This window comes from Carassius gibelio, chromosome B25, assembly GCF_023724105.1.
Source record: "Carassius gibelio isolate Cgi1373 ecotype wild population from Czech Republic chromosome B25, carGib1.2-hapl.c, whole genome shotgun sequence".
Lineage (NCBI taxonomy): Eukaryota > Metazoa > Chordata > Actinopteri > Cypriniformes > Cyprinidae > Carassius > Carassius gibelio.
This window is the reverse complement of record NC_068420.1, coordinates 15,070,736-15,135,865: the sequence shown is the minus strand read 5'-3', so window position 1 is coordinate 15,135,865 and position 65,130 is coordinate 15,070,736. Positions and strand designations below refer to the sequence as shown.

The 65,130-nt window shown below is 38.3% G+C and overlaps 3 protein-coding genes and 1 pseudogene across 8 annotated transcripts; 2 read left to right on the top strand and 2 right to left on the bottom strand.

Annotated features, from left to right (window-relative positions):
• The first annotated feature begins 20,142 nt into the window (after positions 1 to 20,142).
• On the top strand, positions 20,143 to 28,151 carry LOC128014448 (long-chain-fatty-acid--CoA ligase ACSBG1-like; annotated as a pseudogene).
• A 391-nt stretch (positions 28,152 to 28,542) lies between these two features.
• Positions 28,543 to 35,184, bottom strand: LOC128014449 (isocitrate dehydrogenase [NAD] subunit alpha, mitochondrial-like). 2 transcript variants are annotated; one of them, XM_052598028.1, is made up of 12 exons: positions 35,064 to 35,143; positions 34,604 to 34,663; positions 33,232 to 33,288; positions 32,716 to 32,799; positions 32,429 to 32,543; positions 32,165 to 32,352; positions 30,044 to 30,177; positions 29,797 to 29,899; positions 29,379 to 29,443; positions 29,204 to 29,288; positions 28,958 to 29,110; positions 28,543 to 28,874 (listed from the first exon to the last, which is right to left on the bottom strand). In XM_052598028.1, exons 1-12 carry the CDS (start codon positions 35,088 to 35,090, stop codon positions 28,791 to 28,793), a joined length of 1,155 nt encoding a protein of 384 aa, XP_052453988.1. In that variant the 5' UTR covers positions 35,091 to 35,143; the 3' UTR covers positions 28,543 to 28,790. The 2 variants fall into 2 exon arrangements, with proteins under 2 accessions (XP_052453988.1, XP_052453989.1); XM_052598029.1 differs by lacking the exon at positions 34,604 to 34,663 and having other exon boundaries at positions 35,064 to 35,184.
• cib2 (calcium and integrin binding family member 2) lies at positions 34,380 to 64,805 on the top strand. 4 transcript variants are annotated; one of them, XM_052598035.1, is made up of 6 exons: positions 34,380 to 34,425; positions 44,989 to 45,023; positions 58,202 to 58,313; positions 61,825 to 61,972; positions 62,158 to 62,353; positions 63,976 to 64,805. In XM_052598035.1, exons 3-6 carry the CDS (start codon positions 58,245 to 58,247, stop codon positions 63,995 to 63,997), a joined length of 435 nt encoding a protein of 144 aa, XP_052453995.1. In that variant the 5' UTR covers positions 34,380 to 34,425; positions 44,989 to 45,023; positions 58,202 to 58,244; the 3' UTR covers positions 63,998 to 64,805. The 4 variants fall into 4 exon arrangements, with proteins under 4 accessions (XP_052453995.1, XP_052453993.1, XP_052453994.1 ...); XM_052598033.1 differs by lacking the exon at positions 34,380 to 34,425 and adding an exon at positions 35,600 to 35,759; XM_052598034.1 differs by lacking the exon at positions 34,380 to 34,425 and adding an exon at positions 35,650 to 35,763.
• Positions 35,765 to 40,235, bottom strand: lrrc61 (leucine rich repeat containing 61). Of its 2 annotated transcripts, none has more exons than XM_052598030.1 (9): positions 39,877 to 40,235; positions 38,929 to 39,024; positions 38,704 to 38,850; positions 37,952 to 38,012; positions 37,784 to 37,869; positions 37,632 to 37,697; positions 37,455 to 37,523; positions 36,719 to 36,844; positions 35,765 to 36,596 (listed from the first exon to the last, which is right to left on the bottom strand). In XM_052598030.1, the coding sequence occupies exons 1-9, from the start codon at positions 39,902 to 39,904 to the stop codon at positions 36,490 to 36,492; spliced, it is 786 nt and encodes a 261-aa protein (XP_052453990.1). In that variant the 5' UTR covers positions 39,905 to 40,235; the 3' UTR covers positions 35,765 to 36,489. The 2 variants fall into 2 exon arrangements, with proteins under 2 accessions (XP_052453990.1, XP_052453991.1); XM_052598031.1 differs by having other exon boundaries at positions 36,719 to 36,841.
• Positions 64,806 to 65,130: the final 325 nt, after the last annotated feature.

Sequence of the window (65,130 nt, the reverse complement as noted above, 5' to 3'; positions counted from 1 at the left end):
CATCCTTGAGAAAAATGTGGATCTTGAGTGTTTAATAGTAGACATCATCATATTATGTTTAGTAAGAAACAGAAAATAAGTTTTAAACATACAACAACTTTCACAAAATGTTATTTTTATTCAATCATTCTTACAGTATGATTTGATAGATTTACACAGAAAATATCTTGGTCATCATCAGTACTGAAGAGTCACAAAACAGCGAAGAACAACTATCTTGATGATCTGTGATGAATGTAAGTCCAGAAACTGAAGCACAGACTCAATCTCTGCTTGTGTCCATCAACAATGTCACTGTTTCTAGAGCTCAAAGAGTCCTTGTGCTGCACCGACTATAAATCAGATCCGATGTAGGAGAGACACAATGCTGGATGAATGACAGCGGCGACGAGACACAATGAGCAGCAGCTTCAGTTCATCAGCTGCTCAGATTTTACGCTTCTCCTCTTGAAGATAAACCGGTGATTGTAGGGTCAAAGTTTCAGTGATTTGAAGGCTGATAGATTCTCTGTCTTCCAGAAAACAGCCGTCAGTTCAACTGTGTTTCATAGACGGATGAGTAGATGCTGACTGAGTTCTCCAGCTCTTCTCTGTCAGAAATCTCTGTATTGTGATGTTTAGAAGAGCATTTGTATGATGTGATCCAGCAGCGATGTACAAGCGTGTAGAAACACATGTTCACAGATCGAGCTCATGTTCCACTGATTTGTGGCAGAAAGCTCAGCGTCTCTCCTGTCATCAGTTTGAAAATATTTTGCATAAAAACTGCTTAAAAGAAATAAAGAAAAGGCTATTGACAGGAGAGAAGTGCAAAGGGTAGAAGCGTGTAGAAACACTCGCTGTAAGGTCGCTCTTATGCTCCGCTCATTTGCAGCAGGCAGCTCGGCTTCCCTCACATGATCAGGTGTTGACATGATAGTAACACAGATTTGAGCATTCAAGTTCACTGTGAAGGAGTTCATAGTCTCTATAGTGCAGCTTCTTTAACAAAAAAGTTCTTCGAGTTATAGCTGAACAGCTGAGCTTGTGTAAACTCTTGGTTTATAATGTCTGGAGTGCGGCTTTGCTTTGTCCTGCCCCTTTAACAGCTACAGAAAGTTTGTAGCTCCGTCTGACTCTCTCATGTCAAGTCCATTTTTATTCATCTCCGGAGCCAAACTTATACCCAGTCTAAAGCTCCACCCCCTCCCAACACCGAGATTTCTGAAGCCCCACCCCAAAAGCCCCGCCCCTCCCAAACCGAGATTTTGGAAGCCCCGCCCCTCCCAAGACGAGATTTATGAAGCCCGCCCCCTCTCAAGCCGCATCAGCTGGTCGCAGCCTATGCCTCCGTGGCCTGACTGAACTAACGCTGCACTCAATTTGTTTTATTTTTTATTTTTTTATTTTAATACATTTATGAAGTTGTGACAATTCTGTTTTTGTCATTATGGTTTATGGAGTGTAGATTAATGTGGGGGAAAAAGTCAATTAAAGCAGGTTAATAAAAGGCAGCAACATAACAAAACATTAAAAAATGAAGGGGTATGAATACTTTCGGAAGACACTGTATTATATGAACATCAACATGTCTGAAGTGTCTGAGTGAAAGTGCACTGAAGTCTGTTTATAGTGAAGTCTTTCTCTCTATTCCTCAGTCTTTGGTTCATGTGCTCAAACACTGGTGTTTTGCTCAACTGTAGCAGGATCAGAGTCCAGAGTCCCGCCTTCATGTTCATCTGAATTATTCTACAGCTCACAGCAGCAATCAGACTCTCGTTCTTCAGATCAAAAGTCTGGGGCCCGTCCCCTTCCAAGCCCGAGATTTCTGAAGCCCAACCCCTGTGTTGTGTTGTGCTCAAATGCTCAGGTGTGTGCAACAGATCAGTGTTAAAGCTGCCTGAACTCAACTCGACTTTGTGCGCTGACTCACCTGCTAGATCTGAACACAACACAAGCTTCAACCTGCTGGAGCACATGACACAAAAGATTCATATGAGGAAGAGAAAGAAAGACTTCACTCTCAACAGACTTCTGACACAGATCTCGGATACCAGCGTTTCTTGGAGGCTCCGCTCAATCTCTTTCTGGCAATAACTGTGCACTAGCCCTTTGCTTTGACTATGAACGTGAAGTGAGCTTCAACACGGAACTGTTGTTGACACTCGACGAAGTTGACGGACACTGTTAGAGCTCACATTTCAGATAATATCAGTGAATGCCGATCTCAAACACAAAGATCCCTTCACTTCTGCTCCGACTGGACTTTCTCAGTGTATCACAAATTTATGAAAAAAAAGCACTCGAGGACTAATCATGATCATGAACATGTTCATCTGAATTAAGCTACAGCTCACTACAGAAGTCAGACTCTCCTTCTTCTGAACGAAAGATTGGGATTCCTCTTGACTGTCAAATATCGAGTTCAAACTTCATAAACTCTGGAATCGAACTCTAATGATGGACTCAACGGACAGACATGTTAACGGACTTGTTTATCAATAACTGTTCAAGCCTACTGATCTGCCGCTCTCCGAGCAATAATTTGTCTCTCCTTGTGCTCTGAATGAACTTTCTCTGAGGATCACAGGTTTTAATGAACGCTTGAGGAGTAACCAGTGGATTTCATGGACAAAGATGTGGTCTGTGTTATTCAACATCTGTAATTCAAAGGTTATCTGTTAAGTTATTTTGTACTAACTTCAATTATTTGAGAGTCATCTTGAATTATTTTTAACCAGTTACATCTGAAGTCCTTTTCCTCTCAAGTGCACATAGATATCCCAGCAGAATGATCACGGGTGCAGTTCATTATGACAACAATAAACATGATACACAAAGACTGACAGCCAGAAACAGTCAAAGAGTCTCTGTCTTCATTTTGAACGGTGTATTTATTGTCATAATTAGCTGAAAAAGCTACCAAATTACATTTTGTCAAATGTTCTGATTTAAGAGTGTGCTTGTACATTTTCACTTTCAGCTTTTTTTTTAAATAAACGTAATCTAATTTAATATTTGTTATATAATAAAAAAGGTTTATTTACTATTAAAAAATGAACGTTTTTGTTTCTCTGTATTATATCAGTATTGACAAGAAATTAATCTGCCTTTAATGGTGGAAGAACATCCTTGAGAAAAATGTGGATCTTGAGTGTTTAATAGTAGACATCATCATATTATGTTTAGGAAGAAACAGAAAATAAGTTTTAAACATACAATAACTTTCACAAAATGTTATTTTTATTCAATCATTCTTACAGTATGATTTGATAGATTTACACAGAAAATATCTTGGTCATCATCAGTACTGAAGAGTCACAAAACAGTGAAGAACAACTATCTTGATGATCTGTGATGAATGTAAGTCCAGAAACTGAAGCACAGACTCAATCTCTGCTTGTGTCCATCAACAATGTCACTGTTTCTAGAGCTCAAAGAGTCCTTGTGCTGCACCGACTATAAATCAGATCCGATGTAGGAGAGACACAATGCTGGATGAATGACAGCGGCGACGAGACACAATGAGCAGCAGCTTCAGTTCATCAGCTGCTCAGATTTTACGCTTCTCCTCTTGAAGATAAACCGGTGATTGTAGGGTCAAAGTTTCAGTGATTTGAAGGCTGATAGATTCTCTGTCTTCCAGAAAACAGCCGTTAGTTCAACTGTGTTTCATAGACGGATGAGTAGATGCTGATTGAGTTCTCCAGCTCTTCTCTGTCAGAAATCTCTGTATTGTGATGTTTAGAAGAGCATTTGTATGATGTGATCCAGCAGCGATGTACAAGCGTGTAGAAACACATGTTCACAGATCGAGCTCATGTTCCACTGATTTGTGGCAGAAAGCTCAGCGTCTCTCCTGTCATCAGTTTGAAAATATTTTGCATAAAAACTGCTTAAAAGAAATAAAGAAAAGGCTATTGACAGGAGAGAAGTGCAAAGGGTAGAAGCGTGTAGAAACACTCGCTGTAAGGTCGCTCTTATGCTCCGCTCATTTGCAGCAGGCAGCTCGGCTTCCCTCACATGATCAGGTGTTGACATGATAGTAACACAGATTTGAGCATTCAAGTTCACTGTGAAGGAGTTCATAGTCTCTATAGTGCAGCTTCTTTAACAAAAAAGTTCTCCGAGTTATAGCTGAACAGCTGAGCTTGTGTAAACTCTTGGTTTATAATGTCTGGAGTGCGGCTTTGCTTTGTCCTGCCCCTTTAACAGCTACAGAAAGTTTGTAGCTCCGTCTGACTCTCTCATGTCAAGTCCATTTTTATTCATCTCCGGAGCCAAACTTATACCCAGTCTAAAGCTCCACCCCCTCCCAAGACCGAGATTTCTGAAGCCCCACCCCAAAAGCCCCGCCCCTCCCAAACCGAGATTTTGGAAGCCCCGCCCCTCCCAAGACGAGATTTATGAAGCCCGCCCCCTCTCAAGCCGCATCAGCTGGTCGCAGCCTATGCCTCCGTGGCCTGACTGAACTAACGCTGCACTCAATTTGTTTTATTTTTTATTTTTTTATTTTAATACATTTATGAAGTTGTGACAATTCTGTTTTTGTCATTATGGTTTATGGAGTGTAGATTAATGTGGGGGAAAAAGTCAATTAAAGCAGGTTAATAAAAGGCAGCAACATAACAAAACATTAAAAAATGAAGGGGTATGAATACTTTCGGAAGACACTGTATTATATGAACATCAACATGTCTGAAGTGTCTGAGTGAAAGTGCACTGAAGTCTGTTTATAGTGAAGTCTTTCTCTCTATTCCTCAGTCTTTGGTTCATGTGCTCAAACACTGGTGTTTTGCTCAACTGTAGCAGGATCAGAGTCCAGAGTCCCGCCTTCATGTTCATCTGAATTATTCTACAGCTCACAGCAGCAATCAGACTCTCGTTCTTCAGATCAAAAGTCTGGGGCCCGTCCCCTTCCAAGCCCGAGATTTCTGAAGCCCAACCCCTGTGTTGTGTTGTGCTCAAATGCTCAGGTGTGTGCAACAGATCAGTGTTAAAGCTGCCTGAACTCAACTCGACTTTGTGCGCTGACTCACCTGCTAGATCTGAACACAACACAACCTTCAACCTGCTGGAGCACATGACACAAAAGATTCATATGAGGAAGAGAAAGAAAGACTTCACTCTCAACAGACTTCTGACACAGATCTCGGATACCAGCGTTTCTTGGAGGCTCCGCTCAATCTCTTTCTGGCAATAACTGTGCACTAGCCCTTTGCTTTGACTATGAACGTGAAGTGAGCTTCAACACGGAACTGTTGTTGACACTCGACGAAGTTGACGGACACTGTTAGAGCTCACATTTCAGATAATATCAGTGAATGCCGATCTCAAACACAAAGATCCCTTCACTTCTGCTCCGACTGGACTTTCTCAGTGTATCACAAATTTATGAAAAAAAAGCACTCGAGGACTAATCATGATCATGAACATGTTCATCTGAATTAAGCTACAGCTCACTACAGAAGTCAGACTCTCCTTCTTCTGATCGAAAGATTGGGATTCCTCTTGACTGTCAAATATCGAGTTCAGACTTCATAAACTCTGGAATCGAACTCTAATGATGGACTCAACGGACAGACATGTTAACGGACTTGTTTATCAATAACTGTTCAGGCCTACTGATCTGCCGCTCTCCGAGCAATAATTTGTCTCTCCTTGTGCTCTGAATGAACTTTCTCTGAGGATCACAGGTTTTAATGAACGCTTGAGGAGTAACCAGTGGATTTCATGGACAAAGATGTGGTCTGTGTTATTCAACATCTGTAATTCAAAGGTTATCTGTTAAGTTATTTTGTACTAACTTCAATTATTTGAGAGTCATCTTGAATTATTTTTAACCAGTTACATCTGAAGTCCTTTTCCTCTCAAGTGCACATAGATATCCCAGCAGAATGATCACGGGTGCAGTTCATTATGACAACAATAAACATGATACACAAAGACTGACAGCCAGAAACAGTCAAAGAGTCTCTGTCTTCATTTTGAACGGTGTATTTATTGTCATAATTAGCTGAAAAAGCTACCAAATTACATTTTGTCAAATGTTCTGATTCAAGAGTGTGCTTGTACATTTTCACTTTCAGCTTTTTTTTTAAATAAACGTAATCTATTTTAATATTTGTTATATAATAAAAAAGGTTTATTTACTATTAAAAAATGAACGTTTTTGTTTCTCTGTATTATATCAGTATTGACAAGAAATTAATCTGCCTTTAATGGTGGAAGAACATCCTTGAGAAAAATGTGGATCTTGAGTGTTTAATAGTAGACATCATCATATTATGTTTAGGAAGAAACAGAAAATAAGTTTTAAACATACAATAACTTTCACAAAATGTTATTTTTATTCAATCATTCTTATAGTATGATTTGATAGATTTACACAGAAAATATCTTGGTCATCATCAGTACTGAAGAGTCACAAAACAGCGAAGAACAACTATCTTGATGATCTGTGATGAATGTAAGTCCAGAGGCTGAAGCACAGACTCAATTTCTGCTTGTGTCCATCAACAATGTCACTGTTTCTAGAGCTCAAAGAGTCCTTGTGCTGCACCGACTATAAATCAGATCCGATGTAGGAGAGACACAATGCTGGATGAATGACAGCGGCGACGAGACACAATGAGCAGCAGCTTCAGTTCATCAGCTGCTCAGATTTTACGCTCCTCCTCTTGAAGATAAACCGGTGATTGTAGGGTCAAAGTTTCAGTGATTTGAAGGCTGATAGATTCTCTGTCTTCCAGAAAACAGCCGTTAGTTCAACTGTGTTTCATAGACGGATGAGTAGATGCTGATTGAGTTCTCCAGCTCTTCTCTGTCAGAAATCTCTGTATTGTGATGTTTAGAAGAGCATTTGTATGATGTGATCCAGCAGCGATGTACAAGCGTGTAGAAACACATGTTCACAGATCGAGCTCATGTTCCACTGATTTGTGGCAGAAAGCTCAGCGTCTCTCCTGTCATCAGTTTGAAAATATTTTGCATAAAAACTGCTTAAAAGAAATAAAGAAAAGGCTTTTGACAGGAGAGAAGTGCAAAGGGTAGAAGCGTGTAGAAACACTCGCTGTAAGGTCGCTCTTATGCTCCGCTCATTTGCAGCAGGCAGCTCGGCTTCCCTCACATGATCAGGTGTTGACATGATAGTAACACAGATTTGAGCATTCAAGTTCACTGTGAAGGAGTTCATAGTCTCTATAGTGCAGCTTCTTTAACAAAAAAGTTCTCAGAGTTATAGCTGAACAGCCGAACTTGTGTAAACTCTTGGTTTATAATGTCTGGAGTGCGGCTTTGCTTTGTCCTGCCCCTTTAACAGCTACAGAAAGTTTGTAGCTCCGTCTGACTCTCTCATGTCAAGTCCATTTTTATTCATCTCCGGAGCCAAACTTATACCCAGTCTAAAGCTCCACCCCCTCCCAAGACCGAGATTTCTGAAGCCCCACCCCAAAAGCCCCGCCCCTCCCAAACCGAGATTTTGGAAGCCCCGTCCCTCCCAAGACGAGATTTATGAAGCCCGCCCCCTCTCAAGCCGCATCAGCTGGTCGCAGCCTATGCCTCCGTGGCCTGACTGAACTAACGCTGCACTCAATTTGTTTTATTTTTTATTTTTTTATTTTAATACATTTATGAAGTTGTGACAATTCTATTTTTGTCATTATGGTTTATGGAGTGTAGATTAATGTGGGGGAAAAAGTCAATTAAAGCAGGTTAATAAAAGGCAGCAACATAACAAAACATTAAAAAATGAAGGGGTATGAATACTTTCGGAAGACACTGTATTATATGAACATCAACATGTCTGAAGTGTCTGAGTGAAAGTGCACTGAAGTCTCTTTATAGTGAAGTCTTTCTCTCTATTCCTCAGTCTTTGGTTCATGTGCTCAAACACTGGTGTTTTGCTCAACTGTAGCAGGATCAGAGTCCAGAGTCCCGCCTTCATGTTCATCTGAATTATTCTACAGCTCACAGCAGCAATCAGACTCTCGTTCTTCAGATCAAAAGTCTGGGGCCCGTCCCCTTCCAAGCCCGAGATTTCTGAAGCCCAACCCCTGTGTTGTGTTGTGCTCAAATGCTCAGGTGTGTGCAACAGATCAGTGTTAAAGCTGCCTGAACTCAACTCGACTTTGTGCGCTGACTCACCTGCTAGATCTGAACACAACACAAGCTTCAACCTGCTGGAGCACATGACACAAAAGATTCATATGAGGAAGAGAAAGAAAGACTTCACTCTCAACAGACTTCTGACACAGATCTCGGATACCAGCGTTTCTTGGAGGCTCCGCTCAATCTCTTTCTGGCAATAACTGTGCACTAGCCCTTTGCTTTGACTATGAACGTGAAGTGAGCTTCAACACGGAACTGTTGTTGACACTCGACGAAGTTGACGGACACTGTTAGAGCTCACATTTCAGATAATATCAGTGAATGCCGATCTCAAACACAAAGATCCCTTCACTTCTGCTCCGACTGGACTTTCTCAGTGTATCACAAATTTATGAAAAAAAAGCACTCGAGGACTAATCATGATCATGCACATGTTCATCTGAATTAAGCTACAGCTCACTACAGAAGTCAGACTCTCCTTCTTCTGATCGAAAGATTGGGATTCCTCTTGACTGTCAAATATCGAGTTCAGACTTCATAAACTCTGGAATCGAACTCTAATGATGGACTCAACGGACAGACATGTTAACGGACTTGTTTATCAATAACTGTTCAGGCCTACTGATCTGCCGCTCTCTGAGCAATAATTTGTCTCTCCTTGTGCTCTGAATGAACTTTCTCTGAGGATCACAGGTTTTAATGAACGCTTGAGGAGTAACCAGTGGATTTCATGGACAAAGATGTGGTCTGTGTTATTCAACATCTGTAATTCAAAGGTTATCTGTTAAGTTATTTTGTACTAACTTCAATTATTTGAGAGTCATCTTGAATTATTTTTAACCAGTTACATCTGAAGTCCTTTTCCTCTCAAGTGCACATAGATATCCCAGCAGAATGATCACGGGTGCAGTTCATTATGACAACAATAAACATGATACACAAAGACTGACAGCCAGAAACAGTCAAAGAGTCTCTGTCTTCATTTTGAACGGTGTATTTATTGTCATAATTAGCTGAAAAAGCTACCAAATTACATTTTGTCAAATGTTCTGATTCAAGAGTGTGCTTGTACATTTTCACTTTCAGCTTTTTTTTTAAATAAACGTAATCTATTTTAATATTTGTTATATAATAAAAAAGGTTTATTTACTATTAAAAAATGAACGTTTTTGTTTCTCTGTATTATATCAGTATTGACAAGAAATTCATCTGCCTTTAATGGTGGAAGAACATCCTTGAGAAAAATGTGGATCTTGAGTGTTTAATAGTAGACATCATCATATTATGTTTAGGAAGAAACAGAAAATAAGTTTTAAACATACAATAACTTTCACAAAATGTTATTTTTATTCAATCATTCTTATAGTATGATTTGATAGATTTACACAGAAAATATCTTGGTCATCATCAGTACTGAAGAGTCACAAAACAGCGAAGAACAACTATCTTGATGATCTGTGATGAATGTAAGTCCAGAAACTGAAGCACAGACTCAATCTCTGCTTGTGTCCATCAACAATGTCACTGTTTCTAGAGCTCATAGAGTCCTTGTGCTGCACCGACTATAAATCAGATCCGATGTAGGAGAGACACAATGCTGGATGAATGACAGCGGCGACGAGACACAATGAGCAGCAGCTTCAGTTCATCAGCTGCTCAGATTTTACGCTCCTCCTCTTGAAGATAAACCGGTGATTGTAGGGTCAAAGTTTCAGTGATTTGAAGGCTGATAGATTCTCTGTCTTCCAGAAAACAGCCGTTAGTTCAACTGTGTTTCATAGACGGATGAGTAGATGCTGATTGAGTTCTCCAGCTCTTCTCTGTCAGAAATCTCTGTATTGTGATGTTTAGAAGAGCATTTGTATGATGTGATCCAGCAGCGATGTACAAGCGTGTAGAAACACATGTTCACAGATCGAGCTCATGTTCCACTGATTTGTGGCAGAAAGCTCAGCGTCTCTCCTGTCATCAGTTTGAAAATATTTTGCATAAAAACTGCTTAAAAGAAATAAAGAAAAGGCTTTTGACAGGAGAGAAGTGCAAAGGGTAGAAGCGTGTAGAAACACTCGCTGTAAGGTCGCTCTTATGCTCCGCTCATTTGCAGCAGGCAGCTCGGCTTCCCTCACATGATCAGGTGTTGACATGATAGTAACACAGATTTGAGCATTCAAGTTCACTGTGAAGGAGTTCATAGTCTCTATAGTGCAGCTTCTTTAACAAAAAAGTTCTTCGAGTTATAGCTGAACAGCTGAGCTTGTGTAAACTCTTGGTTTATAATGTCTGGAGTGCGGCTTTGCTTTGTCCTGCCCCTTTAACAGCTACAGAAAGTTTGTAGCTCCGTCTGACTCTCTCATGTCAAGTCCATTTTTATTCATCTCCGGAGCCAAACTTATACCCAGTCTAAAGCTCCACCCCCTCCCAAGACCGAGATTTCTGAAGCCCCACCCCAAAAGCCCCGCCCCTCCCAAACCGAGATTTTGGAAGCCCCGCCCCTCCCAAGACGAGATTTATGAAGCCCGCCCCCTCTCAAGCCGCATCAGCTGGTCGCAGCCTATGCCTCCGTGGCCTGACTGAACTAACGCTGCACTCAATTTGTTTTATTTTTTATTTTTTTATTTTAATACATTTATGAAGTTGTGACAATTCTGTTTTTGTCATTATGGTTTATGGAGTGTAGATTAATGTGGGGGAAAAAGTCAATTAAAGCAGGTTAATAAAAGGCAGCAACATAACAAAACATTAAAAAATGAAGGGGTATGAATACTTTCGGAAGACACTGTATTATATGAACATCAACATGTCTGAAGTGTCTGAGTGAAAGTGCACTGAAGTCTGTTTATAGTGAAGTCTTTCTCTCTATTCCTCAGTCTTTGGTTCATGTGCTCAAACACTGGTGTTTTGCTCAACTGTAGCAGGATCAGAGTCCAGAGTCCCGCCTTCATGTTCATCTGAATTATTCTACAGCTCACAGCAGCAATCAGACTCTCGTTCTTCAGATCAAAAGTCTGGGGCCCGTCCCCTTCCAAGCCCGAGATTTCTGAAGCCCAACCCCTGTGTTGTGTTGTGCTCAAATGCTCAGGTGTGTGCAACAGATCAGTGTTAAAGCTGCCTGAACTCAACTCGACTTTGTGCGCTGACTCACCTGCTAGATCTGAACACAACACAAGCTTCAACCTGCTGGAGCACATGACACAAAAGATTCATATGAGGAAGAGAAAGAAAGACTTCACTCTCAACAGACTTCTGACACAGATCTCGGATACCAGCGTTTCTTGGAGGCTCCGCTCAATCTCTTTCTGGCAATAACTGAGCACTAGCCCTTTGCTTTGACTATGAACGTGAAGTGAGCTTCAACACGGAACTGTTGTTGACACTCGACGAAGTTGACGGACACTGTTAGAGCTCACATTTCAGATAATATCAGTGAATGCCGATCTCAAACACAAAGATCCCTTCACTTCTGCTCCGACTGGACTTTCTCAGTGTATCACAAATTTATGAAAAAAAAGCACTCGAGGACTAATCATGATCATGCACATGTTCATCTGAATTAAGCTACAGCTCACTACAGAAGTCAGACTCTCCTTCTTCTGATCGAAAGATTGGGATTCCTCTTGACTGTCAAATATCGAGTTCAGACTTCATAAACTCTGGAATCGAACTCTAATGATGGACTCAACGGACAGACATGTTAACGGACTTGTTTATCAATAACTGTTCAGGCCTACTGATCTGCCGCTCTCCGAGCAATAATTTGTCTCTCCTTGTGCTCTGAATGAACTTTCTCTGAGGATCACAGGTTTTAATGAACGCTTGAGGAGTAACCAGTGGATTTCATGGACAAAGATGTGGTCTGTGTTATTCAACATCTGTAATTCAAAGGTTATCTGTTAAGTTATTTTGTACTAACTTCAATTATTTGAGAGTCATCTTGAATTATTTTTAACCAGTTACATCTGAAGTCCTTTTCCTCTCAAGTGCACATAGATATCCCAGCAGAATGATCACGGGTGCAGTTCATTATGACAACAATAAACATGATACACAAAGACTGACAGCCAGAAACAGTCAAAGAGTCTCTGTCTTCATTTTGAACGGTGTATTTATTGTCATAATTAGCTGAAAAAGCTACCAAATTACATTTTGTCAAATGTTCTGATTCAAGAGTGTGCTTGTACATTTTCACTTTCAGCTTTTTTTTTAAATAAACGTAATCTATTTTAATATTTGTTATATAATAAAAAAGGTTTATTTACTATTAAAAAATGAACGTTTTTGTTTCTCTGTATTATATCAGTATTGACAAGAAATTCATCTGCCTTTAATGGTGGAAGAACATCCTTGAGAAAAATGTGGATCTTGAGTGTTTAATAGTAGACATCATCATATTATGTTTAGGAAGAAACAGAAAATAAGTTTTAAACATACAATAACTTTCACAAAATGTTATTTTTATTCAATCATTCTTATAGTATGATTTGATAGATTTACACAGAAAATATCTTGGTCATCATCAGTACTGAAGAGTCACAAAACAGCGAAGAACAACTATCTTGATGATCTGTGATGAATGTAAGTCCAGAGGCTGAAGCACAGACTCAATCTCTGCTTGTGTCCATCAACAATGTCACTGTTTCTAGAGCTCATAGAGTCCTTGTGCTGCACCGACTATAAATCAGATCCGATGTAGGAGAGACACAATGCTGGATGAATGACAGCGGCGACGAGACACAATGAGCAGCAGCTTCAGTTCATCAGCTGCTCAGATTTTACGCTCCTCCTCTTGAAGATAAACCGGTGATTGTAGGGTCAAAGTTTCAGTGATTTGAAGGCTGATAGATTCTCTGTCTTCCAGAAAACAGCCGTTAGTTCAACTGTGTTTCATAGACGGATGAGTAGATGCTGATTGAGTTCTCCAGCTCTTCTCTGTCAGAAATCTCTGTATTGTGATGTTTAGAAGAGCATTTGTATGATGTGATCCAGCAGCGATGTACAAGCGTGTAGAAACACATGTTCACAGATCGAGCTCATGTTCCACTGATTTGTGGCAGAAAGCTCCGCGTCTCTCCTGTCATCAGTTTGTAAATATCTGTCATAAAGACCGCTTAAAAGAAATAAAGATAATGCTATTGACAGGAGAGAAGTGCAAAGGGTAGAAGCGTGTAGAAACACTCGCTGTAAGGTCGCTCTTATGCTCCGCTCATTTGCAGCAGGCAGCTCGGCTTCCCTCACATGATCTGGTGTTGACATGATAGTAACACAGATTTGAGCATTCAAGTTCACTGTGAAGGAGTTCATAGTCTCTATAGTGCAGCTTCTTTAACAAAAAAGTTCTCCGAGTTATAGCTGAACAGCTGAGCTTGTGTAAACTCTTGGTTTATAATGTCTGGAGTGCGGCTTTGCTTTGTCCTTCCCCTTTAACAGCAAGTTTGTAGCTCCACCTGACTCTCTAATGTCAAGTCCAGTTTTATTCATCTCCGGAGCCGAACTTAAACCCAGTCTAAAGCTCCACCCCCCCCCCCAAGACGAGATTTATGAAGCCCGCCCCCTCTCAAGCCGCATCAGCTGGTCGCAGCCTATGCCTCCGTGGCCTGACTGAACTAACGCTGCGCTCAATTTGTTTTGTTTATTTTTGATTTTATTTTAATAAATTTATGAAGTTGTGACAATTTTGTTTTTGTCATCATGGTGTATGGAGTGTAGATTAATGTGGGGGAAAAAGTCAATTAAAGCAGGTTAATAAAAGGCAGCAACATAAAAAAACATTAAAAAATGAATGGGTATGAATACTTTCGCAAGACACTGTACTATATAAACATCAACATGTCTGAAGTGTCTGAGTGAAAGTGCACTGAAGTCTGTTTATAGTGAAGTCTTTCTCTCTATTCCTCAGTCTTTGGTTCATGTGCTCAAACACTGGTGTTTTGCTCAACTGTAGCAGGATCAGAGTCCAGAGTCCCGCCTTCATGTTCATCTGAATTATTCTACAGCTCACAGCAGCAATCAGACTCTCGTTCTTCAGGTCAAAAGTTTGGGGCCCGGCCCCTTCCAAGCCCGAGATTTCTGAAGCCCAACCCCTGTGTTGTGTTGTGCTCAAATGCTCAGGTGTGTGCAACAGATCAGTGTTAAAGCTGCCTGAACTCAACTCGACTTTGTGCGCTGACTCACCTGCTAGATCTGAACACAACACAAGCTTCAACCTGCTGGAGCACATGACACAAAAGATTCATATGAGGAAGAGAAAGAAAGACTTCACTCTCAACAGACTTCTGACACAGATCTCGGATACCAGCGTTTCTTGGAGGCTCCGCTCAATCTCTTTCTGGCAATAACTGTGCACTAGCCCTTTGCTTTGACTATGAACGTGAAGTGAGCTTCAACACGGAACTGTTGTTGACACTCGACGAAGTTGACGGACACTGTTAGAGCTCACATTTCAGATAATATCAGTGAATGCCGATCTCAAACACAAAGATCCCTTCACTTCTGCTCTGACTGGACTTTCTCAGTGTATCACAAATTTATGAAAAAAAAGCACTCGAGGACTAATCATGATCATGCACATGTTCATCTGAATTAAGCTACAGCTCACTACAGAAGTCAGACTCTCCTTCTTCTGAACGAAAGATTGGGATTCCTCTTGACTGTCAAATATCGAGTTCAAACTTCATAAACTCTGGAATCGAACTCTAATGATGGACTCAACGGACAGACATGTTAACGGACTTGTTTATCAATAACTGTTCAAGCCTACTGATCTGCCGCTCTCCGAGCAATAATTTGTCTCTCCTTGTGCTCTGAATGAACTTTCTCTGAGGATCACAGGTTTTAATGAACGCTTGAGGAGTAACCAGTGGATTTCATGGACAAAGATGTGGTCTGTGTTATTCAACATCTGTAATTCAAAGGTTATCTGTTAAGTTATTTTGTACTAACTTCAATTATTTGAGAGTCATCTTGAATTATTTTTAACCAGTTACATCTGAAGTCCTTTTCCTCTCAAGTGCACATAGATATCCCAGCAGAATGATCACGGGTGCAATTCATTATGACAACAATAAACATGATACACAAAGACTGACAGCCAGAAACAGTCAAAGAGTCTCTGTCTTCATTTTGAACGGTGTATTTATTGTCATAATTAGCTGAAAAAGCTACCAAATTACATTTTGTCAAATGTTCTGATTTAAGAGTGTGCTTGTACATTTTTACTGTCAGCTTTTTTTTTAAATAAACGTAATCTATTTTAATATTTGTTATATAATAAAAAAGGTTTATTTACTATTAAAAAATGAATGTTTTTGTTTCTCTGTATTATATCAGTATTGACAAGAAATTCATCTGCCTTTAATGGTGGAAGAACATCCTTGAGAAAAATGTGGATCTTGAGTGTTTAATAGTAGACATCGTCATATTATGTTTAGTAAGAAACAGAAAATAAGTTTTAAACATACAATAACTTTCACAAAATGTTATTTTTATTCAATCATTCTTACAGTATGATTTGATAGATTTACACAGAAAATATCTTGGTCATCATCAGTACTGAAGAGGCACAAAACAGCGAAGAACAACTATCTTGATGATCTGTGATGAATGTAAGTCCAGAGGCTGAAGCACAGACTCAATCTCTGCTTGTGTCCATCAACAATGTCACTGTTTCTAGAGCTCATAGAGTCCTTGTGCTGCACCGACTATAAATCAGATCTGATGTAGGAGAGACACAATGCTGGATGAATGACAGCGGCGACGAGACACAATGAGCAGCAGCTTCAGTTCATCAGCTGCTCAGATTTTACGCTCCTCCTCTTGAAGATAAACCGGTGATTGTAGGGTCAAAGTTTCAGTGATTTGAAGGCTGATAGATTCTCTGTCTTACAGAAAACAGTTTCATAGACTGATGAGTAGATGCTGATTGAGTTCTCCAGCTCTTCTCTGTCAGAAATCTCTGTATTGTGATGTTTAGAAGAGCATTTGTATGATGTGATCCAGCAGTGATGTATAAGCGTGTAGAAACACATGTTCACAGATCAAGCTCATGTTCCACTGATTTGTGGCAGAAAGCTCAGCGTCTCTCCTGTCATCAGTTTGTAAATATCTGTCATAAAGACCGCTTAAAAGAAATAAAGATAATGCTATTGACAGGAGAGAAGTGCAAAGGGTAGAAGCGTGTAGAAACACTCGCTGTAAGGTCGCTCTTATGCTCCGCTCATTTGCAGCAGGCAGCTCGGCTTCCCTCACATGATCAGGTGTTGACATGATAGTAACACAGATTTGAGCATTCAAGTTCACTGTGAAGGAGTTCATAGTCTCTATAGTGCAGCTTCTTTAACAAAAAAGTTCTCCGAGTTATAGCTGAACAGCTGAGCTTGTGTAAACTCTTGGTTTATAATGTCTGGAGTGCGGCTTTGCTTTGTCCTGCCCCTTTAACAGCTACAGAAAGTTTGTAGCTCCGTCTGACTCTCTCATGTCAAGTCCATTTTTATTCATCTCCGGAGCTAAACTTATAACTAGTTTAAAGCCCCACCCCCTGCCAAGACCGAGATTTCTGAAGCCCACCCCCTTCCAAGCTGAGATTTCTGAAGCCCCACCCCCTTTCAAGCCGAGATTTCTAAAGCCCCACCCCCTTGCAAGCCGAGATTTCTGAAGCCCCACCCCCTTACAAACTAAGATTTCTGAAGCCACACCCCCTCCCAAGAACTAGATTTCTGAAGCCCCACCCACTCCCAAGACCAAGATTTCTGAAACACCTCCCCTTCCAAGCCCGAGATTTCTGAAGCCCCACCCCTGTGTTGTGTTGTGCTCAGATGCAGCAGGTGAGTCAGCGCACAAAATCAGGTTTGTGCAACAGGTCAGTGCCAAAGCTGCCGAATTCTGACCCCACAGTTATTCAATGTATCATTGTCATTGAAGGTACATCCTTCCATGGTGAAAAATATCATGAAAAAAATTGGAGAAAAAAGAAGGAGGCGGGAACCGGCGCACAATCAAAAACATTTTAATAATCAAAATTAAACACAAAACAGCGCATCAGCCCCTCACGGCGACTGACGCGCACAAATAAAAAGCAAACATAAAATAATATCCCAGGCCTGGTCCTCTCTCGTCCTTCACGGTCATCGCTCCAGTTTTATATCCTTCCATCTCCTACGTGGGACTCGATACTGGCGGTGGGGCGCAGGTGTAGCTCATCTCCAATCACTCCACCGGCCTCACTCCTCGTTCCCACGTCCCTCGGCCCCGCCCCACTCGCCACATACCCCCATCGCCCCTCGCAGGCCGGGGGGTACCCTCGAGACTGCGCTCTACTCCCCCCCCCCCTTCCCTCCGGGGGGACCGCTCACGGGGACCTGCGGGAACCTGGGGGTAGGACAGACGAGGCGAGAGAAAAGGAGATGGAAGGAGGAGCGACAGGGACGAGAGAGGGGAGAGAGAAAAAAAATAAAATTCCGGTTCCCAGACGCACTGCTGCTCGGCCCTCCACCAGCTGGGTGATCTCCTCCGCGGTGCCTGGCGGTGGCACTGGACGGCCCTTGGCGGATGGCACGACACTCCTCCGCCGCCCGGTGGACGGCGACGGCTCCTACGATTTTGGGCAGCGGCAGGAGTCCCCCGTTCCCTGCCCCTCCGGATTCCATCACGGAGGCGGCAGGCTCCGGCCCCCTGGTGAACGGCACCGACTCCTCCGCTCCCTCACGGACGGCAGCCGCCCCTCCATATCGTGGGCGGCTGGCAGCGAGCTCGCCCGTCCCCGGCAACTCGCTCCAGCCCACCGCGTCGAGCGTCCATGGCGGCACATACTTCGCCTGCTCGAGGGCACAGCGGATTCACCACAGCGGCGAGGGATCTTCAGCAGCGCGTCCCTCCTTCTCCCGGGCTTCGGCACCACTGTAACGATAAAAACTCCATACTCATCGGGAAGAAGGAGGCAGGAACCGGCGCACAATCAAAACATAATTTTAATATTCAAAAATAAATACAAAACGGCGCACCAGCCCCTCACGGCCGACTGGTGCGCATAAATAAAAACCAAAACATAAAATAATATCCCAGGCCTGGTCCTCTCTGGTCCTTCACGGTCGTCGCTCCAGTTTTATATCCTTCCATCTCCTACGTGGGACTCGATACTGGCGGTGGGGCGCAGGTGTAGCTCATCTCCAATCACTACACCTGGCCTCACTCCTCGTTCCCACGCCTCTCGACCCCGCCCCACTCGCCACAACTGTTTTTATCACATCCTATACTGTATATCATACGTACTGGCAACCTTTTGCAGGTAGTGCTGCTTATGGTATAAAAAGTAAGATTGCTGTACACTTCACTGTGTTGATGTATTGCTTCCACAGTTGTTTGTATATTGTAGATACATCACCAAGCAATATAATATTATTTTATTGCATGAAGTTATAAAAATAATCTGTATATACACTTTGGGTCATGTGCCCCACCAGAAATCGCCAGTCTTGTTGATACACGTTGTACATTTAAAACATTGTTGCATGTTTTTTTTTTTTTCTAGTGCTTTTTAAAGCATGTCAGCCGACGGGTGTGTGTTAAATCATTGGGAGTTAGCTTCACAACAGCTTCAGAAGGTTCTCAAGTCTTCATGTACACACTGTTGTCTCAGTCCATACTTTTTTAAGCTATCTGGGTCATTTCGATGGCTGTTTGCTATCTTTCAAATAGATAAAGTGTGTCTTGTCTAATCACTCGTCATGTTTACAGCTGGTTGAAATAGTAACACATAACTTTGTACTAACAAATGGCAGATGATCACCTGTAATCTCCTTGGTTATGCCATGCTTAGCAAGTATTGCAATCAGTTTTACAAGGACTATGTGCAGCTTTGTCAGGAATCTGTTGTACTTCTAGGTATTTTGAAAAGTTATCAACATTAATGAGAAATGAATATAATCTGTACCTCTTGGAAAGATTATCTCGTCATTTGTCATTATCAACCAATCACTGATGTGTCTTTAATAGGCAAGTAACTCCTCAGATCCTTGTCAGCCTTGTGACTAATATCTATATAAATGTAAATGCACAAGCATAATGAGGGTTGAATTACTACATTACTCCTCTGGAATTGTAGATCATAATCATATAGCAAAAAAAGATTATTATAATTTTAATCATAAAACACGAACAGGACAGCGCCACGACTTTCTTCTCTTTATTGCAGCACACTCACAATGAAAGTGTGTAGCCTAACAACTTCCAAGTTTAAACTTTGCAACACTGGGATAGGCCTATTATTATTATATGACGTTCCCACGAGTTAATATGACGTTCCCACAAATTAATATCTCGTGGCCACAACATATTATCACATTCCCACTAATTATTATGTCGTGGCCACAACAAAACTAAGTAAACCGAACAAGTCACCTTACGGGCACCGTAAAATTTGTACGAATAAGCCATCTCGTAAAATACGTACGAATTGGTCGTGAGATAGCGTTGCTATTGCCGTTTCTTATGCTTATATTATTATAAATATTATTAATCCTGTATTTTGCACATCTTCCGAGCATGGTTACAAATAAAGAACAAATTTTATAGTAGGCTTCAGACTTCATTAGATACAATGAGGTTCGGCAAGTTGAGGACTTTTGGTCTGTTAACATGACCTCAATGTCGTCATGTCATATTGTAAACCATCATGATGCTTGTTTTGGGATCTGTTGATTTCTTCAGAAAATTTTGAAAAAGCAATTTAACTGATAATTTTATATTTTGATGGTGAAATGTTTGTCTGGATCATTGATTCTGATATTATAATGAAGAAAAACCTAATTAGACGTTTTAGAAAACAAACAAATAAATGTCATACTCTATTCTTGGCGGTAGTATATATATTTAGATTAATTATTAAATATAAATGTATAACTTAAAAAAAAATCACACCAACATGAATACAAAGAGGACATTTCTGAGAACTTGACATGCACTTTCAACTAGAGTTTTCATTGATTTTTCCTTTTCTTTATCATGGACTCTTTTTATTGTGTTTGACCCATACATTGAAGCATGTGTGCTTTTTTTTCTTTTTGCACAGAACAAAAAGGACTTGATAAAAACTCTTTGACAAAAGAGTTTGGAGTTTGGAATACAAAACAAATATGCAAAGTTCACAGAAGAGCTGTTCTGTTTATGGAAAAAAATTACTCTAACCTCTCTTTTCCTAAAGATAATGCAGCCAAAATGGGGGAAAAAAACCTCCCATTCTTACTGAGGATAAATCAGGATAACCAAATATAAATTCAGCTGAGAGGGATGTACAACACAAATTCAAAAGGACTGTAACAAATTTGCATATGAAACCCCACAAACTCATTGATATGCACCGTTTTCACTCAAAGACATGTCACAGTGAACAAACATTTTGCCAACCAATCTTAAGGAAAGAACTGCGCTATGAACATTTTACAGAAGCTTGACATATCTTTTTATACAGTTCATACCAGTCCTGCGATCAGCACCAACAAACTGATCCAACCATTAACCAGCTTGGAAAAAGGTATGTGGATGTGTTTAATATAATTTATTCAATTCATTTACGCTGTGACATCCTCATGTTGAATTTCCATCCTGCAAAATGAATCAAATATCAATGCATTTTTTAATTACAGTAAGGTATTTACAATGTGTAAGAACCTCAGATACTTTGACTCTCTACTCATGAGTCAGGTTTATTAAACAGTTACCCAGAACATATAAATTCAACATGACACAAATAATGAATGGTCAAACAGTTAGAACCAGAGAATTTAAAAGATTTTAGGATTTAAAAAAAACAGTTCTGTATTCCAATGCACAGTCTTCTGCAATCCCTTAGAACCATGTAGTGAGCATAAAGTGAGAACACAGTCTTTATTGAAAAATGAAGAGATTTGGCATCAGTGTTTGAAGTCCAGCATTGCTTTTAAGCAGTAGATGTAAGTTAATTATTTTACAGGTGCATCTCAATAAATTAGAATTTTGTGGAAAAGTTCATTTCAGTAATTTAACTCAAATTGTGAAACTTGTGTATCAAATAAATTCAATGCACACAGACTGAAATAGTTTAATTCTTTGGTTCTTTTAATTGTGATGATTTTGGCTCACATTTAACAAAAAAACACCAATACACTATCTCAGCAAATTAGAATATGGTGACATGCCAATCAGCTAATCAACTCAAAACTCCTGCAAAGGTTTCCTTAGCCTTCAAAATGGTCTCCCAGTTTGGTTCACTAAGCTACACAATCATGGGGAAGACAGCTGTCTGACAATCTGACAGTTGTCCAAAAGACAATCACTGACACCCTTCACAAGGAGGGTAAGCCACAAACATTCATTGTCAAAGAAGTTGGTTGTTCACAGAGTGCTGTATCCAAGCATGTTAACAGAAAGTTGAGTGGAAAGAAAAAGTTTTGAAGAAAAAGATGCATAACCAACCTAGAGGACTGCAACATTATGAGGACTGTCAAGCAAAATCGATTCAAGAATTTGAGTGAGCTTCACAAGGAATGGACTGAGGCTGGAGTCAAGGAATATGCTGAACCACAGACAACGTCAGAGGCATCTTACCTGGGCTAAGGAGAAGAAGAACTGGACTGTTGCCCAGTGGTCCAAAGTCCTCTTTTTAGATGAGAGCAAGTTTTGTCATTTCATTTGGAAAACCAAGGTCCTAGAGTCTGGAGAAAGGGCGGAGAAGCTCATAGCCCAAGTTGCTTGAAGTCCAGTGTTAAGTTTCCACAGTCTGTGATGATTTGGGGTGCAATGTCATCTGCTGGCGTATGTCCATTATGTTTTTTGACAACAAAGTCACTGCACCCGTTTAACAAGACATTTTGGAACACTTCAATCTTCCTTCTGCTGACCAGCTTTTTTAAGATGCTGATTTCATTTTCCAGCAGGATTTGGCACCTGCCCACACTGCCAAAAGCACCAAAAGTTGGTTAAATGACCATGGTGTTGGTGTGCTTGACTGGCCAGCAAACTCACTAGACCTGAACCAGACCTTTCTCATTTTCCTTGTAAAGAGGAAAATGAGAAACAAGAGAACTAAAAATGCAGATGGGCTGAAGGCCACTGTCAAAGAAACCTGGGCTTTCAAGTATTGAGTACATGTACAGTAAATGAACCTACTTTCCAGAAGGCCAACAATTCACTTTTTTTTACATTTTTTTTATTGGTCTTATGAAGTATTCTGACTGTCGAGATAGTGATTTAGTGGGTTTTTGTTAAATGTGAGCCAAAATCATCACAATTAAAAGTACCACAGACTTAAACTACTTCAATCTGTGTGCATTGAGTAAGGAATAATTGACAACAGGCCATTGAATTATTAGAAAAATAATGCACACCCGAGGTGGTGATGCGGCCATGATGCGAAGCGGAGTGTGCATTTTTTTTAAATATAATTCAACGGCCCGGAGTCAGTGTCCGTTATTACAGCTTGACTATGCAAAGTGATATGGAACTGAAATGGGGTCAGGAAAGCTGCTGGGAACTACGTTCGCCGTGCGTTTCCCAGAAAACAATATTACACCTCAGAAAGTTCGTCAGCCAATCAGAACTATAAAGTTGCTCAAACCACCATGAGGTAAGCTTCTACAAAGAAGGTAGAGAATTAACTTCCTGCCATAACTTCTTCTTTGCTACCTTAGGTCAATTCTTCCATTACTTGAACAGATAGCCCCCTGATGCTCAGGTGAGTAGTGACAATGCTGCTCTAAGAAGACTTCTTAACTGTTCTACATGAATGCAAGTGATATTCACAGTCATGTTTATATCATTTGAATTGTCTCTGTGCATCTGGTACAAAGGTCTTAATCTTACAGACCAGCAATCTGTTTCAGCTCGGACCGTTCACCCATGACAGACCTTTTGCAGCATCATGTTGGGGATGGATTGTGTAAGTTGAGTAACTAATATTTTGTTAAGCATATTCAGATTTTGTAGATCAGGATTATATTCTGAACTTCTAATCCTGTTGTTCACATCGTCAAATGTATTAGTCACCGAACTGTGATGATCTCTTATCCAATGCAGCAGAGAAAAAGAGCATTGGGGAGGTTCTGGCAGGTGCAGAATTGGCCCCTGCCCAACGTCTGTGGACTACGGAGGCCAGCGGATCAGTTCAGCTGAGAATGGATGAATTTTGTCCAGAAAAGCCCATCACTGTGCACCAGATGTTTATTAACTCAGTTCAGAAGTACGGGAAGTTGACCGCTTTGGCAAGCAAAAGAGATAACAAATGGGAAAAAGTTACCTTTTCTGAATATTATCACCTCAGTCGAATGGCTGCCAAAGGCTTTCTAAAGGTGATTTTAGTGCAGTTTTTAAAGACTAATTTATATATAGTGCGTTCTTTTTACAAATTTAATTTGCACAGCTCATTCTCATGTAATTTATAGATTAGATATAATACAATAATATTTGAAAATTCTCCTAGCTTGGTCTGGAGCAGTTCCACAGTGTAGCCATCCTGGGATTCAATTCAGCAGAGTGGTTTATTGCTGCAATTGGAACGGTCTTTGCAGGGTGAGAAATACCCTTTTCTAATCTTTAAAATTCCACACTTACAATTTTTCAATTTAAATTGTACTGCATAATCAAAGTGCAGCTGGATTTGCATAGTCAAATGTCTAGCATACTGTTTACACCAGGGATCCTCATCTTTGGATCTCAAGATCTATTTTCTTTTTCATGCACACCTGAACAAGCTAATCAAAGTCTTCAGGATTACTACAGATGCAGGTAGGTTGGTTTAATCCAGGTTGTAGCTAATCTCTGCAGGGAAGTTGATCTCAAGATCCAGAGTTGAGGACCCCTGGTTTATACTATACATGCTGGATGAAGCCAAGCTACAGTTGCATTATTCCAAGTGATCTGTTAGTCTGACTTGAAAAATATCACAGAAATGTATTTAGTGTGAAACATAGAACAGGATTACTAAAAATGATCCTGGGTCAACTATCCCATGACTCCGTGGCTGTTCGACTCCGTGGCTGTTCGACTCCGTGGCTGTTCCTACATGTTTCTGTATCCTTGAAGAAGTCTTTGTATAACCGTGAGTGTTTGCTTGTAGTTAGTGTTTGGAGTCCTTGTTTATCTTGTCAGCCCAGTCCTGTTTAGTTATTTAGTCTTTACCCTAGTCGTTGTTTTCCCCATCGTGGGTTTTGTTTTCCCCTTTTTGTGATTAATAAATCCTGTGTTTGGTACTTCCTGTTTGCATCTGAGTTCATCCCAACCCCTCCACATAACAGGATCATTGCTCTCACAGCTATATTTTTGTTTGTGCTAGGGGTATAATGGCGGGTATCTATACCACAAACTCGCCAGATTCCTGCCTCTATGTTGCTAAAGACTCAAGAGCCAATGTCATTGTTGTGGAAAATCAAAAGCAGCTGGATAAGATTTTACAGGTAACATTTTGGTCTACCTTATTTTCTGAACCTGGGCCTCCTCAAACTCAATGAACAAGCTGATTAATACTCCTGTTTGTCTTGTTAGGTAAAGGATAAGCTTCCACACTTGAAAGCCATAGTACAGTATTCTGGATCTTGGAAGGAGAAGTTGCCCAATTTCTATTCGGTGAGTGTCTGATATTGAATTATATCACTCTGAGTTAGCATGTAGGCCAAAGCTACCCAAAAAGTTAACATAACTGTTTTTCTTTGAACAGTAGGAAGAGTTCATGGGACTAGGGCTGGAAGTTTCTGATCAAGAACTAGATAAAGTCATCAGTAGTCAGAAAGCCTGTATACTTATTTACACATCTGGGACAACCGCATTCCCGAAAGGAGTGATGTTAAGCCATGATAACGTAAGCTGCTATGGAAAGTGACATTCATAATATAGCCGCAATGTAATGGCAGTTTGCAATTCTGGACTTTTGTAGATCACATGGACAGCCCTCCATGCAAGCAGGACTGTAGATATGCAGCCAGCTGAAATCAGGCAAGAGTCTCTTGTCAGCTACCTTCCTCTCAGCCATATTGCCGCCCAGATATATGATCTCTGGACAGGGATCCAGTGTGGGGAGCAAGTTTCCTTTGCTCAGCCAGATGCTCTAAAGGTAAATGTTTAAGAACAGAACATTTGTTTAGTTTTAGGTCAATCAGTTCTGCTCCTTGAGGGCCACTTTGCTGCAGAGTTTAGCTCCAATATGCGTGCCCTTGTAACAAACTTCCTACCGATCTTACACACTCTACTGGAAGTTAGAACCGCTGCTTTAAATGCTGTAACTGGTGTCATCATCAAATAACATTGTTGTAGTCGACACCAGCACGGGACCTGAGTAGATAAACTCCAAATCAAGTCAGAGACCTGAAGTTGGTTGATTATTTACATTACAATCAACCTCCCCAACCAAGATTCCCAGTGCATCACGTCAACGGCCAAGTGCAGATACTCTGATTAACAGAGGCTATGCCACCTGGATGCACTATTGGATGGACACAGTTCCAGTTATGCTGTAGGCAATGTTTTCTTGGGGAGCTTTAGGCCCCATTATCCCAATAGCAAAATTCCTGACATCTATATGGTATCTGAACTTTGTTGCAGACCAAGCGCACCCATTCATGGTACTGGTGTTCCCTGCCAGGTATAATGTGCCATGGCACACTGCCAGAATTGTCGAGGAGTGGTTCAAGGAACATGATGAGAAATGTCTGTTAATGCCTAAGCCTCCAAATTCACCCAGTCCAACATTTGTGTTTCGACTTGGAAAAGCGGGTACACATGACATCATCACCACCCCTCAGTTTATGGAACGTGAAGGACCTCCTGTTGACCTAATGGTACCAAATACCCCAGGAGACCCATAGTCACCTCGTCCAATTAACACCTCGCCACTGCTATGTGGGCTAATGGAGATCCAACAGGTTATTAAATAGGCTAAGTTGTCATAATGTAAAGTATCATGGGTGTATGATCTTGGACTCAGACTTGAGACCAGACTACTACAGCACTGTCAAATGTTGTAAAGGATCAGATTCTACTCTACATTGCTCTGGTATTTACATCAAATGTGTTTTCTTCTAGGGGAGTTTAGTAGACACTCTTCGAGAGGTAACCCCTACAGCACACATGGGTGTTCCTCATGTTTGGGAAAAATTATGGAAAATATCAAAGAAGGCATTTCATGGTGTGGATACATGAAAAGGAAACTGGTGACATGGGCCATGTCTGTTAGTCTGGAGGCTAATCAAAGGCTTACCAAGTACATCATTTGTTTTCTAGTATATAACTGTCCACATTACATTGAAGTTATTTGAATTTTTTTTTTAATGTTTTTATAATAATTTTCTTTAAATTAGGGATGAGAAGTCATTCCTCTTCACTCTTGCAGATAGTTTGGTCTTGCAGAAGCTTCGTGCTGAGATGGGCTTCTCCAATTTCTGTAAAGTTCTTTTCTGGAGCAGCACCTATTGGAAATGAAACTCTTCAGTTCTTCCTTGGCCTCAACATTCGGTTGTATGAAGCCTATGGGATGAGTGAAAGCTCAGGACCCCACTTTATGTCTGGACCGAAAGCGTACCGATTTTCAAGGCAAGCATTCTTAACTCAATTTACAGGTTGAGTACCTTCAATCTGAAGGCCAATGATCAACATGTTCTCTGTGTAACAATTCCCAAAACTCTATAGCTGTGGTAAAGTGGTTCCGGGCTGCCAATACAAACTAATAAACATAGATGCTGGTGGCATTGGAGAGGTGTGTTTCTGGGGCCGCAATGTCTTCATGGGATTCCTCAACCTTGAGGATAAAACAAAGGAGGCTTTGAATGAAGATGGATGGCTCCGGTTTGGAGACTTTGGAAAGGTAGATGAAGATGGCTTTCTTTACATCACTGGAAGAATAAAAGGTAAGGATGCTATTCTGAATCTTACATATTTTTTTTTTACTAGCTTTGATATAATTGGATTCAAATTACCTTAAAATGGAATTTCCATTAAATCTCTTTTCATTCAGAGCTTATCACGGCTGGAGGAGAGAACATTCCCCCACTTCACATAGAGGATGCTGTTAAACAGGAGTTGCCAATCATCAGCAATGCCATGCTGATTGGAGACCAGAGGAAATTTCTGTCCATGCTGCTAACGCTAAAGGTAAACTATGCCTTGAGAAAGGCTCTGGCTTCAACAACTCCAAAACCATTTATGTTAATCTGTTATTCCTTTGCTTGGATCGAGCACAATCAATCCAGAGACTACAGAACCCACTGACATTCTTAGCTTGGAGGCTATGGAATTCTGCCAGCGGCATGGCAGCCAATCGACAAAGGGGTCAGACATCATTGGAGGAAAGGACAAGATAGTGTACCACTCCATTAAAGAGGGAATCGTACAGGTCAACTCAAAAGCAACTTCAAATGCCCAGCGCATTCAAAAATGGACTATATTAGGGAAAGATTTCTCAATTGTTGGAGGAGAACTAGGTGAGTGCGGTGCACACGTTACTTTTATCCAATGGGGACAAAAAAAAATACTTTTTCTGATGGATCTTTACTTCTACTGGAACAATAGTTATTTCGGTTGCATTTTATTTTACAGTACGTGTACTAACATGTACTTTTAGTGTATTTATCTAAGAAAGTTCTGTTAATACATGGTATCTACATGGGGTAGGGTTAGGTTCAGGGTTAGTACCTAGTTATTACATAGTTATTGTAATTACTATAATAAGTACATAGTATGTACAGGACTGTAAAATAAAGTGCTACCATTATTTCCAAAAGATAATATAATTGTTACTTTTCAGGTCCTACAATGAAACTACGTCGCCCAGTGGTGTTGCAGATGTATCACAGTGAAATAGAGAGTTTTTACGGAATAAACAACCTCCTGACTGGCTGTATCTCTTGTTAAAGATACTGTTGCTTTTTTGGCCAATCATATTTTAGAAATTAGATTTTTAATGATCTTTTTTTTAATCTAAAAACAATAAGTGCCCTAATTTTTTTTAAATATCCATCATTAAACATACGGTTTAATTGTCTTCCATGTAATTGGATGTGTGTAATATTCTTGTATGCAGATCTTAAAAATAAAACTTGTGCTTGGTCTATGGATTATTTTATGCAGTTTTATAATGATCGTATAATAGTGCTCAGTAAAAATAAAGACATGTGGTGTTTTGCCCATTAAAAATAGATGCATATATTCAATCCACAGTCATGTCTTGATAGTAGTCATTTCATAATTGACACAGCAAAGGACAAGAACTGTTTGAACTATTGTTAACATAATTCAATGTTCATAGCTGATGCAAAAGCTTAAGCATAAAAATGTGAAATATACTGTATATTCAAGGTTTTAACAGTGTTTTACCACACCTTAAAATAAAACCCTAAATAATTCAAAATACCCTTTTTGCATTTACTCTGCTACTATTTGGACAAGATTATTCCTTTTATATGACACAATGGCAAATTGTCAAAATACATCAAACCAGAGAAAGTGTCCAGTCAATAAATACAGTTTATCTTCGATTATGTAGTTCCTTTTTGACAGATTAAAACAGCTCACAAATACAGTCACTGAAGGACAAGAATTTAAGACAGTGCTTTGCCGTTCTGGAGAAATGAAAATGCAGACACTTAGTAGAATTGTGCGCAAGATATCAGAATGATACAAAGAATAATTTCCTTTTTTTTTTTTTTGACTCAGTTCATTAGGCATCAGATGCAAACACAGACATTAGGAAAGCCTCAATCCATGTCCTGCACTCTTTGGCAGATGTCAGCTGTGAACTCAGAGCACTTAGAGTTTCCACCGAGGTCTTTGGTCAGAACCTGAAATAATGAATGGGTAACAGACATAAAAAAACAAGCTCTTGATGGTAGAAGGTAAATTCGTATTCAATGACTGGTCCTACCTTCTTCTCCCGTATGGTGTCGAAGCAGGCGGTCTCTATCTTTTTAGCATGCCCATGAAGTCCCATGTGGCGCAGCATCATGACGGCACTCAGCAAAAGGGCGGTGGGGTTCGCCAGGTCTTTGCCTGCGATGTCGGGGGCAGTTCCGTGCACCTAACACATTAAATAAAATGGAACATTTATGGAATGATGTTATTTGATCAATCACTCCATTGTGAAGCTATTGCATCAGAGTCCAATACATACTGATTCAAATATGGCGACACCATTTGCTCCGATGTTTCCACTGGGAGTGACTCCAAGACCCCCAATCAATCCGGCACACAGATCACTGAAACCCAAATCAAAGCCTGGTGAGACTTGCACTTTGGAGATAATCATATCAAATATATTTATCAAATGATGCTTTTTAGAGACTCACCTCAAGATGTCGCCATAAAGATTAGGCATCACGAGTACATCAAACTGAGAAGGATCTTGCACCATCTAAAGGATTATCACAATACAAAGTAATGTAAAGACTGTGAAAGTAAAATTATTTCTGGGTCACTACATTGAGCAGGTCTTCTAATAACTCATATTAATTATAAAACGGTTGGAGAATTATTACAAACTTGATCATCATCATGAAATTTAATTTACATAAAAAGGGGGACCACATTTACTTTTAAATGCGGATTAAACCGCAGGAAAGCCAAGCCCAAACTGTATTCACTGTGTGTAAATGCATTGCACAAGATTTCAGTATTTTCCGTATTTCACATTAGAAGTAAAAAAATTAAAATGAAAATATTATGTTTCACAGCTGAATAAGGAATGAAGTTCTCTTGTAAACATACATTGAGACAGACTGTATCCAGATACATCTCAGTGAACTTCACGTCCTTGAAATTCTCAGCAACTTCTCTGCACTTCCTTAGGAACAGACCGTCAGACATTCGCCTGGAAGAAATCACTGAATTTAGCGTCTTCATATATAACAATTATTTTGTAATAAGATCCAACAAGACATTTGTTATCATCAGTAAAAACGTATGCAGAAATTCTTCATTGCTACAAAGCTACTATGTGATTTGTGACTCTCACATGATGTTGGCTTTGTGAACGGCCGTGACACTGGCTCTTTGGTTATTTCTGGCGTACTCGAACGCATACTCAGCGATGCGCCTGCTGGCATCTTCTGTGATCAGTTTAATACTCTGCACAACTCCATCCACGATCTGATTAAGAGGGAAAATAGTACAAATATAATACTGAAACAAAAACAGATCTTGACAAAACCATGTTTAGGTTCAAAGGTTCAAAGGCTCAGGTTAGCTCATTCAAAAGGGCGAGATGTGGTGACTTTTGTACAAACTCATACTGAAGAAGTTTGAACAAGTTTCATATGGTGGACTAGATCTAGAAGGCAACTTAAAGGAATAGTTCACCCAAAAATGAAAAAAATGTGTCACTAATTACTTACCATCATGTTGTTCCAAACCTGCAAGACATTTGTTCATCTTTGGAACTCAAATTAAGATATTTTTGATGAAATCGGAGAGCTTTCTGACGTTGCATAGACAGCAATACTACTACCACATTTAAGGCCGAGGACATTGTTAAAATAGTCCATGTGACATTTTAACGAAATTACAAGAATATTTTCTGCGTAAAAAAAAAGAATAAATTTATTATTTGTGTTACCGTATTTTCCGGACTATAAGTTGCACTTTTTTTTCATAGTTTGACTGGTCCTGCGACTTATAGTCAGGTGCGACTTATTTATCAAAATTAATTTGACATGAACCGAGAGAAATGAACCAAGAGAAAACATTACCATCTACAGCCGCCAGAGGGCGCAGGAGACAGTAATGTTTTCTCTTGATTCTTGGTTCTAAATAAATGCGACTTATAGTCCAACTGAACCTGTCAGTTGTGTTGCTGTCTATGGAGGGTCAGATCTTAGGGGTTTGGAACAACATGAGGGAAAATTAATGACAAAATTACATTTTTGTGTGGACTATCGCTTTAATATTTCATGTATAAAACCAGATCATGTACATTACCACTTAAAAATCTGGGGTCTGGGGTCTTTGAACATCTACAGAAAATTTGAGGAAAGTAAAAAGATGTTTAAAAATCACACTATTGTTCAAATGTTTGGAGTCATTGTGATTTTTTCTTTTAATGTTTTTGAAAGAGGTCTCTTACAAAGATTACATTTCTTTGGTCAAAAGCACATTAAAAACTGTAATTCTGTGAAAACTGTTATATTTAAAAAATATATATATTTCATTTCTGTAATGCAAGGCCGAATTTCCAGCACATTTACTCCAGTCTTCAGTGTCACATGATCCTTCAGAAATCATTGAAATATGTTGATTTGCTGCTCAGGAAACATTTCTTGTCAATTCTGAATAGTTGTGCTCCCTTAGGTTCTTGTGAAAAATTATCTGAAACATAAATCTTCATTATACATGTTTTTACTGTCACTTTTGAACAATTTAATGCATCCTTGCTAAATAAAAGTATTAACCCACCCTAAAAAAAAAAAAAATCTCACAGACCCCAAAATCTTGAACCGTAGTGTACAAGTTCATAACGTGAACAGACAAAGGGAAGATCGCATGAATGGCACGTGTCGACCCACAGGTCATTTCACATGACACTTGGACACACTATGGACTGGGACCAGAGACAATTTATTTACAGCGGCCGAGTGGCACCTACCTAAAAAATAAACAGCACTGAAATATGAGCTGTGCCATTGAAATCCCACTAGCGCTGCATGAGAAACTGGTTAAGACAGCATTAGATGACAATAGCACAACCTTTTACATTTGTGAAGGCTCCAGAAGTCAGATGTCATCCTATTGTGCTACACTGGAACTAAAGATCTAAATGCAGTTGCGGGAGAAAGTATGTGAACCCCATAAATCCTGATGTCAGACAAACTGAGATGCTTTGGCATTAAGAATGCTATACTCAATTTTAATGATGAACGGTCCAATAAAAAAAAAAAAAAAAAAATAGGACTTGTTTATGAAGTCAGATCAAATTTGATGACCAACTGATGAAGAAATCCCTTAAATCCAAGGGGTTCACATACTTTTTCCCACAAATGCAGATCTCGGAGTAGAAATCAAAAGATTAAGAGCCACTAGTTCTGGTTTGTTTGGGTTCCTGGGAAAATAGTTCAAAAGACAGGTGAGCACTCGTACTTACCACATGTTCGATCCCACTGTACTCTCCTTCCGTGTTTTCTCTGATGGTGACCAGATCCACATCGGTGTAGGGCGTCTTATAGCCCTCGATTGACACACAAGGACGCACATTAGCATACAGGTCAAAGGTCTTCCTTAGCAGCAGGTTCATGGACGGGTGTCCAGCAGCAATTGGGGTTTTCAGTGGTCCTGAAATATAATTCCATTTAGATTTCATATATACTTAGACAATTTGCCAAATATGATACACGGTCAGCAAATGCACCTTTTAATCCAATTTTGTTTTTGTCCATCGACTCTTTGGCCTCAGGAGGGATCATCCACCTGCCTCCAGGTCCTTTGATGGCGGTGACGTTTCTCTCTTCCCATTGAATAGGGGCCTGGGTGAGGAAAAAGGTCACAACTAAGATTTAAAATAGTGCACAAAAGGGTTAAATCTAAACAGTAGCTCAATTTTAAGAAAAAAAAAAACACTGAAAAAACTGGATAATGCACTTGTTGGAACTTGCAGCCTGCGATGTATTCCCGAAGAGTAAAACAACAGATACTTACCTTAGCTGCTTCAAATATCTTCATTACTGCAGAGGAGATCTCTGGACCGATTCCATCTCCAGGAATTAACGTTACCGTTTGAATCTGTCAAAATTAAGCACAGAAAACGAGACTGAATCTGGAATCTCCAGAATAGCCAAGGACAACAAAGGCATCCATTTGTAGTTTTGATGTTTTTTTATTTAATAGGTCTGACTCATTCTGCTTTTACTAGTGCCAAAAAACCAACGCCTTCAAGTGAACAATCTTGACTGAAATAACTACTCAACTCGCACAACTACATAGTTTCTGCAGGCAGTAAAATGAATGCTTAAGACTTGTTTTTTGGCTGTGGCACTATACCCAAGGCTGGGCATTAAACTCTTCCAAGTACTTGCCTTTCGGGCATCTAAAGCTGACCTTTTAGTGTATGGCTTAAACACATGAAACTTCTATAAAAATGGGGTTTGAAGAAAAGAAAGACATTTTTTAACATCCAAATCTTTTGTTTTTATGCTACGTGTTGGTTGAACTTACGCCTCTGGAGAAGGTTTTGGGCTGTGGGCTCTTTATGGCTCCCATTACACGGGACACCTGCAAAAGCGATTTCAAACAGATCAATAACACTCAAAGACAAATTTAAGCGGATACTACCTGAAACACAAAGCCCAAATCTATTATGAAGCAAGCAAATTAACCACGTGCTGCATTTGATGCGACTGCCACGGTGGCTCTTTGCAAACACGCACACAGCAGCTAAAGCAGTTAATTAGACTGAGCCAGACTTAAAAGACTAAGCATGATCCCATTAACTCTGCATGCAAACTTTAAGTGTTTTTGAACACAATGTGCAAAGTGCAATTAAGGCAACAAGCATGTAAAGGTGAATTACACCAGGGATTATCGTGAAGTTAAAATATTAAACCAATGCAAACCAGTTAGTTGTGATTAAACGGGAGTTATTAAAAAGGTAAGGACTAATCCCTGGTGTAAAACAAGGGGTGCAGTTTTACAAATCTGCAAAACCGGTCACTAATGATCACACACAAAAGAGATTTTTTTTTAACAACCCACTCAAAGAAGACAGCAGATCTGATGTGGACATTAATAGTTTTTTGTTTTTGTTTTCAGAAAGAAATGTGTACTGCGAGAGACTGGTGCCTTAAAACTGTGAAGCAAGGTATGACCTTTTGTTTTTTAGTGCCAAAAACATATTTTTATTATTATTAATTTCCATTCAGAATGACACTTAAAATGTCTGAGGGTCGCTGCAATAGATGACGAAATATTAAAATATATTATTTAGTTTTGAGGAAAGATCTAAGATTTATTTTTTTCTCCCCAATGACATTCATACATTTCATGTGATGCACATTTGGGACCACTGTATATCTGTGGAAATTATTCATGCTGATATTATGATTTGTAGAACTAAGATCCCCCATCATTTACAACTATTTTATATTTCCTCCCTCCAATACTAGTAAAATGTATCTAAACTACCTCAAAATCCATAGATTATATGTACAACAGCAGTCTGAAGGACACAAAGGGTTCTTCTGCATCTTCTCATGACTTGCCACTTAAATTCGTGTTTTTTTTTTTTTTTTTTGTTCCTCTTCTAGAAGAACATCCAGAAAATAATAAAAGTCATAAACTGAATCTCTGGTCTAGTTTAGTCTTGACATCACTCAAGCCAGCATGTCGAGGTGACCTTCATCCACCAGATAGGTTAGATAATTGGCGTTAATGGTTCTCCTTGCACATTGAAATCATCGGTTTTACTCAATTAATTTCTAAACTGTATTTCAACCTGCCTATTTTAATGTCCATTTCAGATTTGCCCTCTTTAATGACTTTAATCCACCGCGCGCTAACGCGTTAAAGCTAACTGAGATGCGCGTCTTACTTCCGGGGACGAGCTCGCGTCACTTATCCGCACGCCGCACCTCTCGAGAAGTTTTAGGAGCTGAAAAAGCAAAAATGTCGTTTTAAATTTCACAACCTGACCTTACTGTCTAACAGGTTGAGTTTGTACACTATTTGGGGCTATTACGCGCAATAATGTGTGGATGGTGAGGATGACTGCAGAGGTTGAACATCTGTGGCGTTTGCCTGAGGCGTGATTCATTCACGAGATTAATACGCATAAATGCATTTACATTTATTGAAAGACGAGTAGATGAGTTGAGTGAGAGCTGTTAAACGTGTAAGTTACTGTGTGAAGGGCATGCAGTACAGGGCCGCTGTAACGCAACTTTTTCAGCGCAAGCGAAGTATATACTTGCATTCAGACTACACTGTTATATTTGACAAAACACAGCACAGATTGCTTTGATCTGAGGTTTGTCATATAATGTATTTCTTACCGTTGACCTCCACGCGTTTCCAGCCATCCTGTGCTAATCGTGTTTTGTCGATTACTCAATGAATGCAGCTCTCCGGTGTCTCATCCCCTACTATGAGTCTCTAGGGTTGCCAGATTGTAACTACACTGCGAGGATGCGATGCGTTACGTTATAAAATTATATAAATAAAATTATAAATGTTTATATAAATGTTCACTATGTATTTATTTAAAATAGATTAATTCATTTATTCGATTTTTTCCCATTAATATTCTATATTTTTATTTATTTAAAATTTTGCAATGTTTTTCTAAATAAAGAAATAAATAAAATAACAGACCTCCAGCACTACTAAGGTGCGTTTATCTTATGAGATTTCAGTGTTTAGAAGATACAGGTGTCGTTTTTTTATGTATTTTTATTAATTTGTTATTAATTTACAAATGTTCCCAACGAGCTACAACTGAGATTTTCTCATCAACATGCAAGACCCCCAAAAGGGGGGTTTTCGTCAACTTGGCAACTACTAGCCCACTTCTCTGCATTCGGCTGTGAAGACATTCTGAAAGCTGAACTCCCCCTAATGCACCGGATGCCACAGTACATTTTCGACGAAAATACAAAAAACGTTTGCAACGTGATTCACCCCGCTTTGGTTCAAAACGAAATCATTTTTGTTTTAGTAGGTGAATTTTAGGAAGGCAAATAATTCACGAGGTGGGTAAGTTTTACATTTGTTGCCTGTATTGACTAGACCAATTGATGTAAAGACCAGAGTAGAGCTGTTTTTCTTGAATGTGTTCAGAACAATATTTTATACCTTACTTGTGAAATACTGCGTTCAATGAATGTACTTTATCCAACAAAATGTAAATACAAAGATGCAAAGCTGATCATATATCATACAATTTAGATGTATTCTCAAACAAAAAGCTGCTTGAGCAGATAAAAAGAATCAATATAGTACGAAACAAACGATTTAAAAATCATCCACATTAGTCATACAATGAAAAGGCAAAAAAGCATTCACTAAAAATTGTAAACTAGAAGAGCAACATGGGAAAGCTTCAGAAGTGGTAGAGAAACAATACAAGTGCTTCACCATTGCAAAATATACAAATAGCAGCATTTGAAGCATAATTTGAAGCATAACGTTAAATACAGCATTGTTTTAGGAGTGCAAAGAGGAATTGTCTTGATTGAGAACATCCTGAGACTGTGATCAAACCGGGTTTAGGGGTAACTACATTATTGGTCTCTCTAAACGGTGGAAGCTCAGAAAGAACTCAAACGAAACCCTCACACTGCAGGCAACACAGAGCATTTAGGATTTCTGGCACCGGTGATGCATCAAGCTTATGGACTTTTAAAAACACATAGAAAAAGCTGTGGGGAAAAAACATGAGCAGTCTTATGGAAACGTAATGAGATCGAGAGTTTCCCAGATTTAAACGGCATACTGCTTTGGTTGGTTCTTGAGGCTGATGGTCCGTTCGTTTTGTGAGATCACGTGGGCTGCTCGACTGTTCAGCAGCCTGCATTCATGAAGAACATCTGTTGAGATGAGCACCAAAAACATGTTAAATTAGGGCTTTGGAAATGTGACAGCTGATGTGTTAAAAAAATGGGTTAGAAAGTGGGTTGGATTAATGAATGAAGATGATTTAAGTCCATACCACTGAATTGTTTATAGGCTTCATCAACTATGGCATTGTTGGATCTCTTTATCTCCCAAAAACCATCATCCACCCAAGGTTTGGTGTCTGGCATCTCAGGCAGCTGGCCATTTTTATACATGCCTGCTACAAATAAATAAATAATACATAATAAATTATCAAACAAACAGAGAAAACCATATTAAAAAGCAATTAAATAATGTTGTTAATAAAATATATTACTTAATATTAAAAGTACTTTTAAACATTAGATTAAAATAACATCTATTTTAATGTATATATATTTATCCCTGTGATGCAAAGCTGAATTTGTGTATATATATATATATATATATATATATATATATAATATATAATATAAAATATACACTATTAGGATTTATTCATGAATAATTAGTTTAAAACAACTGCATTTATTTGAAATAAAATATTATTTACTGTCACTTTTGATCAACATAATGCATCTTTTTTGCTGAAAAAAATAATAATTACTTTTATTTTACTAACCCTGAACTGTTAGTACAGTTGGAAGTGTATTTTAGGGCTTTCAAAGTTAGCATGCACTAATTAATCAAACATTTGATTAGATTTTTATATCATTACAGTTGTTTTAGCATTCCAGCGTGATATTATCATACAATATACACAAACTTGCATGACATAAAATAATACACAAGTGCGTTGAATTTTTCTCTTAAAATCTATTAAACGACAGGATTAAAATTCCAGCAAATACCTTTAATAGTATCATCAATATCTTTGCATAGTTGGTATAAGTCACTTCCACGTCCCACCACCCTCTCTCCTGAAATGATACGTTAAAAGAGAATTTGATAACTTGCTAGACTGAGTATACAATTTAATGCACAACCGCATGTGAAATGTGTTTAGTAAATTTCTATTAAAAACTCACCATCCAACACTTTCATGTTTGGGAAAATGTCAAGAATAAGAGTCCGATACGATGAATTCTTGCAGACTGTCGCAAAATAAATAAGTAAGAATTGAGGACCAGATTTAGAGCTCCAAAAACATTTAAACAAAGACCCCCAGAAAACCACTAACCTGGATTGGAGTAATTATACGTGTTGTCCTTCAGTCTGATGCTCTCCAGCTTCTTTAAAGACTTCAGTGCATGAAGATTATCAACACTGTAGGTGCAATGCATCATGTGTGACACAGAAAGGTGGATAGGAAAGCAGATCAATATGAGTAGCTAAAAAGGCTGCTTACCTCGGTATCACATTGCCAGCAACATTCAAACTCTGTAAACCTTCACAGCTGGAAAGAGGTTCTGAGAAGAAACAGGTTTAACTCCGAAAGTCAGATATAATATCACAGATTATTATTATTTTTTAGATACATAATCAGATTAAAGGAATAGTTAATGATATCAAGATTTCAATTGGAACAGAAATGCATCTTTACATCACTTGCTCGCCAGTGGTTCCTATGCAGTGAATGGGTGCCGTCAGAATGAGAGTCCAAACAGCTGATAAAAACATCACAAGGAATCCACACCAGTTAATCAGATGATATCTTGTGAAGAGAAAAGCTGCATGTTTGTAAGAAACAAATCCATGAAGATGTTACTTTAAACCTTTCTCCACTATCCGTAATATTGCTTCCTCCTGTGAAAAACAGCAGTTCTAAACAATTATGTTTGTAGATTTTGATGTTAGAGGATAACAGGAAATTTACTTTTTCATTGGAGAAAGCATTATTGTGCATAGATATTCTGGCTAAAAGCAATTAAAATGCCTTAATAATGGATTTGTATACAATCAATCAGCTTTTATCAGCTGTTTGGACTCTCATTCTGACGGCACCCATTCACAGCAGAGCAATCGGGTGAGCAAGTGATGCAGTGCTGAATGTCTATGCTTTGAAGAAACAAACTCGAATGGCCTGATGGTGAGGAAATTTTCAGCTAATTTTCTTTTTTGTTAAAAGAACTATTAAATTAAGATTGAAATAACTATTACCTAAATTAGTGATTCTGTTGGCTGACAAATTAAGAACAAGAAGTCTTCGTAAAGGTGAAAGAGGCCCCAGATTTGTGATGTTATTTCCAGAGAGGTCCAGCCTCTCCAGGTTTATACACTCTCCTATACATCCAAGATCATAAATTCCTGCAAAAACACATGCAAGGTTGTTTTTGTGGATTTCAAGAATGTATTCTGCAGACAATAAAATCAGTATCATCTTACCTAATTTCCTAAGCTTAAGAAACATAATGGACTCCAAATCGAACTCCCCGGTGCGGGACTTCAGAAGCACATTGGTGATCTTTGCACATTCTGTTTCTGGAATATGAGGAGAATAAGTGTGATCATACTTTATGCAGCATTATACTTCATGCAACTGAGTGGAGATTACAAATGTGGCTCTCCATGATTCCAAAGCTGATTACAGTTTTAATCTCGCTTTATGTGTGAACTCTCAAAAACCAGATTACAGCTGCAGATCTCCTCTAGATTTAATTTAATGCCCAGCAATTGTTATTTTTTCTCAAGCATTTTTTTATAACTTTATATATAACAGCATCTTTGTGTCCTTCCATAATTTGTAGTTTATTCTCTTTTCCCCCCCCTTTAATAAAGTAAATAAGTGAACTAATTAACTAAGTAAATCAACTAATTAAGGCAGATTTTAAATGTAGAAGCATACCATTTTTTTATTTTATTTTTTTTAAATACAGACAATTATATTATTACTGATTATTATCAATGCAAAAAAAATCTATTTTTTAAATAAAAAACAGTTCTAAATAGTGATATTAAACATTGTATACTTTTTAAATTATTTGTCAGATTTAGGTAACCTCAGACAAACATTTTGTCAAACTATGTGACAATATACAAGTGATATTATTAGTATATTCTCACTAACCAACAGTTGGTTTAATCAACGGAACCAAAGCATGTGTTTAATGAGCCGAAGTAAACGGGGGTATAGGAGATGCCACGCTGTTTTACCCATATACTAATGCAAGACTACACTTATTAGGCTCCCAAACAAAATAAATATCCTTCAAAACAAAAATGCATGTGGTTTTCCTCGGAGAAGTATATTAGTGCATCAGCACCACAGCGTGTGGACAGCTACCTCTGCGAGCAGGCGCTAGCGTCAAAACACTGCTTTATTCATTAACTCACCGTTGTCCTTTTCTCTCTTCGAGTCCATTGTCGCTCAGATATCCGCAGTCATTCGCAGATTACAGCATGGGCTGGAGGTTTTGTTGATAAACGCTGAGGGGCATGTACAGGGCAGATCTGAGCCGGTGTGACTGTTAGCTCTGCGGCTAGCCTTACTGTAGCGTCTGCCCTAGATACTACTCATGGTTTTAATGCGGCATTATTAACCCCCGGCTGTTTCACTGCTCCGATGTTTTATTATTATTATTAATATTACTTTTATTATTATTATTATTAATAATAATTTCAAGCGTTCTCTTGGTTTAATTAACGCCTGGATACATTAATTATTTAAAGTACAGCCCAGCCGGAAGTTGCCCTTTCAGTGTCTCTGTGTGCGTGACGCGGTTACTAGGATATTGTCATGGAAACAGGGACAGGAATGCAGAACTTAGAACTTTTGTAGATACAGTTAACTAAAATTCGCTCAAAAGTGAAATATTATTATTTGTTTTGAGCCAAGAGTGACTTGATGTTAAAAATACAAGTTTTGTCTTATTAGCATCATGATCCATCTTTATAATGTTTATAATTTTTTTGTAGGCTAATTATCAATATAATTATAGTTTATACAGTATAGTAAACAGAAACAAAAAATAGGCAAGAATCTCTCTCTCTGTCTCTTACAAATGATATTAAATGTTCTTTATATTGCTCTTTAGAGTGAAAAAACAACAACGTTTTTTAGATTGCGATTATGGTTATAGAAATAGCCGTGTGATTAGCTTTTTTTAGTCTTACAGTCTTATATCATTTCCTACAGGCTAATTAAGTTCTATTTTTAGTTGTTTTAAAATGTTTAGTTAGTAACTGATCATTTAAATAATAATGTTATGGATGTTATTAGATAAAAAGTTTTTTTTTTTCTCAGTATGAATGTAATTTAGATAGGCTATTTGTATGTAAATCCAGTGTTGTGTGTGTTCAGTGCTGCCTCCTGCTGGAGTGACGTGTCAGTCGGTTCTAGAATCGTTTTCATTGACACTTCAGTCCGTGTGAGAGCGAACAGCGACCGGACAGTACACTCCGCGAGTCGAACAAGTCTAACGTTTCTTGAGCTGTTAAAGTATTTATGGAGAGTGTCGCCTTTACCACCAACAGGCATAAGCTACTTCAGGATGGACTGAAATTTCATGCTGCCTCCCAATTTTCTCGGCTGGCAAAACCGTGGACATAAATGCCTAGAACAGATAAGATCAATGTGATGCATCTGCACGAGAGGAAAATCACTCGACTAAGATGGGTAATAAGCAAACGATATTTACTGATGAACAGCTAGACGCCTATCAGGTAAGAGACTCTAGTTTTCAGCTTCCAGACGAAAATTAAGTAGCAACAAAATCAAGTTTTGGGTTAAAGAATAAAAAGATCTTTCTTTCTTTCTTTCTTTCTTTCTTACTTTCATAGTCAAGGTGAATTCTATAAATGTTTATTTTGTTAATTTTAATGTGCATTGTTAAAGAAAACTACTTAAAATGTATGTAGGCTACTTAAAAACGGCTTAAACTATATATATATATATATATATATATATATATATATATATATATATATAAGCAAGAACAAATAAGCTTATTTTGGATCAATAAAAAATTCCCAGAGATGTTCTGTATGATTTTTTATGAGGCTTCATCTTGTTCTTAGTTTATTGTCTGCAGCATGTGAGAGTTTATTGTCCTTCCCAGTGGAAGGTTTGTAGGATTTTGTAAGAAAATGAGTTTGACATAGATTCGTATTGATCTCGGAGCTTTTAAACTCTTTTTTGACTATTTCAAATGTCTGGATTCAAATCTTCATGGTGTTCCTAAAACCGGTAGTAACCACACGGACGTATGGCACTTTTATTTATGATCAAGATTTCTGTGTTTTGTCATGCATTATTTTTGTTCTTTGTGTGAAACCTAAGGTCTGAGCATTGAGGCATATCTGAGGACATCTGATCATATTGTTCTTTATCCTCCTCGTGCGTGAACATGTGAGAAGTTCTAGCTTTTGTCTTCCATAACAGCAGTCTGTCATGCTTTCATGAAACATCATCTCAGTCTGGAAGTCTAGAAGGACTCAGAGAGACTTAAATATTAATAAGATACACAGAGACCCCATTATGATTAGTCAGTGATTGGTCACTTTCTGATCGTTTCTGCTGCCAAAGCTTTATGGTCAGTTTTTCTATCTATCCATCCATCCATCCATCCATCCATCCATCCATCTATGTTATGTAACTGATTAATTGAGTCGGATATTAAGGAAATTTGAATAGTAGGCATCTGAGTTTGCCACTTGCCAGTCAACAAAGTGCGTTAGCAACAATGGCCTCCGCTCCTTGTGCTCTTTAATCACTGGGTTGTACTGCCTGGATCAGTGGAGCGTGGCCATTTGGCTGATAGACTCATTCCTTACGGCAGCCAAAGCTTATCAAGTCATTCATGGTGCTGTAAAACAGAATCAGACTATTGAGGGAGAATACTGTAGAAAATGTAGTGGCTAATCCTAGAAAATACCTGGTTTGAGACGCATTTTGTTTGCCATAAAAAAGTATACCTGTGTCTTAATGTATATTTCTTTCAAAAAAAATTATTTTGTCATCATTTCTTCTTGTTTCAAAATCTGTGTGTCTTTAATGTAAGACACAAAAGGAGAACTTTTGCAGAATCAGCTCGATTCCAATTTAAATCAGTTTTGGTAATTTTGGTATGTTTGAGTTATGTCGGTTTTTCTTGCATCGATAATAAGTTCTCTCAACTTCTGTAATTATACAGAAAATGTTTCAAAATGATTGAGACTTGTCTTTTTGTGAAGTAATCATTAAAAGAGCCTGTTCATAATAGTTGTTAATTTCAGAAATTGGTTGCGCTGGTCATGCTCTAGCTATAGCTTTTCGTTACTGAAAAAAATAAGCAGTTTATTAGAGTTGTTCATTCATGAATTGAAATACGCTTGTAATTCTGGATATATGTTTTATTATTTATTAAAAAGAACTGGTTCATGCGAGTCGTTTGTTCAGGAATCAGAATACACTGGTTGCGTTGCATGTTTCTGATTCGCTGATTCTGATTTAGCTCAAAAGTGTAAATTGTTCCTGAATCAAACTACATTGGCACTGTTGTATTTTTCCGGTTTAATAAAAAATGTCTGCTTTAATTTAATTGTGTCATTTGTTTGTAAATCAGACTACACTGGGCACATTGTATGTTTTTGATTCACTAGAAAAGAACTGGTTCATAAGAGTCATTTGTTTGTGAATCAGACTATGTTTCTTTTTGCATACAAGGATGTTTTGTGCCGTTATTTTCCTGTACTGCCTTTTTATTACATCTCTTTCAATACAGACTACAAATTCACATTCACAGCTCAAGAAAAAATGATTTCTGTTACCGTGAGCCTAAAGATTCAATCATCACAATATGGCGACATGCTGTAGTTTCTTTTCATCACTACTAAAAATTAAATCATAAAATATTACTGGATGTCTTTTATCTGACCATGACGAGCTAAATTGTTTTAATTATTCATTTTTACATATATAAAAATTTGTAGAGTGCAGGACTATTTAATACGTTTGATTTGTAACAACGCAAGGAATCAGTGAGAATGATTTTAGGAAATGCCAGCTGCTCTCGTACCTTCATATTTTCCCACGTCTTTATGACGTGATTATAAGAAGTTACGAAGAAGCCATTTCTTTCTGCGAGTATGTAATGTCATTATTAGATATGTGGGCTTACGTTTCTGGTAATAATTTAACTCCAGGTCGTCTATCCTCTGTGTTAATAACTTGCAGCTGTGGCCTTACCTCACATCTCACAGATTCAAGCCTCTATAATTCAAATTAATGAGCAATTAACAGTACTCAAAGGTTAATGCACATAAATCACAGGACTGTCTTACGAGCTGCTCTGCTGATTTGGGGGATAGATTTTTTATTTTTTTTGTATAAAGCTGGCTGGTGTTTGGGTAAACATCATAAAAGAGAGCTTAATCATTAGCTAATAAATCTTTCGGCTAAGGTCGACTACAGTGAGTGCGGTAAAGTAAGAAAAGAGCCAGAGATCTGGGAAGAGTCTTCTAATGGGTTTTTAGGTGTTTCTTGCTACAGTGGGCGACAGCTGTTGTCGTTCCCTGTGGTCATATTGCCAGGCCTCATTTGGCGTGTTGTTTTTTGTGATGGGTAACACTTATCAAACACTGTGAAACCTTAGAGGCATTGTGTGCTAATACAAAAAGGTGTTGAAAAAGCGGACAAGGAGCTCAGGTGTTGATCCACGTGCAGTCATGCAGTGTAAATGCAAAACTGTTGTTTAACGTATCAAAGCACATGCTTTGGCTTATCGACACGTTATTTGATATGCTTTTATTATTGAAAATAGTGTACCTCAAAGGTGCTATACACTACCTTTATAAGTTTGGGGAATTTAATGATAGTAAATTAATACTTATATTCGACAGGGATGCTGTAATTTAATCAAAAGTGACAGTAAAGATTTAAAATAATTTATTTCAAATAAATGGTGTTGCTTTGAATTTGCTAGTTATCAAAGAACCCTAAAAAAACAGCACAACTGCTTTCAACATTAAAATTAAGAAAAAATTTCTGAGCAGCAAGTTTTAAATATACTAAAATATACAGTAAATTGTAATATTTAATAATATTACTGGTTTTATTGTATTTTCGATCAAATAAATGCAGCATTGGTGACAATAAGAGTTTTTACAAAAAGTTTTAAAAATCAAAACTTTTGAATGGTACTGAAAATTTAAAAATAATGTTACTTTTTTTTTATTTTTATTTTTTTACTTTTTTATGTCCATGGAATTTTTTTTTTTAAACAACTACAAACTTTTAAACAGTATTGAATTATTATTATTATTTTAACATTATGCCAAACATTTTCCAAATGCCTTTCAGATATCACTTAAATAGGGAAAATTTGCTCACAGAAAACTTGAAGTTTGAGCAAGATGTTGTTACAATTCATTTCTTGAAAGTTTTACAGTATAATGAAACTGCAATTATCTTTGGAAATGTGTGTTCAGTGAAAAGTGATTTTCTTTTTTTATCTTTTTTTTTCTTAGGACTGCACCTTCTTTACCCGCAAGGAAATTCTTCGGTGAGTATAAACCTTTTTGGCATTGTCTGATTCATTTTGTTAATAACTCAGTGTAATTTGTTTTCAAAAAGTCTAATATAAATACGAAAACCCTTTCATGATCATTGTGGGCAGAATTTTTAAGTGAACTCTCTCTTTTGCATCATTTGTGTTATGGTAATGCATGCTCTACCAGTTCATTCTACTCCACTGCACTCCACTGGCTCTTACCAACCATGTCAAATATCTATAAATCTCTCTCGCCCCATTCATACAACTCATTTTTCCCCTGTCAGCAGTTCTCCTCCAGTGATATTCATCTATGCTCATTCATACAGACCAGTCTGCATTTAACAGTCCACTGGCTTCATTAGTATTCCATTCACAGGCTGTGCCACATTTGTTGAGTGAAATTCATACGCTTGCTCTGATGAGACCTGAGATCTAATAAAGAGAACCTGACCATTATAAAGGTTCTTTTTATGGGAATTGTCATTTATGTGAGCCACCATTTATGGAAATATAGGACCAGCTGATTCCTAAACTCAAATCTAAAGCTCTATTCCTAAACCTGCTTTGCATGAACTGATGCCCTTTAAGGAACCTCATAAGTGACTGATTTGGTAACTTTACATCAACAGCAAGACAAATATTGGGTACAACTTTAGAATTCCACTTTTTTTCTCGACTTTGCTTTGTCATTTGGAATGCTCTATGTAGGCATCAACTCTGTGTGTCACTTTAAATAAATTAATGTAAAACACATGAGATTAGCTAACAGTGTCTAAAATTGCCAAATTTAAAGTGGGGGTGAAATGCTATTTCATGCATACTGAGTTTTTTACACTGTTAAAGAGTTGGATTCCCATGCTAAACATGGAAAAGTTTCAAAAATTAAGTTGTACGTTTGAAGGAGTATTTCTGTTCCAAAAATACTCCTTCCGGTTTGTCACAAGTTTCAGAAAGTTTTTTTCGAGTATGGGTCTGTGTGACGTTAGATGGAGCGGAATTTCCTTATATGGGTCCTAAGGGCACTTCTGCCGGAAGAGCGCGCGCTCCCGTATAGCAGAGCAGAGAGAGGCTGTGCACAGACAATCACTCATCACAGCGAGAGCGTCGCGAAATGACACAGAAGAAGTGTGTTTTTGGTTGCCAGTTGTGCAAGTGTTTGTGTTTGTTCCCCTGCATTTCGAAGATGCTTGTTTTACAAACAAGGTCCAGTTTGACGCCGGTTTGATTTGCACATTGTTTATTTCTTAAGGATAATGCAGTCCCAACGAAAAAGGGTCACGATTGTGTGTTGGAACCGCATGCGGTGATTAAAACTGCTTCAAATATCTCTGTGTTGTTAACTTAGCCATCGGTGCGTAAGCACATCAAGTAAACAACATGTGATGTTGTCATCAAACTGCACTAGTAAAACTGCTTCAAATATCTCTGTGTTGTTAATTTAGCTATCCGCGCATAAGCACATCAAGTAAACAACATGAGATGTTGTCATTAAACTGCACTTTCCACATGTACAGCTTAAAAAAAAAAGAAAAAAAAAAAAAGAAGACAAAGTGGAACTTATTCATTTTCCAAAACCGCTAAGCAAATATATACAGTTTCAGTACATACCACATAGAGACGTTGTTGCTGATGCTGCTCTTGTTAAATTTCAGCCTCTGGATCTGATTCTGGATCATAAATAAACGGCTGAATCTGACTGTTAGCCATGGTTTGTTTTGGTTGGTTTTGTCCTCACGGTGTCACAGTTTCGCTCTCAATGCAAAAGCCTACTGGCGCTCATGATTCTTTAGCTCCGCCCACACGTCAAGCCTCCAGCCGGTCGTGATTTCTGGGAAAAATTGGTACAGTATCTTTCTCTTATGAATATAATAAAACTAAAGACTTTTTGGAGTTATGAAGGATGCAGTACTACTCTATAGGTACTCAAGATTAACAGGATATTGAGTGAAAACGAGCATTTCACCCCCCCTTTAACTTTTCAGTATTGAATAAAAATATAAATCAAATATAGATTATATAAAAGTATGTTTTAGTCCAAATGTCTTTAAACTTTTGTCATTTGGAAAACTCTACAGAGGCAGCAAATCACAAATGATTTCAACTGTTTGAATTAGCATGTGGTAGCATACCATTAGCATGTGTAGCATGCTAACATTGTGATCTTAATGAGATTTTTAATAAGACTGAACTTGTTATTGCTAGTTTTCATTATTTTATAACATATAGACAAAATATGAATGGCAAACAGTGTGTTATTCCAATTTTTTATTAAATTGAACATTGTATTGATATTTTTCAATATTCGGCTCACGATTGATTCCAGCTGTTTGACATTTGCATGTAGCTAAGAAAACTGTAGCTGCATTTCTGACTGTTGCCCTTCGAATTCTGCAAATTGAAAATTGTTTCGCAAAAACTTCCACATATCGCAAATAAAAACTTCCATATATGGCCATTATGTATGTAAACCTACCAACATCTGTCACCCTGACTTATCGCAAGAGGAAGAAATTGCATTGTAGTCGCATAACATCGGTTAATGAAAACTGCACAATTTTGCAATCTTTTTTATCGACATTTATACAATTGCGCAAAAAGTTCCGCGCAAATCTGTAATGTAAACGCTCCTACTGTGATAGCAAGCATAAAAATATATAGAACATATATTTGGTAAAATTATTTTTAATTAAATTTACCTTTTTTTTTTTCTAATCTCAAATTATATCTTTGATTATTAGCATATTAAATCCTACCTTCTACCAACAATCCACCCCACAGGAAGCATTTTTTAATCAGAAGCATGTGTTCTTAGGCTAGAATCATTCATCCTGCTAAACAAGGGAGAGAGAGATTACATCCCATCCAGCCGAGATTTACAGCCTAGCTCTGTCTGCAAGAATGTGATTCCTTTTTTGCTTTTTTGTGGCTCTATCAGAATCTCTCCCTGACAGGCCATGCAGCAAGCAACAAAGCGTGTAATTGTCTTTAGCCACCAACACGGCATTGCCTCAGTTGTAAGCTGTTGGTATATACATATATAACACTGTTCTGTTGGCCCAATGCAGCAGTGCTCAGTGTAGCTGTACTAATCGGCTTTCAATCAGAAAGGATTGTTCATACAGTTAATCAGCATGAGCTTCAGACTAAAACTAGAGTCCATCATTCAATTTCTCTGCCAGCCTCAATTAGACAATGTGGCTGCCCTCCAGAACCAGAGTTTTCTGTACATAGCTTGTAAGTTCTGTTAGTTTTTGATTCAAATAATTTATAGCACATATACATCTTTGTTTATATTGTTAAATATTATCTAATCATAATTATTTAGCATATAAATAAAGTAAACAATGGCAACAGGATAGTTAAACAGTAGATTCAATGCTTCACTGCACAGCGACTTTAGTGAGTACACACACTGTAGTTAAAATGTGAATTAATCAAATATAATATTTTCAACTTTACTGTTAAATAGGCTAATTGTGTTGTTTATGAGGCGAGTTTTATGTCACCATGGAGGCTGATGTTGTATCTAATGGAATTATTCATCATAAAGCAACTGTAGATCTGAATTACAGTTATAGGCTGTTCACACTAAACACATTTTTGTCTTCCATTGCTTCTCATTTCCATTGTTTTTATATATGTAAACATGCACTAGAAGGATGAGTTTATCCATTGCGCTTAGATCTCGCTTCTTTTGCAGCATCTTGCACTGAACATTGTTCTTAAAATGTGGCGTTCAAGTTTTGTTTTTATTCCACTTTTTCCAGCGTCTTGTGACCCTGAGGTAATTATTTGAGTTACATTACCTGAGATTTGTTTATCCTGCATTCAGACTCTTTTCTGGTTCTTTTTTTTTTGTATTTACTTTTTTCTTCAGTAGCTCTGTAAACACAAATAGGCTCAGTCACAGTTATTGACTCAAGCAGGCCAGCCATTAGTTACAGCTACTAAGAATCCTTGCAGTGGTGCTTTTATCTAGCATCCAGTGCGGCTTTGTGCATTATACACACACAACACAACCACAGAGATCTCTTTATTTTTATAGCTATATGTACATAAAGTGACATCACATGTACATTTTTGTATATTGGACTCTTAATATGTTCAATTTCAACATATTAACATGATTTACAGATTTACAGGGCCAGCTTTACTAAACCGGACAAATTAGCATTAAAGCACAATTCCATAAAAGCACCAATGGGAGGGGAAAGTTTTGTGTATTGTAAAAAGCATAATAGGCATAATAGGTCCCCTTTAAAGAATGCAAACCCATCCAGATCAATTCAATAATGACCAGCGCAATCTACAAAAAGCAGCACAAATAACCGGCTGCCTTAAGACATGCTTTTTTGGGGGGCGTTAAATAATGGGCACAAATACCAGTAATTTGAAGTGCGCAAACATAAGTAATTCGCATTGCGTGATTGATTATAATACTCAAAATTAAATTTTGCATCTGAAAGGGAAACTCCTACAAATGCATATTTAGTGAGGTCAGATAAATGTCCAGCGCTAATTCTTCACAGCGCGTCTTTAGAAAATCCTGACAGTACTACAAACCCGATTCCAAAAAAAAGTTGGGACACTGTACAAATTGTGAATAAAAATAGAATGCAATTATAGGGAAGTTTCAAATTACAATATTTTATTCAGAAAACAACATAGATGACATATCAAATGTTTAAACTGAGAAAATGTATAATTTTAACTGAAAAATAAGTTGATTTGAAATTTCATGGCATTAACACATCTCAAAAAAGTTGGGACAAAACCATATTTACCACTGTGTGGCATCCCCTCTTCTTTTTATAACAGTCTTCACATGTCTGGGGACTGAGGAGACAAGTTGCTCAAATTTAGGAATACGAATGGTCCCGTTCTTGTCTAATACAGAAGTCTAGCTGTCTTACAGTAGGTCTTCTTTGTCGCATCTTCCTCTTTATGATTTGCCAAATGTTTTCTATGGGTGAAAGATCTGGACTGCAGTCTGGCCATTTCAGTACCCGGATCCTTCTTAATCTACACAACCATGATGTTGTAATTGATGCAGTATGTGGTCTGGGATTGTCATGTTGAAAAATGCAAGGTCTTCCCTGAAAGAGATGATGTCTGCATGGGAGCATATGTTGTTCTAGAACTTGGATATACCTTTCAGCATTGATGGTGCCTTTCCAGATGTGTATGCTGCCCATGACACACGCCTTGCCTTGCATTTAACAGTCTGCCTTGGCTCAGAGAAAACGCCTGCGCTTCTGGAACATGTTTAGATATGGCTTCTTTTTTGACCTATAGAGTTTTAGCCAGCAACAGTGAATGGCATGATGGATTGTGTTCACCGACAATGTTTTCTGGAAGTATTCCTGTGCCCATGTTGTGATTTCCATTACAGTAGCATTCCTGTATGTGATGCAGTGCCGTCTAAGGGCCTGAAGATCATGGGCATCTAGTATGGGTTTCCGACCTTGACCCTTACACACAGAGTTTGTTCCAGATTCTCTGAATCTTTGGATGATATTATGCACTGTAGATGATAACTTCAAACTCTTTGCAATTTTTCTCTGAGAAACTCCTTTCTGATATTGCTCCACTATTTTTCACCGCAGCATTGGGGGAATTGGTGATCCTCTGCCGATCTTGACTTCTGAGAGACACTGCCACTGTTCATTGTATGTACATTTAACTTTCCCGGCCTCTTATTGCAACTTGTCCCAACTTTTTTGGAATGTGTAGCTCTCATGAAATCCAAAATGAGCCAATATTTGGCATGACATTTCAAAATGTCTCACTTTCAAAATTGGATATGTTTTCTATATGGGGTGTGATGATTGTTTGAAAATGTATGAACACGATAATTCAAGAATTCATTGAAATACCTACAAACACTAACAAGATCTGAATTGCATTGCTGCTACTGGTTCTTAATGTTAAATGATAAATCCTTTAAAACAATCTTTGTGTTCCTAAGATGTTTCTAGAATGTATTTTGACTTTCTGTGTAAACACTGTAACCTGCATTTCTCTCACAGTGTGGGATCGCTTTCCAAACCTTACGAAAGACCTGGAACCCTATCCCTTGATTAAGCACATATTTGCAAAGTGTCACATCATGTCTGGTTCATTCCTCTCCATGATAACATAAAGAAATAAAGCTTTTGCTTGTTATTCGACCTGGCTGTTGTCCATTCCATATGTGCATTAGGTATAAATAAAACAAATTGCCTGCTTTCTGTTCTAATAGGATTGACGTATTGCTCTCGGGTTTCAGGATACGCTGTTAATCGCTGTCGTTTGAAGATCAAGTGTCTACTTTAAGAAATTAAAAACAGATACAGGAGAAAGGGGTAGTGTCACTTTACAGTCAAACGACCCAATTACGGTAATACAGAAGCCCAACCACAGGCTCTGATTGGCTGAGCTGTAACTAGTGTACTTCCCCCAGTCTGACTCACAGCCAGGACATTTCCAGTGCTGTATATATGTCTTACATTTTCTGTCTGTCATAGGAAATTCAGTAGGTATCTTCCTACTTTGCTGTGTTTCTCACTCATGACTCAACCTTTAGATTTTATGGAGCTGGTTTAAAAAAGTATCAGTTTTTTGATGTTTACATTACTATCTATGACATACTGATTATGGGAAATATGGGTTTTCTTTAATCATCAGCAACTCAATGCCACTTGGCCTTACCTCAGTTTTTCTCTCGATGTTCCTTCTATGTTACCAAATGTGTTCCTTGTTCTATTCCAGTATCATCACCATCTCTTACCAAACTGTTTGGCTGCGATAAATACCTCGCTCTCACTTCAACTTTGAGTGTATTTTATTCAATCCTGTGGCCGTTTTTGGGTGTTATGTATGATGTGAGATTGATAGATTGGCCGATGACCCCTCATGATGATTGCTGTGGTGTGTGAAGCTTGAAAGGATAATAAGATATGATTCAGGATGCTGCGCTGCATCATGTACAAATGATTTACTGCTGTTTTCTTGGCCATGTTTGTCCGAGGACCCTGTTGTGGACGTAGTGACAGTTAAATGAGATTTTATTACCATTCTGATAGACGTTTATGGGGATGCTCTTCTATAATGCAGTCTTTAAAAACATGTGCATTGCAGACTTTAAAAAACCTATACAGAATAAGATGAATAAGAATCAAAAGGTGGATATTCATAAATAGGAGACATTTGGTTACTTGTTGATTGCAAATCTCATGTTGTTGTTTTTCTTTTGAGACCTATTAGGTTCTGTATGTTATATAAACTATTAACAACATTAACAGTTAACATGTTACAATCTCTTGAACTGTATCCAACATTTAAAATTATACAATCATTTTAAATACAATAAATTTACAGTGATTTTCACTGGTGATTATGGATTGTGGAATCTGGAATTAAATTAAATTTATGCATTTAGCAGACACTTTTATCCAAAGCGACTTACAGTGCATTCAGGCTATCAATTTTTACATATCATGTGTTCCCGGGGAATCAAACCCCCAACCTTGCGCTTGATAGCGCAGTGCTCTACCAATTGAGCTACAAGAACACTTGGAATTTGGCCAGAATTGACAGTTTAAAGTTAACTTATGGTATCTTAATAATGGGCTTTTTCAGTGTTTCAGAACCTCTAATGTTCCCTGGTAATGAAAAATCCCTTTTGATATTACCCAGAATTCCTTCTCTAAGGTTATTTCGCTGAGATCACATGAGCAGCTGGTGAAAATCTTCCTGTTGGTCGGTGCTAGTTGGTATTGTTTGTGCATGAAACTATTGTGGCCTCAGTTATCATAATGAAACCCATCCTACGGTCTCTTGGTGACTCATGATGGGTCATGGACTTTCCTGTGAAAGCGAATAAGCCTCACCGTGATGTGTAGGAGCCCATAGGTGAAGAAACATTCTCCTGTCATATCAACATATCAAGTGACCTGTTCACTATCACACATAGCCGAGGTACTGACATGTCATTGCCCTTCTAAACTGCAATCAGAGAAAATACAATGAATTCTCTTGATGCACAGTATCTGTGTTGACTTCTCATGTATGTGTTTCATTGTTATTAAATGGGCTGAAGCATAACATAGAGGCTGCGTCCATGAAAGGGGTTAATGAGATGTTTAATGCATTACTTTCTAATGGCCATTATAGGCTCTGCTTATTCTTCAGCAATGAACCATTACTGGCTTTTATCTTATGTCCCCAGAGAGCTTTTCAACCCTCTGCTTCAATTACCCATTCACTGGGTGCTTTAATGCACTGGGATGCTTTGAAATAAACTTCAAAATATTCTACATAAAAATTAGCTTGATGGGTCTCTGGATACCATACTAGAGCTACTACTGCTGGTCAAGTCAAATAAAATATTATACCTTTCTCTAACAATGCATCATTTATCTGAACAGGATTGTTGGTGCTTATAGCGCTTACTTGTGCAACAGCTAGAGTGCTGTGGGTGGTTGCTATGGCATTGACATGTCACTGTTTTGAGTGGTTAAACATGTTGCTATGTGGTTGCTAATATATTTAGAATGTTTTAAGTGTTGTTGTGTGAGCACTAAGGAGTTCTGGGTGTTTTAGTGCATCTGTATGTGGTATCTAAGGTGGGCTGGGTGTTTCAGCGCGTCCGTATGCGCGTCCGTATGAGGTCGGTAGCGTGTCCGTATGTGGTGTCTAAGGTGTGTTGGGTTGTTCAGTGAATCCGTATGCGGGATCTAAGGTGTGCTGGGTTGTTCAGTGTGTCCGTATGCATGATCTAAGGTGTGCTGGGTGGTTAAGCGCGTCCGTATGTGGTGTCTAAAGTGTGCTGGGTGGTTCAGCACATCCGTATGCGGTATTTAAGGTGTGCTGGGTGTCTTAGGGTGTTCGTATGCAAGATCTATGGTGTTCTCGGTGTTTTAGCGTGTTCGTTTGCAAGATTTAAGGTGTGCTGGGTGTTTTAGCGCATCCGTATGTGGTGTCTAAGGTGTGCTGGGTGTTTTAGCGCATCCGTATGTGGTGTCTAAGGTGTGTTGGGTTGTTCAGTGCGTCGGTATGCGGGATCTAAGCTGTGCTGGGTGTTTTAGCACGTCCGTATGCGGGATCTAAGCTGTGCTGGGTGTTTTAGCGCGTCCGTATGCGGTGTCTAAGCTGTGCTGGGTGTTTTAGTGCGTCCATATGCGGTGTCTAAGTTGTGCTGGGTGTTTTAGTGCGTCCATATGCGGTGTCTAAGCTGTGCTGGGTGTTTTAGTGCGTCCGTATGCGGGATCTAAGCTGTGCTGGGTGTTTTAGTGCGTCCATATGCGGTGTCTAAGCTGTGCTGGGTGTTTTAGTGCGTCCGTATGCGGGATCTAAGCTGTGCTGGGTGTTTTAGCGCGTCCATATGCGGTGTCTAAGCTGTGCTGGGTGTTTTAGTGCGTCCGTATGCGGGATCTAAGCTGTGCTGGGTGTTTTAGTGCGTCCGTATGCAGGATCTAAGGTGTGCTGGGTGTTTTAGTGCGTCCGTATGCGGGATCTAAGGTGTGCTGGGTGTTTTAGTGCGTCCGTATGCGGGATCTAAGCTGTCCTGGGTGTTTTAGCGCGTCCATATGCGGTGTCTAAGCTGTGCTGGGTGTTTTAGTGCGTCCGTATGCAGGATCTAAGGTGTGCTGGGTGTTTTAGTGCGTCCGTATGCAGGATCTAAGCTGTGCTGGGTGTTTTAGTGCGTCCGTATGCGGGATCTAAGCTGTGCTGGGTGTTTTAGTGCGTCCGTATGCGGGATCTAAGCTGTGCTGGGTGTTTTAGCGCGTCCATATGCGGTGTCTAAGTTGTGCTGGGTGTTTTAGCGTGTCCGTATGCGGGATCTAAGCTGTGCTGGGTGTTTTAGTGTGTCCGTATGCGGGATCTAAGCTGTCCTGGGTGTTTTAGCGCGTCCATATGCGGTGTCTAAGCTGTGCTGGGTGTTTTAGTGCGTCTGTATGCAGGATCTAAGCTGTGCCGGGTGTTTTAGCGTGTCCGTATGCGGGATCTAAGCTGTGCTGGGTGTTTTAGCGCGTCCGTATGCGGTGTCTAAGGTGTGCTGGGTGGTTTAGCGTGTCAGTATGCGGTGTCTAAGGTGTGCTGGGTGGTTTAGTGCATGCGATGTCTAAGGTGGGCTGGGTGTTTCAGCGCATCCGTATGCACGTCCGTATGTGTGTCCGTATACTAAGGTGTGCTGGGTGGTTTAGTGCATGCGATGTCTAAGGTGTGCTGGGTAGTTTAGTGCGTCCGTATGCAGGATCTAAGGTGTGCTGGGTGTTTTAGTGCGTCCGTATGCGGTGTCTAAGGTGTGCTGGGTGGTTTAGCACGTCAGTATGCGGTGTCTAAGGTGTGCTGGGTGGTTTAGCACGTCAGTATGCGGTGTCTAAGGTGTGCTGGGTGGTTTAGCGTGTCAGTATGCGGTGTCTAAGCTGTGCTGGGTGTTTTAGTGCGTCCGTATGCAGGATCTAAGGTGTGCTGGGTGTTTTAGTGCATCCGTATGCAGGATCTAAGGTGTGCTGGGTGTTTTAGTGCGTCCGTATGCAGGATCTAAGGTGTGCTGGGTGTTTTAGTGCGTCCGTATGCAGGATCTAAGGTGTGCTGGGTGTTTTAGTGCGTCCGTATGCAGGATCTAAGGTGTGCTGGGTGTTTTAGTGCGTCCGTATGCAGGATCTAAGGTGTGCTGGGTGTTTTAGTGCGTCCGTATGCAGGATCTAAGGTGTGCTGGGTGTTTTAGTGCGTCGTTGCTCTGGTGTTCTGATTGTTTAGGTGTGTTGCTATGTGGTTATTAATGTGTTTTGAATGTTTGGATGTGTTGTCATGTGTTTGCTGAGGTGTCTAGAGTGTTTTAGCATATTATGTATGTTTTGAATAGTTAGTATTGCTAAGGTAGTTGCTAGTTGGTTGCATTCTATTAGTATACAGTAGGAGTTTTTCCTTCAGTCTAAGTTTATGGGAATTTTGGGCTGTTTTATTGTTCACCCAACAAAATTGTAAAATCTGATGGTTTAGAAAAGAAACAGCATGGATCTCTCCTCTTATTTGCGGTTTCAGTCATGTACTTTCTTTATGGTGCACTCAAGTGTATAATGCACAGGTTACCTGAATTATGTCTACCACTTGAGTTTTGTTCTGTCAAACAGCTTCCAAACCTTATTTGCATAAGAACTCCTACTTCCGATGGCTCGTTCAGGGATGCTGTTTTTCATTTCTATAGTTCCGAGCTGTCATCTAGTGTTTTGTAAGTACTTCCAGCTCTAACATAAGATGCGTCAGCCGGTTTGATTCATGTGGATGGATTGTCCCTCTGCAATGACACTGAGATTAGTTTTGATAACAGGGCCAGGGGAGCATGAGAAACAAAATGGACAATCACTGGCAAACCTAATGGAGTCTTGTACTTTATCACCTTCATAAAACACTCCGTTTCTACTGTTCCCCACACACACAAGCACAATCCACCAGGCTGTTATACAAGGTTAGCGTAGGGTTATCAGCAATCGTTATGAATTGGCTTATGTATTTCCTTGCATCCTGATTGGACGCCTGTGGTGCAACATGAGATTTGTTTCTTTTCTTGTAACTACAGCAGTTTCATGATACAGTATGTACTGTACAATCGTCAATACTAGAAATATTTCCGCAGCCTCAGCTAATAATATGCCTAGCAATGTTTTTTTTTTCTGAAAACATTTTATCATGTTTTTTATTAGTCTGCAAACTTAATCCATCACTATTCGCATGTTTAATCACCTCATTGTGGTTTACTACAGGATAGTACGGTATGAAACTTTTTTTTTTACAGTCCTGGATGGGGATGTTTTTTTTTCTTGCAATAGGTCACTTTGTTTTACTTAAAAATTACATTTTGATTTTGTTTTTTGTAGCAGTATACTGTGATATGATCTTGTTTTGTTTAATGGTTTGTTTGTTTTAGATTTTTGCTGAACATGCTTTTTTCGTTTCTACTTTGTTTATGTTTTGCTTGGTCTGTAGCAAACAAAAAGGCTGAAAAATGTTTTCTTTCCTACACAAAGCTTCATCCAATTTCTATATCGTCTTGTGTCCCTGCGGTCCTGATTTTTACTGAACATCTGCTATTATCTCTGTGCAAGTTTTTATTTATTTATTTATTTTATTACAGCTGCAAAGGCCTATTACAGTGTCCACTTCCCTCTGTCTTGTTGCCCTGCTCAGAATGAGTCATCAGTTCACGTTTGCTGGCAAGCTTCCAAAACTCTTTGTGCAGATCAAATAGACAAAGCAGCCTTGTGAAATCTGCCTGCTTATTCAAGAGCATTTCTAATTCCTCTTATACTGAGTGCTTAATTATGAGTTGGTGTAATTAACAATTGAGTTTCAGAAAATGTAGCTTTTAACTTGTCAGCTTACCTTTTGCATTAGTTTTTTTATTTTATTTATCTATTTATTTGTTTATTTATTTTTGCTGTCATTGCATCTACAAAGAAACAAAACAATAAATGGTCTGTTTTATTTTTGTTATGTTTTTTGTCATTTCATCACAAAACAAAATATAAACATTTTCTATTTTTGTTTCTTTGTTTTTCCTTTTCATTTGTTTTTTTTTGTTTGTTTGTTTGTTTGTTTGCTTGTGTTTTTTTATTTTTTTTTTGTGTTAACAGATCATAATTCCTTGTCAAATATTTCATCTTAACTTGTTATTTGACCAGGGATAAAGTAGTTAACTAAAACTAAAACCTAATAAAAATGTAACTTTAAATGATATAAATGTTAACTGAAATAAAATATATAAAATAGAATAAAATATATTTTTCAACTATTTGACAAGATGGCATTTCTATTTTTACTTGAAGTACTAAAGTAACAAAAACTAACTAAATAAAAACTAATACATAAAATAATAAAAACTGCAAACTATTGACAAAAACACTCTACAAAATTACAAAAAAATAAAATAAAATCTAATTCAAAATATTACCAAAAACTATAAAATTATACTAAAATATAATATTAATCTTTTATCTTTTTTTTCCAGTAAATAAGTAAATTTAAAATACCATCACTCAGGACTCTGGTCTTCTCTTATACATTTCAAATGAGCCATTTTGTGTCATTCTCCTTTTTGTGAATAAAACAAATGAGATCTGATTCACAAGGAGATCTAAGAAGAAGTCACAGGAACAGCAATGAACTGCCATAACCAGTTCTTACTTTTTTCTCTATTGCAGCTTGCATGGAAGATACCACGAGCTGGCTCCACATTTGGTTCCAATGGACTACACCAATGACCCTGATGTTAAAGTCCCCTTAGCCCTCATAGTCAACATGCCGGAACTGAAGGTAATGCTAACTATTCACTATAGAACTCCTTGATCAGTTTGCACACAAAAGCATAAGTGGGGACAGAAATATTCCTGTTCTCTTGTTTAAGCAACATGATGCTTGTGCTATGACCCTCTCTTCACATTTAGCTTATATCCGATATAATAGACACTAGTTTTTATAGGGCAAAATTGGTTTTTAATGGCCACGCTGGCTGGGCTGTTTATATGACAAAGCACAAGCGAGGGATATAACACCACTATGCTTGTGAAAGTTAACGCTCCATGAGATGATGCCATTTCAGCAAATTATGTTAGCGCTTTAGATATTAGGTGGTTGTAAAGACGCATACGTTTAATCGGACTACAGCTTCAAGAGATCATTTATAGGATTAGCCAATAAGAGCATTAGCATTATGCTAGTATTAAAGTAATAATGATGTTAATTTGTAGAGGAAACACTTTATTAGTGCCTTTCCTGAACTGATTATTGTAAAACTCTTTCAAATATGAACTTTTATTTTTTTTAACTCTGTAAAACAGTTGATTTTCAATCTACTTCATGCCCTATTTCATCTGATTTATAGGTTATGCTTTTTAGCATGTAGGGACTTTTAATATAATTGTAAACACATCCTTTAGGTTGTGGTTCCCGTGTCTTTTCACAGTGAAAGAAAACTTTTATAATGCTAGCAATATTTCAAGATGAAACTAGATTTAAGCAACTAAGGTTTACTTTATTATCCATACATCATTTTTATATATATATATATATTAAAATGTGGGTATGAAATATGATACATAGGGCTTTTTGAGAAATCTTTCAATCATCAATGTATCCCATTGCAGTATATGTTTTGCACCACAATAAAAACTAAGCTTTGATCATAAAACTGTTTCTATATTATCTTACTAAGACATATTATTGTGAATTAAAGAGTGACAACTGATATTTATTTGCATTTTATGTATGTAAAGATCAAATTGATTCACATTACAAGCTGTTTGATTTAAATAAGACATATGCACCTTTTTTCGATCATATCGCTGATCCAATCTCACCTTTCCCTAATAATTTAGACCCAACCCTAAAAAATTTGCTGGATGTTACGGCTCCAGAATGAGCCCCATTATGTCCCCCTCGCTGGAGGCATGATTTTACCGCCCTCTAAAGCCGTCAGACGCACGAAGGAGCTATAAAGCCAACCCTAGGAGGTGGATGATACTGATGGAGACCACTCAAGCTGGGATTGATGGGGCTACGACAGCTTCCAGTTTGCAAAGATCCTCTCAAGCCTTCACAAACATAAATCTCTGACCCTTCAGTCTGATAATTAGTCTTTTGGTGCAGACGTAGTGTGATTTAACACATCAGAACATTATAGGGCTGTTTACTTGAAATCTGCCAATACTGAGTTTTTTTTGGCGTACACATTGATGGATGTTTATATGATTTTGCGCAGAAGACAGTCTAACCTAATTTTCGTCAACTTGAATGAATCCAATCTGGTTTCAGATTCTCTTTATATGAGCCCTAAACCTTGCAATCCAATTTCATGTTCATTTACTTGTGCATTACATGTGTTCAGAAACTAGTGCAGTAATGTCAATAAACAAAGTATTTATCTTTTTATCTTGCAGACATATATAAAAAAAAGATTAAATTAATATCAAACAAGCATTTTACAAACTACAGTTTGAAATATAAGGCATGCAAAAATTAACAATAGCACTGTGCATAAGGTATTTTGTAATCAAAATAAACTCATACTCATAGTAGACACTTACTAAGAAAACAGTCCGATTCAAGCTTTTATGTGCTACATTATTTTTCTGGTCTTCAACTTCTAATCCGTTGTTGAAATTTCATTTGATAGCATTGTTTACTTGAAGGCTATTCAATAGGATTTATTCATCGATCCAGTTACTAACAGATTATTTGGTTGAATGTAAAGTAGCTCATCTAAATTATCATTCCTGAAGTTCCTTCAAGGTGAACTGTTGTGCTTGCTATGGCTTATACTCATCACTTGAGCAAACCCATAACCTGAAGTAACATATTACACCTCAAAACCCACATGTAAAGCTTGCTATTTTGACCTTGCAGATGGTAAAATGGCACAAAAATATCACCCTGTGATGGTGTAGTTGTAATTATGCACAGGCTGTTGAGTGTTTAAAGCAGAGCTGAGACATCAGGGTTGATCTTGCTCTGCTGTGTTCATGCTACTGTTCCCAGAGCTGTTGAGTCAGCTAGTAGCACAGGGCATAAAAATTCCTTTAGGCCAATAGCCAGTAAGAAATATATGGGCGCCAGTTTGGGGAGTCAGCCTTTCTACATTTTATCCATGACTCACTCAGCAAAACTCCCTCTGCTGCACACATGCTTATGTACAGCCATACATTTGTACTCTATACCCAGGCCTAGATACAATCTACAGAGGTTTTATTTTTTTTACATCTACATTGATTTTTAAGGCAAAATATATTGACTTAATAATTAGTACTGCTCCGGGCGTGTTTTCACGTTGTGTGTGTGTTTCACTACTCACTGCTGTTTGAGTGCACATGGGTAGGTGAAATGCAGAGCACAAATTCTGAGCATGGGACACTATAGCCACACGTAATGACACTGTTAGTAAAATATATAAAAAAAAATAATGTGGTTATATGTGGTATTTTTATGTTTGCACCATCGCCCCTTTGATCGTAGGTTTCCGTAAGAATATCCAGAAACATTTTGCACAGTGTTGTTACGGTTACTGTCAATTTCAGAAATTGAAATTAAGCTGAAATAAAATGTAATATAAATAAATGGAAAAACTATACTGCGAATACTAAAACTACCATCAACATAAAAATGTAAGAAGGTGAATTGAAATGAAAAATAATAATAAAGAATCGCACAACAAATTTGCTATAACTTAGACTGACACTGGAAATACTTCAAAATACTACTAAATACAAAGATCTGTCATGAAACTCTATGTGGTGCAGCCCGATAAGGTCTAACTCAATCTGATATAATCACATCATTGCTCACAAGGTGCAGATGATTGGTTGCTTTTTGCATCAGCAGATTGCTGCTCAACATTGAAAACTTGGCTAGTGCTTGCTGTAGCAGTTGCAGCACACTTCAGAAACCCTCCTCCTTCCCCAGCTCCACCTGTATAGTTCTGCTACAGGGTAATTTCATGTATGTTATATATTGAGATTATTTCATGTATGTTATGTATTTTCTTTTCTACATGCTCGCAGTAGCATGTCTGTGGAAGTATTGGCAGTAGCAAGTTGGTACTTGCTCTGCTTGCAACAGAAACATAGCAGATCTATTCCAACAAGACCAAACACATTAACATTGCCATGTGCATTACCAAGCTAAAATCTCAAAGAGTTGAGTGACATGACAGATTCATGACAGAAACACTATAATAGTGGATAGACAGATCATACTAAAAATACACCTCTCTAGTTCTTTTCATTGTGGCTTCCCAATAAACCTAATAAAATATTAAATTCCTGTTTTCTAGGAGAATCCGTTCAGGAATCGGATTGTGGAATCATTCTCTGAAGACGGCCAGGGGAACCTCAGCTTCAACGACTTTGTGGACATGTTTTCAGTTCTCAGCGAAATGGCTCCCAGAGAACTGAAAGCCATTTATGCTTTTAAAATATATGGTAAAAGTCATTTTTTATTAACTCATGTACAGTCCACAAGAACAAAAATATATATTTTTTAACAATGCGATTGTCACAGTGCACCGTTTTAGAGGATGTAATAAACGCTTATATTGCAACTTTCACAAAACGCTGCTGCAATTTTTATTTAGTCGTTAAATTTTATCTTCTTGTTTTGTTCTTAGACTTCAATGTGGATAATTACATCTGCAAGGAGGACTTGGAAAAGACTCTAAACAAGTTAACGAAGGAGGAGCTAACACCAGAGGAGGTTAATCTGGTGTGTGAGAAGGCCATTGAGGAGGCCGACCTGGATGGAGACAGCAAGCTCTCCTTCGCCGACTTTGAGAACATGATCTCCAGGGCCCCTGACTTTTTAAGGTAAGAAAAAAATAGACGTTATAAAGTGACTTATTTCCTCAGATGCATTCTATTCAGGGTTTTGCTTATTATAAATTGTAATTTAAAGTTAGAGTTTTGGTAATTCAGTCTATCCCAGATGGTGGAGAATGTGGGCACAGTTCTCATTATAGAATTTCATTCATCACTAACATAGATTGAATTAAATGATCAAACCTAACTCAAAAATGGCAATTTAATGCTTATTGGTGTTCTGTAGTGTTAGCTTAGCATGCTAACATCAAACACATTGAAATCTATTGAAAAAAATTGCTGAGACATTATTTGTAGAATTTTCCAACATCAGTTGCTTATTAGCTTCTTTTTTTTGGATAGCATGCTGACGTATATACTTAAGCTAATTTTACTAGTTATGAGTTTGTACTTCACAAAAATGATGCTCATCATTTTACTGGGAGTTCATGTGTTCATATCAGACATACTATGTCCTTATCAGTGTAAATGCAGTTATGCTAGTTGCTAAAGTTCTGGGTAGCTTTGTACTCTGGAAGCACGCTGCTATAATTTGGCTGCAGTGCGCTTAATTATGCTTTATAGGGCAAGAGTTCTTCTGCTTGGCTTTAATAGGCCTTTTTGGATGGCACAGCTGTGCCTCACTTACCACACGATTGACAGGAAGGTTTTGTACCATCATTTGGAGACCTAGATGCCAAACAAATCTAGAATGTCAGTCAAAGAGAGACTAACTTTCTTGAACACTCATAGAAAGTTAACGCAGGATTTATGCCCTTAGCATACTGCTGACTGTAGGTTTTTGCTACTTAAAGGTGAAGTGTCATTTTTGCACTAACAAATTCTAAAATAAACAAAAAGCAACACTGTTTGTATGACTCGGCAATTTAAAACTTTCATGGGAAAAATGAACCCATAAATCATATCTCATATATACATTGATTATAGAGTTTAAGGATTTTTAATTGTTTCATTTTTTTATTAATCTGTTGTGCTTCTTACAGAAAAGAATTAGTTGAAATGCTGTTGCGTAATAATTAACTAAACACACGGTATTACCTGTCTTTTTTATTAAACACTTCACGACCTAAAACTTTAACTTGGCAGTAAAATATTATTTTTCAGCCTTTATTTTTTTTTGCCTTTACCTGATTATGCATGTTTTATTTTTTGTGTGTGAATCAGTTATGGGGAGGAAAAGAACAGAGAAATCATATAGAAACCAATAACCACAATTTAGTCCTTTTAAATTGCTTCATCACATTCCTTCAAATGACAGTGAATGGTGACATATGGTAATAATAAACTCGGCTTTTAAAAGAATGACACAGCACTTTCCCCGAGTGTCGTGTGCACAGGTGGTTAATGTCTACTGTTAAAGATCTATTCTAACTCAATTCTTTCTGCTATTAAACTGGCAGAATTCCAAATTCATTTTAGAATCAATTTTTCGAGTGGTTAAGACTAATGCAAATCCTAAAATATATCCTGGGTTTCACTTTTTTTTTGGTCTTCGAAATGATTCCATCGCTTTCCTGACGTGAAACGCTGTAATTCGATTTTGACTGGTCCGTATGTTTTTATCTTTAATCTAATATGCTGTTTCTATCTGTCATTTTTCTGTACTGCAGCACCTTCCACATACGAATCTAAACTGGCTTCAGTGGAAGACACCAATGCTGATGTTCCCTGAAGTCCACAAGGGAGGATAAACCTCTACTGTTGTTTTCCTTTGATTTTTGGAAACACACTTGACAGGATTACTGACAAATGCATGGCTGTTTCATTACCAATGAAAAGATTGGATCAGAAATCCCTTGTGTTTTCAGAGAAAGGAAATGGAAAGTTGAGGCCTTTTGTGGGTTTGACCCACACCTCGTCCTGGAGTAAAACTGATGTGGATTGTAAACCACTTTTATGGGCTTCTACCAATGTCCGCGGCACGTTGGACACAAATTTAACTCACTCTCCCACTTCTAGGACTCTTATTTGGGATCAAATAAATCATGGGACAGTTTTCATTCAGCAAGGGACAAGCAAACTGGACAAGAGAGTGAGAGAGAGGGCTACAAGCACATTATTGGCATCAGCGCCACCGAGACAGTGTTTTCTAGAGCTATGCAATCTTTCTCCATAAAATGCATGAATTAGATTACTTTCCCCACCTTTTCCCGTTCCCTAATGTCCCGACAGCTTTGCCATTTCATAATCTAATTGCTTATAGAACTGGAGCATGACGACAATCATATCTAAATGTTCTCCAGTTGAATGAAGGGCTCTGTCATCATATATTCTGTAATTGTCTTCTCTGTCATCCGCTCTCCATGTATTTGTCTTGCCCGCAGATCCCTTCTGTCCTAATTTGAGGAGTTAGTGTCAAACTGTCTCTTACCTTTTTTCAGTTTTGATGTGATAGAGGGCATTTGACTTAACTTTTAATAAAGGTTTTCTGTTGATTGTTGACTGAGTGCATCTATTGATATTTTGGGGTTAATACTTGGTTTTGTGACAAAATGAATTATTTAAAGGGATAGTTCATGCAAAAATTACAAGTCCATCATCATTTACTCACTCTCATGTTGTTCCAAACCTGTATTTTTTTTCCATAGAGCACAAAAGAGAAATTACGATGAATGTTTACATCACTCTTAAAGTAGAGAGTGTAGTCCATGTGACTTTTGCGCTATATTGCAATTTTCTTTTCTTTTTTTGAGGGACAGATCATAATTTATGACGCTGACATTTTTTGACCTCTGCTGAAGGGATAGTGAAATAGTATAAAAATC

Excerpts from the sequence above, each read along its gene's own strand:
- lrrc61 (XM_052598030.1), bottom strand. The coding sequence starts at position 39,904 with ATGGACTCGAAGAGAGAAAAGGACAACG. Across the intron at positions 39,025-39,876 it reads GAAGAGAGAAAAGGACAACG|AAACAGAATGTGCAAAGATC; the intron begins GTGAGTTAATGA and ends CTCATATTCCAG. Across the intron at positions 38,013-38,703 it reads CAACAGAATCACTAATTTAG|AACCTCTTTCCAGCTGTGAA; the intron begins GTAATAGTTATT and ends GTTTCTTCTCAG.
- LOC128014449 (XM_052598028.1), bottom strand. The coding sequence starts at position 35,090 with ATGGCTGGAAACGCGTGGAGGTCAACG. Across the intron at positions 32,353-32,428 it reads AAACAAAATTGGATTAAAAG|GACCACTGAAAACCCCAATT; the intron begins GTGCATTTGCTG and ends ATTATATTTCAG. Across the intron at positions 29,900-30,043 it reads GTTCACAAAGCCAACATCAT|GCGAATGTCTGACGGTCTGT; the intron begins GTGAGAGTCACA and ends GATTTCTTCCAG.
- cib2 (XM_052598032.1), top strand. The coding sequence starts at position 41,155 with ATGGGTAATAAGCAAACGATATTTACTGATGAACAGCTAGACGCCTAT. Across the intron at positions 41,206-44,988 it reads AACAGCTAGACGCCTATCAG|GACTGCACCTTCTTTACCCG; the intron begins GTAAGAGACTCT and ends TTTTTTTCTTAG. Across the intron at positions 58,314-61,824 it reads TCAACATGCCGGAACTGAAG|GAGAATCCGTTCAGGAATCG; the intron begins GTAATGCTAACT and ends CCTGTTTTCTAG.